The sequence below is a fragment of the Cinclus cinclus genome, chromosome 4, assembly GCF_963662255.1.
Source record: "Cinclus cinclus chromosome 4, bCinCin1.1, whole genome shotgun sequence".
Lineage (NCBI taxonomy): Eukaryota > Metazoa > Chordata > Aves > Passeriformes > Cinclidae > Cinclus > Cinclus cinclus.
In genome coordinates this window covers 35,305,636-35,377,724 of record NC_085049.1, presented here as the reverse complement: position 1 = coordinate 35,377,724, position 72,089 = coordinate 35,305,636, and the positions used below count along the sequence as shown (strand labels likewise).

The following is a 72,089-nucleotide window of genomic DNA, read 5'->3' as shown; positions in this document are numbered from 1 at the left end:
CAGTAAAGCTTTCATCTCAAATGGTGGATGCTTGATAAAGTTATAACAAGCTAAAAATAGACCTTGTACCAGGAAACATTGGATAGCCTTGGCTCTTGGCACTGTATTTTGTCACTGGTGGAAAAACAAGCAACAAAATGAATGAAAAAAGGATTTGAGAGGTAGGCACGTACATGGGCAGACTGAATTCTGACTTTCTTTTCTGGTGTACCTTTTTGTATATATTCCCTTAGTAACAGACAAATACAAGATCTTATCAAGTTATATTAAAATACTTTTTTTTAAAATGGAAGGCAAAACATGGATGAGATAAGTAAACTAAGACTTCAGTCACTCCATATAAGGGAGTGGGAAGAAGATGGAAACCAAGTAACAGAGCAGCAAAGCATTGAAAAAAAGGCATACATAGCGAAGAATGAAGGAAATATATTAAAAGCTCTAATCTGATGAACCATGTTGTTCATACAGTTTCTTTTTAATAATGTTTTTTAGTCTTTACCAGTAAAGGAGTACAGCTGTTGCATACATAAAATAGCTGTGATAAACTGTGTTGTAATATTTCATGCCTACTCTTCACAGAAAAAATAAATACACCATACAGGCAATGAAGAAGTGAAAAACTTAAAATTAGATACAACTTCAATGGTTTCTGTTTTCCTCAGCACTCATGCATCATATTCTATCTGACAGCTTTTGAGACACAATATACCTATTGCTCATCCATACTAAATACTTGAACCAGTGAATGATACCGTTCTTAGCTTACACACTATTGTAATTTTACTACTTCCTACTGAACAAGCCAGAATCTAGACATTACTGTAGTTGAAGACATGCAAACATGCTGATAATCTCTGTGAATCAGACTTGTTTCTTGGTTTGTGCTATGTACAACAGAGAGCTTCCCCATGATACTGCCTAGAAGACATGAATTCAAGAACGTCTCCTGAACAACTAGCTTCCCATGCTTGCCTCTACCTATTCATCTTCAAGTGCTAATCCCTAATCCCATCTGGACATAATTTTGTCATAAAGTTGTCTCACAGCTATTTAATAGTCCTCCCAGTTCTACTTCTGCAATGACTTCTCTTGTTATCAGTCTCCCTCACTTTGGAATTCTATGAGAACTTCTCTACTACCAATTATACCATCATGCTCCTCTCCTTTTGATATCTTTCACAGCCAGTTCAGGTCTCTAAATTCAGCTCACTAAGAGGACAGAAAATTAAATAATCACAAGATTAATACATTTCTTCTGGTTACAGAGTTGAACTAGCTACTCAAGGAACCAGAGACGGCACAAGTAAGGTCATTAGACTGGGAAAAGGGCAGAAATGAAAGAAGAAGGAAAAATCAGAACTGCTGCTTTAACCAGAAATGGATGTTAGATAGGACCAGATATCTTCTCTCCTTGCTCCTCAGCTACAGAGTTACCTCTACTGAATAATTTTTTAATAATGGGAAAATGTTTTTATTTCTCCCCAAACTACATTTGTTAATGGTATGCAAGTCATTAAACCATTTAAAGTCAATTGCACCATGTGGCTGTGTAAAGCTAAAAGCATAGGCAAACTACTTGTAGGACAAGCCCTAATTCAGTAAGCAAATATAAACATCCACCTGTGGATGAGCTTATGCCTCTGTACGCTCTTTGTCACAGGAAAAGAAATCAGATTTTCTGAAAACTTTTGAGAAATGTTTTTATTGGTTGAAAAAGCAGTTTGCTCTGATTCTTGAGACATCAGGTGCAGTCGTGCATACTGAGCTACACTTTTCACCTGCTTCAGAGCTAGAAAACCTCTACACCAAAGGTCTCCAAGTCAAACAGCAGAATAAAGCGGACAAAGTGGTTTTTTGCCAAATATGCCACATATTTTCATTTTAAATGAAGGCACAGATGTAGGGAAATTATTTCTGTGGCTGACTTATGACTCTCAGCTAGCATTGCCATCTGCTTGATCAGAGCCTAAATTTGTATTTCAATAGAGGCAGCAAATGCTAGAGTCATATCAAGGCCATATTATAGTAAGACATTATTATATGAAGAAGAATTAGAGTGCAGTAGAAAGTCTTCCAGGACTGATAAAAACAGAAATGGCAAGCCCTAGGAGAGAGTTTACTTACTGTAGTTCAGATAATTGTCCTAATTTTAATTTTTCTTCCTGTATACTACTTGTACCATCTGAAATGATAAATCATATCCCCTGAGACTAGTCCTTTGACAACCTGTAAATTACTGGGTAAAATCTCAAGTGGGTACCTTTCTTCTGGGCTTAAGAGTAGGTTTGATCAGTAGAAAAAGTAAGAATTTTCGATCTATCAAAGTGACAGTTTGGAGACCTACGATTCTAATGACAACTTCAGTCGATTTAAGACAAAAATTTTTGCTTGCAGAGCCAAGCCAAAAAAAATTTTTGATGGCTCTAAAAGGAGTCTAGTATGCAGAAAGTCTGATCATCAGAGCCCATTTCCAAAGACGTAACAGGTTTGCTTTTCTCAGATGTGGGTGGCAAGTATGACAAGATACTGGATTATGAACAGACACGTAAAGAATTCAATTACCTATTAATGTTCCTTGGCATCTGTAGTCATAAAAGCATGATCTCATATACTGTAACTACTTTCTTTCAATATCATTAGACATCATCTCTTCAAGACTAAGCTGAAGTTATTAAATACAAATTATAGCAAAAGAGTTGCTATGATTGTATCCAGATGGTACTTAAATTATCCTTCTCTAGACATACACAATCTTTATGTAAATTATTACTAATGGAAAATCTGAGAACCACAGAACCTTTACTGGAGCTCTCTTGCATGGGAAAGAAGCCAAACAAGTGCTCATAACATTATTGTCAGCAGAGCTGTATAGGAAATTAGTTCCTGCTCCACAGTTTTCTGAGAGTATAAATAAAAAATTGTCTCTCATTGCATTGGAACAAAACCAAGAATGTTCCAAGTGAGAAACCTGACAGAAACAGCCTTCACCCTTTATTGAACTAACTAGCCTTCACCCTTTATTGAACTAGCTGCTCCCATAGTGAAAGTATTCCCCATGTTTACAATCATCTTCTCTGACCTAGGCAAAGCAGCATCATATATTGCTCTTCTGCAATTCATGTAAATACCTTAGTCCTAATGAGATGGTAAATGTTTTTCTGTATTCTCTACTGTGATCAAAAATTCTGCAAGTAGTATTTGAATTCCTGAAGAAAATTTTGATTTCAAAGAACTGTTCTGTTGTCATGACAAAATAAAAAAACTGTTCACCATAGAATTTCTAAATAACTTCAGTTTTCAAAATTTTGCCTCTGGATATTGAGAGACTTATGACATAATTCACAACAACAACAACAAAAGTAGATAAACTTACTGACTTAGATAAAGTCCGTGTAGCTAATAGATAAACAACAATTTTTTTTCTCTCTCTTCAGATGGAAAATACAAGTATGTAGGCAGCTGTTACAAATAAAAGTATACCTGTTTCTTTTGTCCCAGGGAGCCCAGATCTGAACACAGTACTTCTGATAAGGCATTAGCAGTTGATAGAAGGGAAGGATCACCTCCTTCAACCCACTGCTCGGGACATCCTATGCTAGTGCATGACCAGCTTGGTGTCCACCAACAAACACCCCTACGTCCTTTTCTGCAAAGTTGCTTTTCAGCAGCTCAGTCCCCAGCAGGTAATGGTGTCAGGGGTTGCTCCTCCCTAACTGCAGGACTCTGCAAATCCTGTTGAATTTCATGGGGTTTCTGTCAGCCCATTTCTCCAGCCTGTCCAGATCTCTCTAGATGACTGTAGGACTTTTTGGTATGTCTGTTACACCCACCAGTTTTACATTATCAGCAAGCTTGCTGTGGGTACACTCTGCCCCACCACCCAGTTAATGAGGGTGCTACTCTCATCTACCAAGCCAGTTATCTCATGGATATGCACCTCAGGGTCATATCAGGTTGGTCAAGCATGACTTGGTAAATCCATGCTGATTACTTTGTTCTTTATGTGCTTGGAAATGGTTTCTGGGATCAGCTGCTCCATCAACCATCACAGGGCTAAAGGTGAGGGTGGCTGGCCTGTAGTTCCCTTGGTCCTCCTGCTTTTTTTAAAGCTAGGAGTGATGCTTACTTGTCTCCAGTCTTCAGGCACTTCTCACAGTCACCATGATGAATCCCAAATTATCAACTGGTCTCACAATGGCATATTGTGGATATCTCCCACTAGGACCTATAGACTTACATATGTCCAGTTTGTTAATGTATGCCCTGATCTCATCTTCTTCTACCAAAGGTATGTCTTCCTTGTTCCAGTCTTTCACACTGGTATCTGGGATTTCTGAAGGCCAGTCTTATTAGTAAAGACTGAGGTGAAGATTCCAATGCTTTTTGCATATCCCATGTCACCAGGGCCACTTCCCCACTCAGCAACATGTCCACATTTCCCCTACTCTTCCTTTTGCTGCTTGTGTACTCGAGAACTTTATCTTGATGCTTTTGACATCATTTCTCAGATTCACCTGCAAGTGGACTTTGGGTTTCATAGACATATCTTTGCATGCCAGACAACACCTCAGTATTCCACTCAGGTTACCCATCCCCGCTTCCACCTTCTACAAACTCCCTTTTTATTTGAATTTTACCAGGAGCTCCTTGTTCATCCATGAATGAAATATTTCTGGGAAGCTACTATATAATAAGCTTTTTAAAGAACATGAAGTGCATCTCTGGCTTTACTAACTATTTTTCTGGTACCATACAGTTAAATTTTTATAATTGATAATACATGTTCAGTAGGTGTTTGAGAAGGTGTTGAATAGGATTTTGCCTAAGTAAATTTACCTCTATTAAAGATTTAATAATGCAAGAACCTTCTCCAGGTTGTAACTACTGATGTTGTGACTGGGACTGAAAACCAGAGATGAAATAAAGAATTAGTTCCCTTCTCCAGTACATAATTTCTGAGTTATATCTAACAACTGACTTAGAAACCTAAAAGTGACACGTTTGGTTTCTGTGCTAGGGGTCCTAAGACACACAGAGATCATGGAGCAGTCCCATAATTCAGAAGAGATTCCAAGCCATTAAGCATACTGAGCAAAAAAAAGGACTGATAGTCAGCAAACAGCTGTCTCCTAATTTAGCTGAATCACCCATACTTGATAGAAAATATCTCTGCTTGCTGGGAAATAGAGACTCCTTCAATTCCAGTTCTTTCAAATAAGAGAGTACAGTTTATTCTTTCCTTTTAGAAGAGGTTTTTGTTTTATTGTTTTCTCTCCTTCTCTTTATGCCATTAAAATTGTTCACAAAGTGAACAAATTCAAGTTCCTCTTCTGGTAGAAGGAAGCTTTGATTTTCCCAGCAAGTGTCATAATCATCAAGCTACATGACATTTTTCCACAAATTTGCTTTGCCACTGTTTCAAGAACTGAAAAGTCACAGGGACAGTCAGGGACAACAAGAAAGAGCATGACTGTGGCCTGTGTTAAGGGTTCTTTGGATAACAAGCTCTCATTTGTAAAACTTTGTAAGTTTACCCAACATCTGGCCAATGTAAGCACTGGGACTGCATAGCCACATATTCAGACCCAGTCTGTCACTATTTCAGCAAGCACCTTTTCTCTTCTGTAAAGTGGTACTACTTTAAAAGCATAGCTCATACATTGTAGCCAAAGTCTAGTAGCTAGTCTACAGTCCTAACAGATGGAAGCTGTAGTTTGATTCTCCATCATGCTGAGAAAACCTTAAGATTTTGTATTCTGACTTGGGGGGAAAGTTATCTATCTACTCAGGCTTCACAGAAAAAGTGAGGCAGAGCCTCCTCTTTCTATATTCTTTTAAAAAGGCAATAGCTGTTACCAAATTTCACAAAGTTCTTAAGTCAGCCTCTATTTCAACCTCTTCTATTTCATGCATGGTGTGAAACTTCCTAACATAATAAGCCTCTCCGTAGAGTGAAATACAGTGAAGTTTATTTTCTAGATTTTGAATGGACCTAGCATGAAACAATTATCAAAATTACTGTGTCAATATTAACACTCACAGTATCTGAAATCTGACAGTAAAAAGCAAAATAATTAAAGCACAAGGGAGAACAATGTGTATGCTTACCTGGTAAACAGATAATCACTATTAACTCCAGACTTACAAATTTTGATTTCTGCACCCAAATTCTCTTCTGGGTTTATATTGGACCTGCCACAAGACATTTCATGTAACATTCCTTTGTTTTATTCAAATGGATACAGAAAGGCAAATGTTATTCCCTCCTAGAACTGTTTTTTATTTTAACTAAATTAGTGTATTAAGCTACTTTGAGGCAAGACAGACTCCTTATATTTATATCACACTTCAGATTATATTTACAAAAAAAGATCTTAAAAGTACACTGTCATTACTTCTAAACATATAAAACACTGAGTAAACAGCCAAACTAAAAGAATTTAACTGGAAGCTAGTCCCAAGTATTTGCTTGAAAAGTTTAAACAGAAAAAATTTTTATTAAATAACAGCTTTACTGGAAACAAATTTTCAGCATTGCTAAGTTATGATACCTTCCATCTGAGGATGGACATATAGATCACCTATATAATCTACATATTTAATGTTTGGAGAAATGTAGTTGCATTTATCATTATGGCATCTGAGTGCAAAGAAAATTGTAAAACCAGGAAAATTATCTGACAAACCATCCACTCTCTGCTGTCCATGTTCCCAAAAACATATATGGTACAAGTATTAGCCTTTTTCCATCTTCCACCTACATTGCTGTGGGAAAGTTAGTGCTGGGGTACATCATGCTCTTTCCTTAGAAAATATTAATACTTAAAACAGGTATTGGATATTTCCCAGACAGTTATGATAAAGCCCAGCTCTGTGCCCTGGCATGTCAATGTTGTTCTCCTGTTTTAAAGTAGAAGAGTCATACAGGATCACATACAGAATAGGAGTTATTTCTGCCAGGCAAATTCAAGCCATAGAAAACACAGAAAACAGTTAGAATCTTAAAATGTATTCTTTACTGATCCAAGTCTCAGAGAAAGTATGTTCCAACAGCAATCTGATGGTTTGCAAACCAGAAGTTTTATATTACTGTCTGCATTTTCCATTATATACATGAATTTGTAGGCGCCATATATGAATTTGTAGATAGGAAAGTTGTTAAAAGATTACTACATTCTGGTACTAAATGACACAATTGAAATAGGCACAAATCACAACCAGAGCATCTCCAACTCCAGAAGTTTAGGAATAATATAAGGAAATGAAATTATTATTAACTGAGCAGTGTTATAGCTTAGTAGGGAAAAGAAAGAAAAATTACGTTATCAAAACCATAATTATGCTATTATACCCAGAGACATAAGGATAAGCAAACTATGCTTAAACCATACAAGATTTTCTTTCACTTAATTTTTGTTTCCTAAAATGAAAATATGCTCCTACATCCATTCCCAAATGAAAAGCATGTAATGAGGTCTATGATGGCTTCACTTCTCTGCTTAGTGATGGTATGGTCAAAAATACCTATCTAGTCTTTGTAATTGCTGGCATTCAACAGCACATTTACTGAACAGGAATAATCTGCTGTTTACTCCTTTGAGCTTAGTCTGAGGAAGTTATGAGGCTTCATGGTATTCAAATGATAGGGTCCCAGGTACACCAACATCAGGCACTCAACTTCCCCTTGTCTTTCAACACCCAAACCAGCAGGAAGTAACCACTAAACCAAACAAAACAGAGTGGGAACCCGAAATTAAAAACAAAATTTCAAACCCAACCAAACAAGATACATACAACAACTCCTATTGTTCACCTCTGTTAGGAAGAGACACACTAAGCACAGCAGCATTACTTCATGGACTATGTTATCTCATTTTTTCTAATGATACAGCTTGAGCCCACCCTCTCTCAGTTTTTTACTGAACTTCTTGGCCATGCTCTGCTGCATAGATTCACCTGTAGGAGCTGTTGGCCCCTGGCATGTACCACAGTGCCAGTCCGAGCAGAAAAGTCAGCTTTGCTTTTATCTGTTAACAGACAACAAACAGATCTGGTCTCATTTTCGTTTTGGTTGCAAACATCTTTCAACAAGTGGTCAGACAAAAAAAAAAAAATTAAACACTGAAAGATAAGTATCTCTGGCCTCTGGGGAAGAAACAAAATTACCTAAGACCGACTTGAGAAAATGTGTAAATGTAAAACTTTAGATTCTGCAAATGAATGACAAAATCATCTATCAAATTATTCACCACCACTTCCTAGGGTAGATATAAAGTGTGTATGAATGTTTGCTGCTTTTTCCAAACATAAAAGAAATATGAAACATTAAAATATTTATGGAAGTGTTCAGTCCCGCAAATGCTTAATTTTTCTATCATTTTATTTTAGGCATCCATTATAGATAAAATACAATTTCTATTATCAGTGACATCCCAGGATGGAACACAACGCGTAAGCGCTTATAGTCTGGGATCAGAGTCTAACTCTTTCCGGCAGCAGATGGAGTCTGGGACCCAGCCCTGGTGGGCACGGCCCTGCCCTGGAATTCGCTGGGAATTCGGGACCAGTCTCGGCCAGGTTGGCGCACGGCAGGACCTGGGAGTACGGAGGACCGCCTGCCGCTCCTCCTCGTCAATAAACCACAGAATTGTCAGGGTATGGAGGGACCTCAGGAGATCATTTAGTCCAACTCCCCTGCTAAAGCAGGGTCACCTAGAGCAGGTGACACAGGAACTCCCCACAGGTGGGGTTTGAATGTCTCCAGAGAGACTCTATGACCTCCCTGGGCAGCCTGTTCAGTGCTTTGTCATCCTCAACGTGAAAAAGCTCTTCCTTAGGTTGAGGTGAAACGCTTTGTGTTTTAGTTCATTGCCATTGCTCCTCGTTCTGTCTCTGGGCACCGCTGAGAAGAGCCCGGCACCATCCAAGTGCCACCCGCCTTTGAGGTACCTGTGTGCACTAACGGGACCCCGTCAGTGCTCTCCGGACTAAACCGGCCCAGCTGCTGCAGTCTCTCCTCATCAGAGAGATGCTCCAGACCCCAAATGACCTTTGTGCCCCCCCGCTGGACCTCCCCAGTAGCTCTTTGTCTCTCTTGTACTGATGAGCCCAGAACTGAACACAGCGCTCCAGATGTCGCCTCACTGGGGCCGAGTAGAGGGGCAGGATCACTTCCCCTGCCCTGCTGGCCATATTCTTCCCCGTGCACCCCAGGTTACCACTGGCCCTCCTGGCCTCAAGGGCACACTCGCTTTATAGCCCGAGATTTACTCTTTTCTCGTGCCTCGGGAAGCTCCGCATTGCAGACGTCTGCACCCGAGGGCAAAGGGCTGCACCAGCGCCGCCCCGCCGGGGCTGACTCACGGCCGGGCCGGGCCGGGGGGGGCGGGGCTGGGCGGGGATTGGCTGGCGGGCCGGCGACGGCCGGCGGGGATTGGCTGCCGCGCGGCCTTTGTTCGGCTGCAGCCAGTGCCGCAGGGCAGCGGAAGTTTGAGTGACGGGAGCGCGCGAGCCGAGACCGCTCCGGGGGAGCTGCCTCACAGCCAGAGGCGCCCCGCCATGAACCTGGAGAGCAAAGTGAAGAAGGTAAGGGGGGCTGGCCGCCGGCTTGTCTGCCGCGCACGCCGGTGTCCGCCCTCTGGGGAGCGGCGTATCCGCCTCGTCGCTGTAGCCCCCGCCGGGACTGCCCTGGGGTCGCCCCCCGGGTGCCGCGATCAGCCCTTCCTGGCGCCCCACGCTTCCCGCCCGGCCCCCGTGGCGGAGGTGGGAGGCAGGAGAGCTGTGTGCGGGGTATCCCCGGTGCGCATACAGCTGGGCTGCCTCGCTGCTCCCGACCCCAGGTAGTCGCTGCAGTTGTTTCCCCTGGTGGGGACGGACCGCTGTTCGGTCATGCAAGTAAAACGTTTGTACGGTCCCCCAGTGAACCCCTGCGATCTGATAGTTGTTTTCATGTACGTGTGCTGTGTGTATGGGTATGAAACCTGAATTACAAGCAGCCAAGTCTCTGTTTGTGGTTAGGTTAGTGATTAATTTCAGACCTACGATGTGACTGACTCCTTACAAGTGTGTTAACAGCGTTCCAATGGATTACTCCCTTGAGCGAGAAGCCTTGGCTTGATTTTCTTTCTTTTCAAAGGTGTATTGACTAGTTAGTTGCGTCAAACTGTCAAGAAACAAAAGGTAAGTAAAAGAAAGCAATAAGTAATCCAATGGTATTGAATCTCTTCGCAAAACTCACCATTTAAAACTTCCTATGCAAACTGACTTCATGTGGGAAACTCATGTAAGTCTTTGCTTCTAGTTCTTTCACAAGTTAAATGTAGAGCTAAATCACTGACTTTTTAAAAATTAGAAACTTATATGTAGTATCTGTTTTGTTGCTATTTGATAAGGAGAAAAGGAGCTTTATATGTGAACATGGGTTAAATCTATACATATCCTTCATTGATATGTGACAAGTAGTCTTTTGAAATGCATGTTGTATGAATGTGTGGGGTTTATTCCTGAGTTGTATTATTCAAAGGTAGCAACTTATTTTAAAATATGTGTATGCGCTTTTGTAAACCTGTGTGCTTTTCTATCTTGCAGGCTAGGAAGTGACTTGGGGGTGGGAATAGTTGTGTATTGTGGAAGGCTACCTGTTAAGGCTGAATCCTAGCAATGGTTAGCCTTGAGTTATGGCTTGCTTCAAGTGATGTCACCAAGTGATAATATCACTTGGGTGAGCATCCTGCTTTGGAGGAGCTGCCTATCTCAACCCCCAGTCATTAGGCCATCAGATAGCTGTAGCTAAGTAGTGTCTCTGTCTTTAGAAGTAGTTGTGTGCCCGGGCTTGTTCCCCTTGTGTGACTCCTTGTATGCAATGAAAATAAGCTTCTTGAGGAGTTTTGCTTGTATTTTCTCAGCACAATTTAAAACTTAAACTTGATGGCATCACAGAGCTTGTTTGGTGGGAGCTTTTTGAACTCCATGAAGTGAGACACATATACTTCTGAAAGATAGAGCATTCTAATTCAGAATTTATTAATCTAAAGATCAGATAAATATGGAGTGTGAAATGACTGTTAAAGCTCTTCTGATAATGGAGTCTTTGAGAGATCTTGTAGTTGCTGAACCTCTGCTTTAAATTGCACTGTAATTATTGGGTAGTTGTGTATGTTTTAAATTTTTTTTACTATTTTTGCCATATTTTTCTTTGCTCATGTTTTACTTCTCTCCTTCATCAACTTTGAAGATTCCTGAAGACTCTTCTGAACTTGTTCAAATAGATGCAGAAGCTAGTGCCACAAAAGAAACCAGCAAAGCTCTGTTTAATGAAAGTAGTTTTTCTATTCTGCTCTGCTTTAGAGTTAATATGCAGAGATGTCTATGATTTGAAAAACTTCACATTTTCTCTGTTTCTTACTATATGTATATTGAGAAAATGATGTTAATTGGGTTGTCTCCCCTCCCTTGCTCACATCATCTCATCTTCTTTCTCTTTGTAACTTGGATGAAACTCATTTTTCAAGAGAACAGAAGAGGCTCTGTGGGAATCCCTACAGGGAGAACTGGGAAGCTTTGCTAAGTACCAGCAAGTTCAGTACAAAATTCTTCTTTTTTGACTACCAAGATTTACTTAATGAAAACTTCTTAGATTTTGTACACTGAATAGAATAACAATTTCATGGCAACTCTGGAATAACTGTGAGTCTTCTTTTTTGGTCCTTTAATTCCACTTCTTACCCTGTTTGTTTTATTATCATTTTGTTCTCTCTTTTTTGCCAACTCCCGTCTTTCTTGAAGGGTGGAAGAACATTCTGAGAAGTTTCCAGTCAAGTTTATCAAAAGCAGTGAACTACTTGGCTTTTAGAAGAAACTTTTCCAGGAGGTGCCTGTGTCAGATTTTTAGTTTGTCAGCAGCAATGGGTTGCTTTACCACATGCTGTAGTTCTCACCTGTCTTGCACCCTGGAGCAAAATAGCTTGAGTCTTCTTATGAAATGTAGGTATTTATTGCCTGGGAAATAACCTGGTAAACATTATGGAGTGGTAAGTGGCTAGTCTGCCTGTTGGGCAGGAAGTTCCTAGAACACTGGGCAGACGAAAGCAGGAATTGTCACACTGTCCTCAGATAAGTAATTACATTGCATTTTTGAACTCTGACTTTACTTGTTGGCTATTCTGTAGCCCTGGTGTTCAGCAGGTCAGAAGGAAATGAATGCCTCTTGGAGCAGCATGTGGTGTGGAGGCTCAGACATTCAGCCGGTGCTGTAGAAAAGCTTCTTCCCCTACCCACAACTGCTAATTTATAACTGTACAGGGTTATATATTGGGATGTTTTCTGTTTCTGGAAAACCTGATAGATGAAGTTTCCAAAGTGACATACCTAAGATTTATGTAAGTGTCAGTAATCCATGAGTCCATTCTTCAGTTTTGAGCTTCTGTATTGTCTCTTTGGAAAGCTGCTGCATACGTTTATATCTACATGTCTAGGTTTGTATGAAGAAAAAAAGCACTCAGAGAGTCTGTTTTCATTGTTGATACCAGGTTTGGTGGGGATTTTTCTCCAAATGTAACAGTTCTAGCACAGCCTGACTAGAATTGCTTCCTTCTAGTGCAAGACCACTAGGATTCCAGCAATGTACCTGTTCTTCAGCAGGAAGAACTACTGTCCCACCTGCCACAATTTCTAACCCATCCTTTTACCAGTGGATGCCTTACATATTTGCTGCCTTGGGACAGAAAAGCAGCAGTCCTGTTTAACGTACCCCTCTTAAGGGCACAATTACTTTGGCTTAGACTTTTAATTTAACTTTTTTGGCTTCTTTCATGTGTTGTAAAGCTCATCTTGATGTCTTAAAAAGTGGCCAAAGGAACCAGTACTACCGTGTGGCCAGATGTCTTGCTTGGTCTGAATCCTGGGCTCTGGACAGCCACAGTCCACCAGAAACAGAAATTACAGCATGAACTTTCTGCACTGAGCAATATATATGCAAATGTGTGGAATGACATGTAAATTTTGTACTCAGTCCACCATGCTTTTTAGAGCTATTAAATAACTGGCAAACATCTAAGCAGTGAATAGTGTCTTTTTAGCTGCCTTGTGAATACTAAGTCCATGACTTTCCTGCTCTGTTACAATTTTCCTTTCAAGGGGATAGGGAGTTTAGGAGAAACTGTACAGTTTTCTCCTTTTTCTCAGGAGGAATTAGATTTGCTCTTGCATTTGAGGATCATGAAGATAGTGTTTTTATAAAACAAGTGCACAACAGAGCTGAAGGGTAAAAACAGTAGCTCCAGCTTGAGAAGTACTTGTGCAAAGAAACCAGACCACTGTTTCTCCCAAATACAATATACGCTGTGTTCTCAAACCTTGCTTTGAGGCTATAGGGAAAGTGAAGATTTAATGCTTTGTGGTGAATACTCTAGCAGAACTTTGTTCTAACAGCTTGGATTCCTGCCCTGTCTGCCACCTCTGTGAACTTAGTAAAATGAATCAGTAGGTCACAGTCCTGCTTTTCAGCCCTGCTAGCAGCATGGTCTCATGCTTCACTAGAGAAAATAAGAATCTGGCAGTGAGTCTGTTCTATATAAACTTCCACAGTATAATACTTGCTTTATAAAAAGAACTTTGCTTTCCATGAAGAAGGGGCAGGGCAGTATGGGGGGAAGAGATGAAACTTTTCTAATGTGGAATTTGTGTATGCTTTTTTCTAATGGCATGAGACTTAGTTTGTTCTGTTATAGTTGGAAAACCAAACATGGTGCTTTGGACATTGCTAAGTCAACAACTGTAATGATCTTTGATAAATGAATGGTGAATAAAGTATGTATAGGAGCAAAGTCAACTTTTCTGTGTTTTGCAAAGCATGATTTAATAATGTCTGCTGGGCTGTACTTCCTGTTGAGGTCACTGTTTGTTTTGGTGTTACTGCTATGGAAACCCATTATAGCAGGTCTTTTTTGCTGTTTCATATGTATAGTAAGATCAAGGAAATGTACTTTTATTCAGGGGTGAGTTTTGCCTGCAAGTGGAAGAATTAAAACATTTATGTAGATATGAGGGGAACTACTTAAGTTTTGTTCCCAAGGAAACTTAATTAACTGCTTCCTGCATATGCTGTGGTGTTTGAGGGTTCCCCCCCCCCATAAAAATTAAAAAAAAAAAAAAAAATATGTGAACAATTTTGGAACAGCTGTCTGAATCCATACCGCTAGTTATTTTTCATCTAGCATCCCTGGATAGCAGCTTGGCAAATATGGCACAGCTAAACTAAACTTTTTTGGCATTTACTCTTTTTTGCCCTATGGCAAAAGTACTCTCCAGTTGTCTGACTATAAAATATCATGAAATGCCTGGATAGCAAATCAAGAAACTCTTTGAATGCAGGACTGCATGACTTTCAAGATCAGATGAAACTTTCTTGGATAGGGTATAATTATAAGCCAAGTATTTTACAGCAAGGTGCAGGGGGGGTGGGGGGAATCAACTTACTTTGAGTTACAGTATTCTGTCATAAAAGTAACGAAGATCTGCTTCTGCAGTTGTTCCTGGGGAAAAAAAATGTTTCTATTTTCTTCTAAGTAAGTAATAGTAATGGTGAGTTGCAATTTTCAATGAAATTTTATTGGTAAATGTTGCTTAAAATTGCTTTTTACTTCAAGAGAGTATACTGAGCATGTCATGCAAATTACTATCTTCTTCCTTGCAGATGCAAGGTTTACAGTTATAAGGGTGTAGATAATAAATATCTATAATGTAGTCCATTTAAAAATTGTATTTTACAATCTAAATAGATACATGTTTCATTTATATATAACTAATACTTATGTGTATAGGTTGGGTGTGTATGTGTGTGTGTATATATATATATATGCATGTTTTTTGAATAGGGGTGTACATGTACTAACCCCCTAATATATAGTTTTTGCTGGTAACCAAAGTTGGTGGGATTCTTTGACATCCTGGAAACCTTCAGGAAGAGCAGGGGCTGTTAAGCATGTCACACCTGTTACCTAGCATCTCAAACTTGGTCAGATGAACAGGTCAAGGGAGTAAGGAGGCTTCTGTCATGACATTTCCAGAATACACCAGGTCTAACTGTACTATAGTTCTGCTGTGTATGTATTTCTGGCTTTACTGGGCGAATTTTTAGGGTTTTTTTTTTTTTTAATCTTTATTTGTGCCTTGTTTTCAGTCTAAAGCTGTCTAGCTACAGCTTTTTAAAGCAGGAAGAAAGCATGCACTTTCCTGCTTGACTAAAGCCCCTAAAAAATGAATTTGTAGGTTTCCAGAACTGCTTCTCAAAACCTAATGTTAGAGGATGCAACTGGGTAAGAGTGTTGATATCAAAGCAGAAATAAATGGAGTATTGTGAAAATTGCCTATGCAGTACTGGATGATGGATAGTGTTTTATTGGAGGTTTACAGATAGTGTTGTAGTATGTGTCAGCTGCATTCAAATTCAGCTACTGAAATGCTGGACTTCGTGCATAAGTAAGACTTGTTTTCTGTCCAGCTGAGCTATCTTTAATAGCTGTTAGCCTTTTGAAAGTACACTATGTAGCAGTGCCTTAAATATTTAAATTCTGAGCTATTTGATATTTAGTAGAAGGTATCACAATAAAACAAATTCCTGGGACTTTTGTACTATCAGGCTACTGCAGCTCCTTGATTTATTCCTCTGCCTGTCCTGCCCAGATCATCTTCCAAATATTTTTCTTGGGTGCAACCACTTTTTGGCATCTTTATTTCTGTGCAAAATGGACTTCTGTACCCAGGCTTCTTAATTCCAGTCAACTTTTCCCTAAATCAAAATGCATACTAAAACAAAACAGAGTCACACTTACCATCAATTTTAATACACATGTTAAAAACAAATATAAAGTGGTTTGTGGGATACTGTTTTTTGTTACAGATCTTATTTTTTTTCCTTCTCATACAGTGTCTGTCAAAGTTTTATAAGAGCATTGCCCAGATATTCATATGTCTTTCGTAGTAGTTTGTTGTTTCTTTAATTCTAGAATCATAAGAGGTATCATTGCTCTTATGTTTTTGAAGTTTAAATGCTGTAACCTATTTTAATTTTACATTTGTTGTGTTTCCCTGATAGAGAAGACTTCTGATGGTACAGAATATAGTGATACAAGATCAGGTCTCAGCAATAGAGCATGCACAGCAATGAGATTTCTTATGTTTTTGGGTTTATTTTTTATTTTTTGTTTGTCCTTCCTGCTTTACCTTCCCTTCTTTCAAAGTGCTTAAAGCACTTTAAGATGTACTAGAAATTTGTTGGGCTTTACAGGTGCTTTCCCACTCAAAATTCCAAATAGATCAATAATTAACTAATTTTCAAACCAGAACATTCCTAGGATTTTATGGTAAATCCGAGAATAACTTTAGCATGGATCACTTCAATTCTGTGCTGGGAGCACTGATGAGCACAGGAGAAATATCTGCAAAAAGGACAGTGAAGAGGATTTAGTTCTCATTTGAGGCTCACTTAATTGTTGCAATCCATTAGTGACAGCATTCTTATTGTGTAGCCACATACTTTTAAATTCTGGAGGGATCTGTAACATTGGCTGGGTTTTTGATCTTTTGCAGAAGCTAAGTACCAGTATTGTCTTGCTGTCTGTGGCAGGGTGATGCTCACCTGTCTGGAAGTACAGGAGCCCTCTTGGAGTGAGGAAGGAAAAGCAGCTGAGGCCAAACCTAATTCTGGTCTTGTGGTGGGACTGAGGAGATAAGAAATGTTCAATAAACTTAAGAATAAACCCTTCTGACAAGCCAGGTTTAAACTGTTTCATAGGAACTGCTGTTTCTCTTACACTTCTTAACAAACTCTCAGACACTTGAATATGATCATTTGGGTTTTTAAGACGATAGTAATTTTCTATGCATGACTCCTTACTGTAAACTCAGCCAGCATTTGTCACTAGATTCCAGTGTGAACCGAAAGGGGGCAGTCTTTCAGTAATTGTCTCTTGGCTGTAACCACTTAAAGCTTTTTGCCCTTGGGTACTGTGCAATCTTGAAAGCAGCACGCAACAGATGATCTCAGTCATATCATCTTCTGCACTCAGGCTATTTAAATCAGTACTGGATATATTGGTAATACCAGATGGGTTTGGTTAGCTCTTGCTGTAAAATGAGAATTAATGGCAGTAGATAGACTGGAACCTACTTCGGGCAGCATTTCAGCTGACCTGTCTGTGCCATTTCTCCCAGAACTTCATTTATGGGGAAAATGGGTTCCCTGCTGTTCTTAGACATGCGTTCCTTCTCCAGTGCCCAGCCTGCTCTGTATCTCTGGGTGCTTCTGCATAGAGCTGGCCCTGTTCTGCAGAAGACATGGAGATAGGTATGGGTAGCAGTAAAGAAGCAGCACACTAAAGTTCTGGGCTTTATAAATTTCCTAAATTACAGCTGATTTGGCTGCTGAAGAAGAAAGTAGTTTCTGAGGCTGATGCTTTCTTACAACTGGAGGATGTTACAGGGCTCTGGAGAAATATGTGTAATGCACTGACTTGTGGATAGCAATAGCCCACAGTGCTTTGGAGTTTGGCTATTTTATATCTTAATTTTTGGCAAGCAGCCATGTAGCTTCTTTGTCAGAACAAAGGCTGAGGTTGTGTGTGCATCTAGAATCACATCTGACTTGGTTTTTAGCATGCCTTTCAGACTTGAGCTAAACCTTTTCCATAAGGTGTCCAGACACTGTGTACAGAAATATCATTCCCTTCTTTCTGTTTCATGACAAACTGAAAAACCTGTTTCAAAACAAGTCTCATTTGCTAATTCAACTTATTTGTCTTGAGCTGCACAAGCATTTGCATAATGATGTGCTCTATATTTCTGTGGACGGAATGTAGAATGTTCTATTTCTAAAGAAATCTGCACTAAGATTGCTGGCTGTGAAAGTGCAAGTAGACTGGCTGGTTATTGTCCCTGTAGTCTGGAGAGAATGCTCTGGGTGAAGCATTTAGATAGCACATATTTCCTCTCCTTAATTTGCTTCTGAAGAGGTGTTTTTTTTTTTTAGCTAAAAATAAAAAACAAACCAAAAAACCCAAAAAACAAACAAACAAAAAAAAACCACCCACAATGTTAGGAGGCTTGGAAATTATAGTTTAAATGGTTTTTGCAATTTTAAAAATATTTCTTACTTGAATTTCAGGTTCTGTTGTGGGAATTCTTGAAATGTCAGGCTTATTTCTCTGTAGTATAAAAGTCCTCTCTAAACAAGTGGTCCTATGTTTCTAAATATTCTAATTACAATACTAATGAGTTGGTCATTATTTCCCTTTCTTTTCATTCCACTCCCTTTGAAGGAAGGGAGAGCCTGAGCATAAAGAAATAAAAACAAGACAACAGCAAATAATAAACAACCTGTCTCTCCCTCTTCCCTCTACATCCCCACAACCCCCCTCCTTACCCTATAAAAAGTTTAAAAAAAAAAAAAAGTTTTGTGTTGCTTTAGCTTCCTTTTTCACTTTAGAAAACTTCCTGGCCAACATCTTGTTCTCTTTGTGTGTGACTTGTGAAGAGTGCTTTGTATTTTTGTGTTTTGTGGTGTGTGTGTATGGGAGATCTCTGGTTTCCAGATGAGAAGACATCATTTATTATTGTGTGAATAAATGCCCATCTTCAGTGAAGATGAACTTTTATTAACTAATTAGCTTATCAAAAGTGTAGCTGATGAAGAACCTAATCTTTAAAGTTATGCTTTTTTATATATGTCTACTGGTAGGCTTCAGGTTAGCACCTATAACATGAACTTGTTGAGTCCTCAGTTTGAAGATGTCACCATGATCACAGCCAGCTTGTATTTCATCTTCCAGATATGAAAGAAATAATGTTATGTCCTTCTGTCCATCCCTGCAGTAGCTTAATAGCTGCCAACATTCCTCTTTTCACTAAAATAGATCATGACCTTCAGGGAAGTTTTCCTCAGGAATGTTTGATGACTGTTGAGGTAGTGATCCTTTCAATTATGAAATAACTGAAAACATGGTATTCCCTGCATTTTACCATGTGTTCTATATTAAACAAATGGTTTGTGAATAATCTGTTCTTTATTTTGGATGGAAGCAAGTTGAAAGTTGACCTGGTCTATATCCTGGTACATACAACAATAGTAGTATGATTTCTCTCAGTAAATGGCAAACTTAATAATAAAACTGTATCAATGCATATAATAACTTTGTATTGTGTTGTTGTTGCCAGAACTAAAATTTCTACCAGAGCTTTTCAGTTCTAGCTCAATTTCCATTCATGGTGAAAGCTAAACTGCAGTTTCTACCTACAGCTAATTGGGAGAGCTCCTCCTACTGTGTGGGGGTGTGGGGATGGGTTCCTCTCTACATGTTGGGCATGAGCCTGCATACACAGCTGTGACTTCATTTCCATGGTCCTTCATCTGACTGATTTGAGACCCATGTTCCTCAAAGGTTTCAAGTGCTTGAGTGAGACATTTGAATTTTACTGTGTTATATAAGTGCATAAGTCATTGTACTTCATACTTGTTTTTCACCTCAAACTGCAAGTGACTTGGTTAAATTTGCTGATGTGTTGATATATTGTGTGAATGCCTTTACTCTACTGTTTTCTATATTCTCTTATATTTCCTCTGCATTGTGAATTGGTCATCTATCCTTTTGAAGCCCTTTGCATATCGCTTCTGGTCTTTGATTTTTTCTTACTGTGCTGTTTCTCTTTCCCCTCAGAAAGTAAGCTGGTACGAGTCCAGCTGAAAGGAAATTGTAAAGGGTGTGTGCTATTCTCAGTCACTATCACAGTAGCCTCAATTATACTTGGAAATATTAGACAAACCACTTAGTTGTTTCCTTTATTCCAGGTTCCTGCATATAAATGTAGGGTCTATTTATTTCTTCATCTCCTGTATTTTGCCAAGTCATATACTGTAAATCACTTTGTATAGGCAGCTGGATTAAATATCCTTTGACTTGAGGTTTTCTCACCACACTCTGATTTCACAGCCTTAGACCTAAGGAAATGCTGCAAAGAATCTGCTTCTTTCCTTGTGTGAAGTTTGTAGAGCAAGCTGGGCTGGGGAGAAAAGTCACCAGACAAGTACTAAGGCTACCTCTGCCTGCTTAGCTTAACCCTGTGTACAGGCTTGTGTGAATATTGCTGCTTATATAGATATAGTAGGAAGGTGAGTGGACCCCAGAATGTTGTCCTTATGTCAGCTTAGTCAAATGCTTAATTTTTGCTTTAGCTGTTGATCACAAACTAAAAAGGCATCAGTAAAATAATTCTTGCAGCGTAATTCTCAAAGCTGACTGTAGTAATCTTCCTCTCTACACAGATGGGCTTAGGGCACGAGGAAGGATTTGGTGCCCCCTGCTTAAAATGCAAAGAAAAGTGTGAAGGATTTGAGCTTCATTACTGGAGGTAAGTGACACCAAATGTATTCTAAGCTGTGACTCAGCACTGCAGACCTTGACATATATATGCAAATGTTTCGGTAACCATTTTTGTTCTTCCTCTCAGTTGAACTATTAGGATGCTTTAAAAAAGCTGGTTCAGGGCCAGAACTTCTCAGCTGCATTCTAACAGAGTACCTGATCACTTGTGAGCACACTTTTCATCTGCCCTGAAGTGAATGGTAGTACTTCTACTGCAGCATTTGCTTTAGCTGACTAAACAATTGAAGTAGATTTGTAAGAACTATGTCTAGCCTTACAGTAAGAGACATGACAGGAAAGAAGTGTGGTTTATCTCTGTAATAAAATGCTTTTTCAACTCCTGACCAAATACGTAAGATTTGATCTGAGGTGCTAGGTAAAACTATTTTGAAAATATTCGGAATTTTGTATACAGCTACAACTTATTTAGATGGAGGTGTGACTTGTGTGTGTCACACAAATTCAAATAAGTTAAGTAGTACTTAGCCTTGGATGGTGGACTGTTCCTAAATCAGTGAGTCGATGATAGCAATAAGTAGTCTGTCATTACTTATGTGGAAACTTTCTATTTCATTAAGACCTTGTTTTACTGAAACAAGATACATAAATGCATTAGTATACAAAAATGTATCAGGCTCAGTTCACTCATAATACTGTGTCTGCTCCCAAAATGTACCTTAGTAATTCTGATTTTTTAGAAAAAACATCCCTCTCAAAGCGAAAAGCCCGAAAAGAACAGAAAAATAATTGCTAGTAGCACTAGCACATGCTATCAATTAAAATTACTGCATTTAACTAGTGCTAACTAGCTACAGTGAAAATTGCATTTGCAGTAGAACTTGGTTTGTTTTAGAAAATAACCTTTGTATCCCAGCCATAGTGGCATTAGGTGCTGATAAGGCCTAGAAGATTTTACACCTTTGCCCAAATATTTGACTGCAGATGAGACTGTTTAGAAAATAATCAGGCAAACAAAAAAAAACCAAAACACAGCAATAACTTGTTCGAGGTTGATACATAATCAAGAAGCTATATTCTTATCTGTAATATGTAGCTATAGAAACAACTTAGAAATAATGACATGGATCAAAAAGTGGTAATGCTCTAGTAAGTAAATGTGATCATAGATAAAAGAAATAATTAATTTATGGAAAGACTTTTTCAATATGCACTGCATCCCAGAGGAGTTGTGTGTAGAAGTAATACTAAAATAAAACAGAATTGATGTAAGTAATGCAATAAAAGAGAATTCTAAAAAATGCAAGAGTCAATAGTGTTTATCCATGGTTAGATGAGAAATTGTATTACTTTCTACTTGAGAGCTCTTTTCTTCATAGTTGCTATGCAAGACAGGGAAATGACGAGTGGGGGAGGAAAAAGTCCAGTTAACTTTCTCCATTTTTTTTAAACTTAGTTGCCAATGTTACACCTTGTAATTGCTAGATTATTCTTTAGCATGAAATAATTTGGAATAAAAAGAAATAAAATGGCTGAAGTGGTTTAGTCACATCATAGTATCATTGCAAAGTTAAAAGGTATCTGCTTTTGTGTGTATATTTGGGGTTTTTTGCCTGTTTTTTTTCTTTATCCATATTGCTCTGTCTTCCTGTGGTTTAGGGCTTATTGTGTCAGGTCCTGAATACATAGCTTTTCAGGACACTGTCTCTCCTAGAAAGTACAACTTCGTAGAAAGCAGTGGATTAAAGAGCAAGTAATGAAAAAGATGTTAAAACAGTGATTGTTTAGCTAAGATTTAGTTTGGAAATTGAGTTCCATATAGGATAGACCAGATAAATAATGTGGCTGGAAGTAGTCTGATAAGCTTCATCTAAGTGTCAGACAAATGTGGCACATACCTCTGAAACAGTCAAAAATTAGCAATTGAGAGAATTCAAGAGTGGGTTGGAAAGTAGCTGTTTCTCCAGTAGAGCTGCTACTGGGGACAGTGAGCGTGTGAATCTGAAGTTTTAATTCAGTTTTGTGTGAATAGTTTTCAAAGAAAAAAATGCGCTTTGCATGATGCATATATTTTAGTAGTCCAACACTTAAATTAAAAGTGTTGCATCCTAAATATCTGTTTACCTAGTTGTTAGCCTTCAAATCTGAGACTGTTTTAAGTAGGAACAAACTGTAGCACAAGTGGACAGAATATTGTCTTTAAAACATGAATAATCAAAATCAGTTCAAGTTTACCCACTTTTTTTGTTGCTACTCATAGATAAGAGATGTGTTGAAGTAAGAATTGTAATTAGGGAAGCAGTTACACATTGGGAGAACAACTGGGTGGTAGGGATTGACCCTAGTCAGCAGCCAAACACACATACAGCTACTCACTCCCTGTCCCAGACATCAGGGTGGGAGACAAAAAAGGAGAAACAAAAGTGAGCCAAACTCATGGTGAGTTAGTAGGTGAAGGTGGGTGAGCAAGTGATGCAAAGGGACTCACTGGCCATCGCCCACCACCACACTGATGCCTAGCCAGTCTCCAAGCAGTAATTACTTAAGAAGTCAGAAACCCTGATTTCATCATCTTCTATTTCTGTTTTATTGCTTATCATGACATTATATAGCATTTAAACCCCCCTGACCAGTTTGTCAGCTGCACCCCTTCCCCGCTTTTCTACTTGCTGAGGCGGGGGCAGAGTTCAAAAATGGGGAAGCCTTGCCTTCGTGCCAGAAGTTCCCAGTAATAGCAAATCCTATCGAGGCTGTTTTAGCTACAAACCCAAAGCACAGCTCCGTAAGGCATTATGAAGACCGTGCCCTCCATCCGTGCCAGATGCCGCCCGGCGAGCGGGGCAGTGGCAGCCGCGTGTGCCGGGCGTGGTTCTGCTGCGGGCTGTGCAAGGCTGACACTGCCCTCTCCTGGGGACAGCCGAGGAGCTTCAGCACATCGCACGGGTCTTGGTCTGACACATGAAAACGCCGTTCCTCAAAGAGCCGACATGTAATTTCTTTTTGTATTTCCGTAGAGAAGACCCTCAGTTCTTCCTCTAGGGAGTGAGATTGCAAAGTCCACAAAAAACCCAAGTGTACATCTAGTGGCAGGGCTTTACAAGGAGCTGCTATACTCTTTTTCTCTATACTGGGAGTATTTGAAATATATCTCTTCTGGGCTGGTACCTACTGTTAAAGACGTTTGTGCTTTACATCTTGACACACTGCATGGGCAGGTTTTATAGGTGCAGAACTGTAAATTGAGGCTAGTATAGAAATGGTGGTAAAGCAAGCCTTTAGTAAAATTTATTCCTAGATTTTGAAGTTCTGGTAGCCTCAGTGAGCTGAACACAAAATGAATAAAGTGAGAGATGTGGTTTACAATGGTAGTTGGATGGTTAACTACCATTATCAATTAATGGTGAATGGCCGGGTTTATCTTCGTGTGTTAATAGCTTTTGCTTTTCAAATGGTCCTCAGAATTATGCTTTGGTGTAAATACAATAGCAGCAGGAGGTGGAGAAGATATTCTTAATTTAAGTGTTAGATTTATTTCAGGCTGCGAAACACTCCCCACACATGTCCAGTTGGTCAGGCTGGATGTAAGAGATTGCTACTCAGTTACATATTGCTCCTTGGGAATGTGTCTCCTGCTAGAGGGAACTATGGGACAGGAGTGAGAAGTTGCTAAAAACAGGTGCGAAGGTTCTGATTTATCTTGGTTGCATATATACCAGAAAGTGGTAACTGTCCCTGATGTGACTTGCTTAGATGTTAAAAAAATTCCCAAGCTTAAGATTCTTGTTTTCAAAAGTTATCTTTTTCAGCGTGTGACTTCTCTGCACAAATACAGTGCATAAAAGGCAGGGAGAGCTTTAAGTTGGCTTTAAGATTTTCTGATACTACAGCTGACAGGAAAGCATTGAGATGAAGTTCAAAGCAATTGCAATTACTTATAGCTGCATTAAAAGTGACAAAACATAACGGAAGGAATTACAAAATCAGAGACTGATGAAGAAGCAAAGTGCCTTCTCTGTAATTTCACTGATGATGCAAATCTGGGAGGAGTAGATGATATGCCAGAGTGCTGTGCAGCAGGATTTTGATAGGTTGGAGAGATGGGCAGAGGGAACCATCTGAAATTCAACAAACGCAAATGGAAGGTCCTGCACCTGAGGAAGAATAACCCCTTGCACCAGCAGAGGCTGGAGGCTGACCTGCTGAAAATCAGCTCTGTGGAGAAGAGCCTGGGGGTCCTGTGGACAGCAGGTTGTCCCTGAGCCAGCAGTGTGTCCTGGGGACTAAGAAGGCCAATGCTGTCCTGGGGTGCATTCTGTATGTGGAGTGCTGTTTCCTGTTCTGTGCTCCTCAGTACAAGAGAGACCCGGAGCTCCTGGAGTGGGTTCAGCGAAGGGTAGCAAAGATGATTAAGGGGCTGGAGCATCTCTCGTATGAGGAAAAGCTGAGGGGGCTGGGCCTGTTCAGCCTTGAGAAATGACAGCTGAGAGGGGACCTCATCCATGTCTGTCAGTATCTGAAGGGAGGGTGCCAAGGGGATGGAAGCAGGCTCTACTCAGGGGGGCTGAGCAATAGGACAAAAGGCAACAGGCAGAAACTGATGCATGGGGATTCCACGTGAGTATGAGGAAGAATTGCTTTAGTTTTGGAAAGGTGACCAAACACTGGAGCAGTTTGCCCAGAGAGGCTGTGGAGCCTCCCTCACTTGAGATAGTCAAGAGTCATCTGGATTTCTGTGATTCTGTAATAGGAAGAGGTTTGTTATTCTGCATGAAGGGCAGAAGCCTCAGGACTTGCCAGGTCTTTGTTGAGGATTTCTCTATGCTTGCAGATACTGCCTCCTGTCACTGGGAGCCGGCATAGGAAGGAAAATTATCCATCTTATTTTTCCTCTCCATACACCAAAACATAGATAATCAGGAGGATGGTTAACATTTGATTTTGGAGAAGGAACTGCAAGTCTTTGATCCTTCCTGTCAGTAGACATTCAGGACACAGGAATTCATCGCTTGAGAGGATGGAATCTCTGCCTTTCTTCCTTGTTCTTTCTAACTACTCAACACCTGCTGGCAAGGCACTATCTAATAGAGCTGTCTTTACACTGATACACAACTTTTCATACCACGGATTTTGAAGCTTCCTCCCTATCTTCCATGTTTTGAGTGGGAAAAGCCTTTCAGATTCTGAGATGGGTGTGGAGGATCATTGCTCTGCTTTGATGAGGTGATGACAATAAGCAGGAGTTGATAACACCTCCTTCTGCAGGGATCTCGCTGAATGTCCTCAAGTGAAGAGAAAATGTTTTCAGCAATGCAGATGGAGAGAACAAGAAATTTTCCCTGCCTATCCTCTTGACAAGAGTCAAAAGTGATAAAATTGTCTAGGCATATATGTCTTTTATATATTTATATGTCTTTTATATATTTATATGTCTTTTATATATTTATATGTCTTTTATATATTTATATGTCTTTAGGTGTATATAACAGCAATTGTTTTTTCTTGCACATGAAGTGTTCACTTTAACATCAAAGATGAAAATAAAGCATCAAATATCAGACAGACTTGTGAAATATAAATTTGAGGTAATTGAATGGGGTTACTCCAGTGACCAAAAAAATGATTAGCCAGTCTATTCTAAAGACAAGGAATTTGCCGTATACTTTCTGTAGAGGGGACTGTGTGTGACTAATAAGCTGTGGCAACTAGTGAAAGAAGTTTAGGATTAAATTGTAAACAGTACTTTGCAGGAACTGTTACATGTGTAAATATCAACTGGATATCTTTTAGTACTGAAAATTACTCATGAGGTAAGATTATAAATCAGGTTAGGGTACTTTTTTGGGCTGTTAGCAGCTGTATGGACATCTTCATGTGGCTGAGATCCAGGGGAGCATGGGAAATGGCAACAGCCTAGGGGATTTTCCTTCAATTTATTGGGATATGCTGACATCAGTTGTGACTCAGCATTCTCCATGTTCTTTCTGTATTGTTTTGTCCTGTGTTCAGAGGCACAATGGTACACAAGTTCTAATGCCAAGGCTACTATTACACTTGTAATATAGCCCCTGTAACAGCTTCTTGCAAACTGTTGGAAAAGAATTATTCACTTAACTTTGAAAGAGCAAGGAGATTAGGTTGAAATGCACACAGTCAAATTCTTAATTTAGTGGGTGCATGGGTGGGGAACATTAATGGCTACCTCATTATTTTTAATACAAGTATAAATGCAGTGATTATCACAGTGAGTCCCAGGAAGGACCTATGGACGAATTGTGTGCTTACTCTTTTTGCAACTACCTATTTATGAGGAAAGCAAAAACAAATCTCTCGCAGATACTGCAGTCAGTCAAACATGTAAGCCTTCAAGGTGGGATGAAGAATAATGGCAGCAGCTGAGTCAGGGTGTTCATCTAATTGGAAATAGAAACAGGATCTCTAAGCTATTCTGCATTCTGAAAGAATACTATTAGAAAAAAGATATGCAATTTGATGACATGAGTGAAAATTAGGTGCTCTTGTGGCTTTTCTAGCCCATGTGAAATTCTTAGGATGAATTCCACCACAGCATGTGGTGCATGGTCTGATCTCTGCCTGCTGTCAGTGCTGCTTTACTGTAGTTAGATGCTGTTGAGTGGGGAGAGTGCACTGCCTGTCATACAGGCAATACAGCAATATGAACTGTTCTTGCTGAGCTCTGTATTGCAAGCAGAGCAGTTCTGGACAGCATGATCATACTTCAGTTGCCTAAGTCTGTGCAGGGAACCCAAGAATGTCTGGTTGTTCATCAGTGTTATTAAATCTCATCAAGACAAGACTGAAACTGGGGTTACTGTTGCTAAAGATTTAACTTGTAAGAGTAAATAAAGTGTTTCGTTTGGGTGGACAAACTGCTCCAATTCCAGTAGCATGTGTGCTGTGAGGCATAAAGCTACATGGTGATCGTGATGTAAATCACTAAATCTGCAAAAAGCAAAGTCTGATTCTGTCATCTGGTATTGGATCTCAGAAAAGATATGCCTGAGAATTGGTAATAAGGTATAATCACTCACATGCATGCCATAAAAGATGAGTGAAGTGAATATGAATTGCTTTATTGTTATATTAAGTAGTCTCTAAGTATTAGCTGTGTGAAGGACTTGTGTACACAGATGCTGAAGATCTTGCAAAATGTTATGTTTCGAGTGCTTGAGATACATAGCAAAGCTTTTAGGCTTAATGGGCAATGCTAGCTCATGCTTGAATATTTTGGTAAACTGGGAGATTGCAAAGTGATTAGTGTATAGTAGCTATCTTGGTAAGTATCAGCCTTAAAATTCTGCATGTCTTTCCTGCTGTGGAAATGAGTTGGAAGCTGTCAGACAGCCTACACACCAGTTAGTGATCTCTTTAGATATTTGTGTTACAAAGTGGAGTCACTTCTGCTTAGTGTTCTTATTTTGCTTGAGTGGCTCATTTTTTATTGCAGTTAGGTATTTTTATTTGGAGTGGGCTTTACAACTTAAATTACCACAACGTATGTTTTCTGTGTAACCAAATGACCAGTGCAGCATCCACCATGCACTGAAATGTTAGTAGCCCACATCTTAAACTGGTGTACATATAGAGAGCATCTGTTTGGAGCTGGCTGTGTATCACTTCAGGTAGCCAGTTAAAGGTCCTTCCTTTCCCTCTACCTCAGGGGCTTGCTGTAGTCATGGCATGTTCTTGTTGTGTTCCTGTGGCTTATGGCACCTAACTTGCCTTCAAGACTGTATAAAGCAAGATGCAAAACAATGTTAAGAGTTTGATGGGTTTTGGCAAGCAGGTTTCAGAAGCATTTTATAGCTAATAGTTTATGCTATTTGCTGTATGAAGTTTAAATAATGGGGTAAAATGCTGCTTGTTCCTCTTCAAAGTCTAGAGATCCGGGAGATTTATACATTTTCTTAGTCTGTAATAAGAACCTTTAGTTAACATCTAGTTTCACTGATTTCTGGCTGACTGCTTTGAACTGAAGTTCTGAGGATGCTGTTAATGAATAATGAACTAGCTTGTCTAATCCAAGGTTCTGTTGATTATGTGTGATTTGTTTAATTATGCTTAAGGTAACAAACTGCTTTCTAATATTCATTGGCTAAAGTAGTTGAAATGTGTTGTATATGAAAAAATATCATTTATATCCAAGTAAGTAGATCTACCTTTTAAGGCTGTTTTCTGTGAAAATTCTCCCTACAGCATGTGCCAGAGTACATCTGGCTTGGTTCACAGCTGTTTTGAAAGGCTTTGTCCATATAAGCCTTTAACTTTTCTTTCATCTTCTCTTTAAATTCTGTGCTTTGAACAGAACTTGGTGCAATTACACTCTTTGTATGCCTGTATGCATTTTCTTCCTTTCTAGGAAATATTTGTTTCCATGTGATAGTGACCCAGTGATAACCAAATATCATGCATATAGTGAAATACATATGGAGAAAAATAGTATAAGGTGTCTAACGTTGAATGTATGAAGAACAGCTGAAAAACTAAAATCCCAAGCAAATGATTGCTGGAGGAATCATGTTGCTGCATTAAGTTATCTTACAATAAATTTGGTTGGTGACTGATAAAGGATATATATGTGCTTCATCAGTACTGAGATGTAACTGAGGAAATTACATAGCTTCATATTAAAAATGCATTAGTGTAGTCACTGATGTCTGATAACAATATCTGTAAATAAACAATGTAAATAATACAACAGGACACATAAGGAAGTGCTTGATACATTGCAGAAAAACATGTGTATTTCTAAACAAAGCACTGAAAAGAAAGGATTTGGGTTCCTGGTGATGTTGCTACACACCCAGATGGTGTGACATTGTACTTTTGTTGCTGTTTCCATGAATTTCAGGAAAATATGTCGCAACTGCAAATGTGGCCAGGAGGAGCATGATATCCTTTCAAGTAGTGAGGAAGATCGGAAAGTGGGGAAACTCTTTGAAGATACAAAATACACAACCCTCATTGCAAAGCTGAAGAATGATGGCAATCCCATGTATAAACGTAATGTAATGATACTGACCAGCCCAGTGCCAGCCAAGAACATACCCATTGATACTGTTACTTATGAGTGGGCTCCTCCTGTTCAGAATCAGACACTTGTAAGTCCAACTCACACTTTTTCATGTTCAAGGCAGGAGTTGGTGGGAGTAGCAGAACTTTCTGGAAGGCTAACTTTGCCCCTTGTAGTCTTCTTTTCTTCCTCCTCAAAACTGAAAATACGGTGCCTGTTTAATGAGTCTTGCATCTCTCATCATACTTTGTGGATGTTTGTATGTAGAAACTCTTAAAAACCTGGGGAGATATGGTAGTTTTTAGTACATAGGATTAAGAGTTATCTACTAAGTCCCTGGAGTGCAGGTTCAAGAAACTGGACTTCTTTTTTCTTTTTTTTTTTTTAAATAAAGTTGAAAAATTTGCAGGGAGTGTGGGCTTAAAGGAAAAAGAAACAAAAACCTGTAACCACATCAATTTAGATCATTGTTTAAAGTTAAGGGGAACACTTAGCCTTGCTTATAGCTTTTACTGTATATGGTAAGAACAAGGTCAGTGTTAACATCTCAAAGAGCAGCTCTCTACCAGTATATTTTCAGCTGAAGTAGTTAGATGGTAGATAGCCTTGTGAGGATCTTGCTTCATTTTTCAGACTTTGATTACTAATTTATTGTACCAAAATGTTGTGTAATCCATGCCAGAATGACATTATCTCGAATTATTCCTTTTCAGTGAATTAATCAAACCTAGTGCATCTAAGACTTATTCAGTTACCAATTTGATTTTTAGCCCTGTCATTGCTTTATTAAAGCTAGAACTTTCCTTAATTTAGCTAGAGTTATTTCTTCAATGGGCTGTATACTCCAAGATTATTTCAGATTCTACTTTTCTAGGACTGTACTTATGGTCAGTGTTCATAGAGCAACAGACAAGATGCTGTGTAATTTTCTGTATGTTGTAAAAGGCTTAAAAAGGAGCCCGTCTCTTACTCTGGGAAGAAGCCAGTTAATGCATCTGCTGTATTTTATCTCCATTACTGTTTCGGGAGCTTAATGTTTATGGAAAGAACCTTGTTTTTGACAAATTTGACTGTCGCTAAAAACAGTAGAGATTATTTTAGTTGTGTTTGCTTATGAGAATGGGTCTGTAGTTGAAGTGCCATCTGATATCTAATTCCTCCTGATTCAGGCTAGACAGTACATGCAGATGTTACCAAAGGAGAAGCAGCCTGTTGCTGGCTCAGAAGGCGCACAATACAGGAAGAAGCAGTTGGCAAAGCAGCTGCCTGCTCACGATCAGGATCCTTCAAAATGCCACGAGCTTTCACCCAGTGAGGTTAAGCATATGGAACAGTTTGTGAAGAAGTACAAAAAAGAGGCACTTGGTGTAGGAGATGTCAAGCTCCCTGGTGAGATGGAAGTGAGAGCTGCTAATGAGAATAACTTGAAAAATGGTGGTGGCAGAGGTACCTCATCTGCTGTTGGAGCAATGGAGAAGAAGCCCCCAGATCAGAAAGCACCTCAATACGTAAGTATAAGAAGGGAAAGATAAAGCAAGAAGGTAAATTATCATCTGAGTGCTCTATTTGGTCATTTTAGCCCAATAAAATTGTTTGTTAATTTGTAATAGCAAAAATGTGGGAAAGAAAGAAGGGGAGCTGGAATATGTTGTGAATGTCTGCACAGAGCCCTGGTTTCTGATAGTATTTAATGCATTGCAGCAAATAACTTCCTGGGTGACACTGTCATCCTCAGTGCAAAAATGCGTTAGCTTGGAGGTAGTATATTAGGGTGGCTTTTACAGAAGAATAATAAAAAAGCTTGTGTTGTCTGATGGACTAGTTGTTATGTTCTTTTGCTCTTGAAGAGTTAATTTTAGGAGCTTGTTTTCGCCTCTTTCTTGGAAAAGCACTGAAATTACCCGCTTGATAAATTGTGTTTAAAATGAAGTGAAATTAAGGAATAATAAAGTAATGTGTCTCCATCCTGTGTCCAACAAGTTGAGCCATTCAATGGTCTTTCGACTAGCCTTCTTTTCATATTCAGCTCCTATTTTTTTCCTTCAGCATCTGATTTCTCCTTATAATAGTTCAACAAAAAACAAAGTATATAAAACTACCCAGTTTTCATTGATATTTCAAAAATTATAGCATTAATCGGCTATTTCTGAAATAACTACTGCTGTGCATATCTCAACTACTGATTACAAATACAAAATAGAGGTAGGATTACTGAAGGAACATTAAATCAGTTTTGTGGGGGATAGACATTACTTAGGAGTGTCAAAAGCTCTACTACAAGTAGATTTCTAGAAATGTTGCTGTTATATGTATGAATTCTTAAAATTATTTGTCTTCGGGTTGCGTACAGAAAATTAATATACAAGTTCTATCTGGAGAAAAAGGTTTGCTTAATATTGGTTGTAGAATGTGGCTCTTGTGGTACTAGTAGGGGTGTGCTGTTTATTTTTGTTTATTTCTGAACTGACTGTATATATGACTACTGGTGTGAAATATAAAATTAACACTTAGGTTTTACCTCCAGACATGGCCACGTACTCCAGAAATTTTCAAGCTGTGCCATTTAGCTGTTTTTTTGTTGTTGTTGTTGTTTTTTTTTTTTTTGTCACTGTCTTGTTATGGAGAATCTCAGAAACTCAAAAGTTCTTCTACCATAGCTTGATTAGTTTACTGTCATTTTGTCTTAAATCAGCCTTTCCTGCTGGTATACTTTAGTTTCACAACCACAATTCCTAATTATCTCCTCAAGGAAGACCTACAGAAATGCCCATCTTGCATTATGCCCTCCTGGACAACTGCCCTGGACTATAATAAGTCAATAGCAGGAGGCACTATATGTCCTCTTGAGTAATTAATTGTATCAGAAGGTGCTTTGTTTTTACATTACACCTGTTTGTCACTTCCAGACTTTCCTTACTTCAGCACCTGGGTATTCTTCCTGCATTTTAAGCCAAGCATATATTATCACTGTGGGCCATGATTTAGAAAGAGGTTAGTAGGTGCTTAATAGCATAAGTGAACATTTGGGTTTCTTATCTGTTCTTAGGTACTGAGTTTACACGGGGTTAAATAATCAGGATTTGGATGTGTTATTTTTTAAGTATTTGGGGGGGTGTCTGATTTCAGCAATGAAACTTTGTTTCAGCTGTATGATTTAGCATTATCTCAACTACTTAACAGTTCAACATAAATTGAACAAATTGATACAAAGAAGAGCTCTCAAATACTTAGCAGAAGAATGCCATCCTTGTCTACACTTTTTTATTGGTTCTGCATTTTTGCTCATCCGATTTTTTTGTACATTGTCTTTCAGACTGAGTTTCAAAGCTGTATTCCTTTAGCTGTATTAAAAAGAATCTCTTGGAAAATTAATTTTCATTATAGGAATAGACTGCACTTCTTTGAAACCTGATAAAAAATAAAAAAAAGCAAACCCATCAACGTTAACAACCAGGTCTCCACTGTTAATGTAAATATACCTATAATAATTGTCTCTGTATTTACAAGTATAAAGCTTTTTAACTGTGACTGAAAGCTGAATTAAAGAAAAATAGGTACTCAGCATATTTTCATCTTGTAAAGAAGGAAATTTTTATGTACTTCTTAACCACCAAAGCTGGAGATGTTGTAACTGGTAGGCAAATTAATCACATTGCCTAGATTTAGGTCTAGGCAGCTACTTAACCTTCCAGTGGACTTCTCTTGGAGTGAGGTCTAAAGTACAAAGATCAGAAACCTTTATAAATGTATATTTGAACTTTCCCTTTCTTTAATTTCCCTACATTCTGCATTCTGTTTCTGTTCCAAGTTGTTCTTCCTCTTTTGGTGGATTTCTATATGCCTTTTGAAATTGTCTGGCATCTGTGATCTGAGCAATACGCCTTACAGCTGAGGCACTTTATGTGTATTTTATTTTTATATGCACACACAAAGCCATTTGTTGCTGATGTGAGTCATAGAGGAAAACCTTCCCAGGATGTTCAGCCCAGTCCACAGACCAGCTGGAGTGCAGGAAATGCCAGACTGGTGATTAAACTGTAGATAAAAATTTTTTGGCTCAGTAAAATAAATCATCTGTGTTTTTTTACTTGATGGCAAAAACCTCTCTGGTGTACCTATAAACAGGTTTAGGGGAGAAGAATGACTGTGAACTCTCAGGAACTATTGGTAGTGTAGCTGTGTGTGTTTGATTTGTAGTTACTTATAGTCACTCTCCCTGTCCTAAAATCATTAATCACTGACTGTTGGATAGCAGCCATGAGTGACTAGGATCCCTAGCACACAGCTTTAAACAGAATCAGTTTGAAATATTCACTTATTTTTTATTTTCCCCACCAGTGATGCAAATATGGCTTGGTCTTCTCATGACCTGTAAGTACAGCCATCTTCTTGTCATTTGTTCTAGTCATAGCTGGTTAACTTGGATGGAGGCTCATTATCCTCTCCTTGTTCCTAAGCATGTAAGGGTTACAAATTACACGAATTACATGAATTTTAATTGCCTGTTTTCTTTAAACACTGGACTGCAATTGCAAATGTGAATACTGCAAAGTACAGCAATCCTTTTAAGGAGCACTAATGCTATGACAGTAGAATGTACATCATCTTGAATTGCTTAGTTAAACCTAAGATGTGGAAAAGGTATGTGTTGAACCACTGTCTACCCATGGGATTAAACGAATGCTTTAATTTCAGTCTGGAAAAATGGAATTTATTAAATGTATCTAGAGGATGTAATTTTTATAAATACATCTCTCAAATACTTAATTAACTTGGTAATAATCTCTTTCTAGTCCTGCTATCACTGCAAACTGAACATGAAGGAAGGCGACCCAGCTGTTTATGCAGAACGTGCTGGATATGACAAATTGTGGCATCCAGGTTGTTTCATCTGTTGCACCTGCAGTGAACTTCTAGTAGACATGATCTATTTCTGGAAGAATGGTAACCTGTATTGTGGAAGACATTATTGTGACAGTGAAAGACCCCGCTGTGCTGGATGTGATGAGGTAGGAAATATCCTAGTCCATTCTTCTAGCATATAAGTTTGTTCTCTGAGAAGTGATGAGGAGTTTTAGTAAAACATTCCAGTGCAGGAATATGGTATGCCTTCACCAGTATAGTTGGTATTTTAGATGCAAAGAACTGAAACCAATATGGATACTGCACTTCAGGAAGATGCATTGTTTGTTTTGGAGTTGGTGATTTTGCACAATGTGTGGAGACATAGGATGTGATACGCGAGGGCAAATTCTTCCAACAAGTCCCACTTACGCAGTTGTTTCCTTATCAGGGGCACTAGGGGCCAAACTGACCCTGTGCAGCTACAGGGAGCAGCCCTCCTGGGGCCTCTGGCATCTACGGGTTCTGTGCTGTGGAGCAGCATGGAGGCTTTTGGGAAACAGTTAATGGTGGTACCACTGGGAGTTCTTGCAAATCACAAAACATCCAGAGGCTGTATTTATTAAAAGGTGCACTGTTCAAATTAATGTACTTGCTTACTTGTATACTTGTTTATATCTTCTTCACAGCTAATATTCAGCAATGAATATACTCTTGCAGAAGGGCAAAACTGGCATCTGAAACACTTCTGCTGTTTTGATTGTGATTGCGTTTTGGCTGGGATAACCTATATAACAGTGAATGACAAGCCAGTCTGTAAATCCTGCTATATGAAGAACCATGCTGTGGTAAGGTCCTTACAGATGTCTTGGTGTTGTGAAGGAAGGGAACATAAGTGTATGGAGCTTCAAACTCTTACTTTTTCTCAGTCAGGGAGTATCTGAAGAGTATAAATTGAATGTGTGTTTTGGCTTGAGTCAGTTCATCTTCTTTCCCTTTGGGAAAAAGTAACTAAAACCCATGACTTTAGGCAGGCATGAGTTTTCTCACTTGAACAAAACTTGGACAAAAGCCACTGCCAGAGTGGGGGTGGAACTTGTTGGAAAAGCACCTGGAACTTAGCCAGTGATGAAGCAGGATTTGGTAACAGAAGGAGTAAAGTAGGTAAAGATGAGTGATGCTGCTAAATGTTTAGTTTTCATCAATTGCAGTTCATTGAGCCTGGTGGGAATCAATTTCAGCTGTCTGCTAAAAGCCTGTAGTGATAACTGCAATCTAGGTGTTTCATTTATTTCGAACCAGGTGGGTTAAAAAGGAGTGTGATTGACAGGATAAAGCTAGAAGTTTGGAAAAGAGTGGTAGTTCTTGATTTGTGGCTTTACTGGAAAGTAATCTGAGATGATGGTCCAATCATCACTGTAAGTTAGCTAGCTACTAGTTGGGGGCTCAGTCTAATGTGCATCTAGATGGTTTATACAGTGAATGGAGGAAAACATGGTCATCTCTTGTTGGCAGTTAATAATACTCTGAGGTAGGTGTAAGGAATTGGTTTTTTGGAGAGGCTGTTTTTTTGCCTCTTAAAACATTAGTTTTTTCTATCTAAATTATAATTTGTGAACAACCAGATTTTAAGATTAATTGCATTCAAGACTTTCTAATAACTTTTAATTATTTGGCATTGCCACTGAGCTGTCAATGCAGAGGAAGATTTGTAGCTAATATCTTCACATATTTAGGTTCATATATGAATATCTGTGCTGTTTGACATAAAAGGTTTTTGTGATTATTTGGGTATTGGGAAATCTTAACCATATAACTGTCTAAGCTTAGTCCCAGCAGCAAATAAATTGTGTGTCCATTTTATTATTCTGTGCCCTTAGCTGAATTCAAACAAAAACACTTTAAAAATAAAGAAAAAATCAAAAGCTGGAGACTTTTTTTATAAAGGCTTCTTCTAACATCTGTCTCTCTCCTTCAAAAATATTTAAGAGTTCTAGGTTTTTATTGCACTTGAAGAGACCATGTGTGTGCTTCATTTCAGTGTTGTTTTTTTTCTAAACAGATCTGCCAAGGCTGTCATAATGCTATAGATCCAGAGGTTCAGCGTGTAACATACAACAACTTCAACTGGCATGCTACGCAGGAATGCTTCTTGTGCTCCTGTTGCAGCAAGTGTCTGATTCGCCAGAAGTTCATATCTGTGGAAGGGATGCTTTTCTGCTCAGTGGAATGTAAGGGAAAGATGATGTCATAAAAGAAGACATGCACAGAACTAATCAAGTGTTACTGTGTTCCAAAGGTTCTTGCATTTCTACTGTAAAATATATAGTTCAGGGCATTTAAAATTATTGAAAGTATTAAATAGCATTTCCCAAAGATTTTTTTTCGTAAATGTCTAAACCTTTCTATGTAATCTTCATTTATTAGCTGTAATAACACTTTTTGGGTTTTTTTTGGGATACTCTTTCTGAGTCTTATTTCAAATTCTGATACTTCATATCACAGAAATGTAAGAAAACGTGTTACAAATCTTCTACATTCTAAGGGAGCTCTTCACTGTGAAGAATCTTTTTGCTGTATCTTGTCTAATGGAACAAGATGATGTGAAAATGCTCCAATTTATCTTGTTTTGTATGATAAATGTAACTCTTCCATCCCTGGTTTCACTAATTTATCATTTTTGTAGTTTTTCTGCTTTCATCAAGCAGAACAACAAAATAATCAGTTTTACTGCCATAAACAGCTTTGTTTTCCTGACTTCAAGTATGCAGGAAGAATGATACTTAAAAGTTTGCCTTTAATAATTTCTTTGATTTTGACACATTAGTTCTTGGGGGATAGTGACTACTCCTATGTCTAGTTTTGCAAGTAACTCCACCAGTAGAAAAATGTTGGCTCATGTTTGTTTCGTACAACTGTTCATGCCTAAAAAAGCTTTAATTTTACAAATACTGAAGTTATGTTATAGATTGAGGGTGGGGAGTGTTGGTGTTAGAAAATAAGACTAAGTCTTGCTTAGATTGAAAAAAAATCCACCAGAAGTAGTGGGTGCCACTGTTAGCCTTTCAGAACTGGCTTCTGTTTTATATCATGAATGTTCTTTCCATAAGTTGTGCCTTCTATCAAGAGGGATGTGGCACACAGAACTGTATGCATTTCCAAGAATGTATTTCTGCAAACGGATTCTGCTTTTGATTTCTAAATTCTGGACCAAAGCATGAAGAAGCCTTTCCCAGAAAACTTCCAGTATTTGAGTGAAAAAAATTCACAGTGGTATATTAGCTTTGCTTACTAGATAAACCAAATGTGTGGCTCTTTCTTTTTTTTAAATAATTCTAGACCTACAGTGAAGCTTCTTAGATATCTTTGTGCCAAATACTGAATAGGGAGTATTTGGCCTGGAAAAATAATAAAATAATTATTTTTTGAAGAAAATCTATGCAAGTCTTATGTTCAGTTCTTGTAAGTTTTATGGTGATTGTACTGTAACACCTATAAATAAAGTTAAGTGTTTTTCACTTGACTACTAATTCTATTCTTATTCAATCCCCTTCAGGGGAGGCAAGGAGGAAGGGAAATGTTCCCATACTTTACTTTAGTTTGGACATAACTTCCTCAAAGCTGAAGGTGTGTGCCTGTGCACAGTAACCTACTGTGTAGTGGTTACTGTCTTGTGTAACATTGTTAATGTGCTTATAAGTGCAAAACAGTGGGTCTTGTTCCAACAAATGCACAACTTCAGAACTTAGTGTTATTTTTTGCACATAAAGTATTTTAAGATGTTGAATGGGAGGTCTTGAATTCATACAAGTGAGAGGTAGTGTGTTGAGAAAATAAAGTGCATTGTGATCCTTTAAGTGCTGCGAAAATAAAACCCATTAAGATACATTGGGATTTTTATATATATTGTTTAAGTTTAAACTTTACATCCATGCTCTTGAAGCCTGTACAGCTTTTCTCAGAGATCCTCAGGAAGTACAAAAAAGTAATATGTATTTCAGCTCACACCAGTACGCTGTATCCTTGCCAGATTTGCAGGTTTAAACCAAGGAGCACCAGAATGTCTCAGTAAGAGAAGATTTTTCTGTGTAAGTGCTACTTAACCTGTAGCAGGTTATGTACTTTAACCTGTACAGGATATGCTGTGAGAATGCTGTTTGCAGGTGAGATAAGGTCTTATTTAATGATTATCCATAAGGATGGCTTAATAGTGACTGGGTTTTATGTGTCTTGAGTATGTCTGTCCTCACCCACTCACTAACATCTCTTCTGGAAGATGCAGCTGACCTTCATAAAGAACTATGAAAAGATCTTTTGCACCTTTCCCTGCCCTTCCCTTGCTGTGCTCTCTAACAGCTTTCTCATTAATGTGATTACTTGGACTGATAGCAGTCATACTTTTCACTTTAAATCTTGTTTTGAACAGTTTTTTTTAAAATAAAATTTATTATTGTGTAACTTTCATTTACAAGGCCGAGCAGGAGATACCTCAGAGGTTACTTATTCCATCAAGACACAATTGCTAAGGAAATTTATGTCAAACCAAACAATTTCAATAGTGCATAAACTAGGACTGACTTTTTCCATGGCTCTTCTGAAGCATGTTGGATTGCTGGCTTTAGGTGGCACTCTTCTTGAGTATCTTCCCTTGCCTGCTTGATCCCTCTGGCCCTCCTCCCTGGAACCTGAGGAATCTAGGTGTTTCTTCTATGGGGTATGAAAAGTTTAATTTCTATTCATGCAGTAATTGGAAAGGATCATGTCTTAAGAACATCAGGTGTAACATACAGGTGATAGAGAGGGTAGACAAAGATACTGCTTTGTGACTTCACAGTAGGTCAGAGATGATTAGGAGTTCTGAACTGTTCTTGTAATGAGCTAGGAAGGAATTTATGTTCCTGCAGATAATGCTTTTTGTGTTAGCTGATACATGTTACCATACTGAAGCTCAAAAGCATTAAGGAGATTTCATTCTGTCACTGTCATAATAAAAATATTGGCAGTAAAGTGTTGGGGTTTTTTCTCTTACATTTTTTGGCTATTTTATTAGAAGTCCCTTTGGACCTATTTATTTTAATAAGCTAAGAATAGAAGCTAGAGGCTGTTGCATACTTCAGTAATAAAAATATATACTTTCCAGATGAAATTTTGACCTTTCTTCAATGTTGAAGTTCTTTGCTTAAGAGTAGAAGTTTTTTTGGTAAGAAAAACTTTTGGTAAGCAGTCATTTTAACAGCTAGATCTTTTTTATTTAAGGAAGAGCTGTGGGCTTGTAAAATCGAGGCTGGTAAAAGCTTTGCAAAACCTTGAAGAACAAAGCTAAGGAAATGCCTCTTTGAATTAGTAACATATTTATACATGGTAGGAATAATCTGTAATTTTTACTGAGATTTGGATTACATTTCAAACTTAGAATGGTTATGCATATGCTAGAAATAAAAGAAAAACATATTGTGATCAGGTCTTTTATTTTTTGCCTAAAAATATGTATCTAAATGCATTTCTAAAGTTTGTGCATTAAAAGACATGCTAAGGAGCAATCAACACAGGAACTTCCCATTTGCCTCCAGAATCATAGGTTTTGAGTCTTGCAGAGCACAGTTAACTGTGTGAAGCAAAATTACCTGACTTTGTAGTAGTAATAATGACCATTAGCACAGAATTATTTGCTTGTAGAACTGGAAGTACTTGGACACTCTAGACCCTCTGTTCCCAGAAGAATTGGTGAGGTAGGGATGGCAGAATGGTGACATTTTGCTCAATAGCCTCTGCTAAATTTAGCATGGGTTTGGTATGCTGGAGTTGGGAATGGGCAACAAGGAGGAGGTTGGCAGTCCAGGAAAGGGTCAGCGATTCACCTAGCAGCAAGCTCTCCAAGGGACCAGGGACACCATGGCTGTACTAAGAGAGCAGGATGACTAGCGTGTGTAGCAGTTCAAGGGCAGAAATTCAGAGTTCAGGTAGGATGTTCCCAGAACATGCTCTCCAGCCACAGCAGTGTCCCACCTTGTTGAATCTCAGTGGAAAACCATCTCAAAAATTACCTCCACAAGAGCAGTCCTCTGGGGCCCAAGTAGTTTTCCTTTGTCAGCCCAAGCAAAACGCTGACAGAGAAGATTCCAGTCTGATTCACATTAATAAATATGAATGTTTTAGTGTGCTGAAAAGGGGTAGAAGAGGCCAGTGGAAAATCCTTTGCTAGGCCTTCATGTGTGGACTGTGGAGTGCCCTGTTTTATCCTAGAACTGATAGGAACCCACTCAATTGCCCCTTACATACCCATCAGTCTCCCTTGAGTGCAAATGTTATTTTCTTTATAGTTTTCAGTGTGAAACAGGGAAAATTTGTTCACCTTCTTTTGTGTCTCTGAACGAGTGAAGTGCTTGCTTCCACAAACAGGAAGTCTGGTTTCAAGGTAGTCCTCAAGCATTTCAGCTCCAAATTCTCTCTCACCTTCTTGGAGAATGGCCCAGCCATCAAGCTGTTGTGTCAGCTCCAAGTAGGCTCTCTTCATATCATCCACTGTAGGTGGACCAAAACAATTAAGAATTTCATAGTCAACCTAAACTACACATGATACAGTTGATGATTTTTAATGTTATACACCAGTGTATATGTAATGAAATAGACCATTGAAGTTGTGTTGCTGTGTTGTTAGCACTCAGCAGCAAGTAAGATCACACACAAGTAGATTTGGTGATTTTTGTCTTGCAAAGAGCTGCTTATTAATGGTATAATGTTGGAGCCTCTCTGCACTCATTGCACCTACTTCCTTACCGCTTCAAAGTGCTGAGGCTGAAGAAGTCGATGGGCCAGAGCCTTCTACCTCTGCCTTTACTCAATCCTTCAGTTAAAACATAAATTGAGTTTGCTAATTAAGCGTAAAGCCAAAGAATAGTACTTAATAAAGTTAAGTGTACTGCTAAAGAGGTCCTAGAAGTAAGTGCTAAATGCAAAATACATGATCTAATTATCATCAAGTACTGAAAATAACATGTTCATTTTTTCCATGTCCTTATTAATATAAAATGATGGGTAAAGGAGCTTTAGCGAACTAAAGTCCAAAACAGTCAGAGACAAGACTAGGCTCAGATTGTAGACTGCCATCCTGTGTTCACTGCCTCAAAAAAACTCACAAAAAATGAGCCAGATAGGCTTTCCCTCTGATAAGCACTGAGCCAGTCGCTGCTTCACAGTGCCACCACCAAAGCAGCAACATCAGGTTTGGTGCTTGCTGTGAGCAGTCACAACGAAGTGTTACAGATCAGTTTCCCCCCTTGCATTCCCACTAAACAAGTGAAAAAAGAACCAAATAAGAGGATGTTTCTGCTACAAATTAAGTCCAGCATTGTTCAGATTTGGATTCATGCCCAGCATTGTCAAAGAAAACTTCTGCATCCACTTTATGAGAAACCAGTCAAGCTTCATACATTTTTTAACTTTTCACTTGTTAAAAAAATTAGTGTTGCAATAAAGCATCGAGGCTATTTATTGGTTGCCCTGAATGAGTTGTCTACATGAGTCGAGACTTGATTTTCATGTTGGCAGTAACTGAATTCTTGGAAGCAGCCACCTGATGTTCCTCCGTTCCCCAGCAGATGCCGTCTGTGCTGCGCTCAGCACACGGGCTGCTGGATCCTCAGGGCAGGACTCTGGGGAGCAGCAGGAAAATAAGTTTTGAACTGAAAGAGGTGTTCTGAAGGCTTTAAGAAGGAGTAAGATGAGGACAGGGCTGTAAGTCCAAGAGGAGGTGCAGAACTGGAAAACAGCATGTCTAGGGGTTTGAATAGAAAAAGGCACAAAGATATTTCAGAATGAACATGAGTAGAGTAGGAAAATGGAGCAAAAACCTGTAATAAGCCAGAGCGTCATGCTGAATCACTGAAGCACTGTGAAACCGTTTTGACTATTAAAAGATAAAAAACATGAAGAGCTGAAGTTCAACAGCTCTAGAAAAGGAAAAGTAATGATGCTGTTTAATTGCTATGGGTAGAAATCAGGCTGTGATGCTGCAATAACTTCACATAATAACGTTGTGAGATAAGAAGAAGAGGATTTCAAGATGACGGGTGGTGAGGAGAGGCAGTTCTTCAGCCCTAGTGAGGTGTATCTGGAGTGCTGTGTCCAGTTTTGGGCTCCTCGGTATAAGCTGAGTTTGTACTGAGACCTGGAGCTCCTGGAGTGGTTTCAGCAGAGGACAGCAAAGCTGATTGAGGGGCTGGAGCATCTCTCTTATGAGGAAAGGCTGAGGGAGCTGGGCCTGTTCAGCCTTGAGAAGGGACAGCTGAGAGGGGACCTCATCCATGTCTGTCAGTATCTGAAGGGAGGGTGCCAAGGGGATGGAGCCAGGCTCTGCTCTGTGGTGCTGAGCAATAGGACAAAGGACAGCAGGCAGAAGCTGATGCACAGGAAGTGCATGCTATATTAACCTGTACATAAGAACTTTATTGTGTTGTGTACTGGAACAGTTTGCCCAGAGAGGTTGTGTAGTCTGCCTCACTGGAGGATTCAAGAACCACCTGAACACAATCCTGTGCCAGGGATGACCCTGCTTGAGCAGGGAAGTTGATGGTTGATGACTCACTGTGGCCCTTTCCAGTCTTACCCATTCAGTGATTCTATGATTCAGCAGTAATCCATACTCTTAATGTTACATCTAAAAAGTTATCTGTTACACCTGTATGGTGATTAGTAGGTATGTTTCCTTTCAATAAAGCAAAATTTTTTGTGTGCTGATGGTCTGATGCACTGTGCTGGAGTCTGCTGCCCGAGGTTAGCTTACTGACTCTTCCTAGCAATGAGATCTCATTCTGAGGAATTCACTTCTCATTCTGAGGAATTCGAGCAGAAATGAAACATTTGGAAGGCATTTGGAAAAGTTTGAGGTGATCCCTATGTTCCTAAACAAGCAAGACACTGATGTCCGTTTAAATATTCCAAAAAGCTAAGGGCATCCAGGTCAGTTGTTCATGCAATGGTAACAGCTAAGCAACATAAAATCAAAACCAGCTACCCATCTTTTAACTGTGGAATCAGTATTTGAGGGCTCATTTCATCATACAAAGATTAAAACTGAAGAGACATCTAGGAGTCATCTGGTTCAATCCTCTGCTGAAAGCCAGGTAAAATTTGTGGGTACATTGTTACTCAGTGCCTTGTCCAGCCAAGTCATAGTCACAACCTGCTTATTCAAATGACAGTTGTAATTTAGTTCTTTGTATCCCCAGGCCTGCTCTGGTTTTCACTGTCACACATCTCTGAAAAGGTACCTACCAGCTACCATTTCTCCCTCTAGCTAAGATCATTGCTCTGTAGTGTCTTCCTTACGATGGTCAAAGCATTTCCAAGTACCTGAACCAAAGCAGCTTAGCTCCCAGAGGTTTTGTGATTAATTGACAATCTAATTGTATTATATTAATTTGCAGCAGGAGTTTCTCCTTTAGCGACTTCAAAGAATCTAATTGTGAAACCATACTTATAAATGTATTTATGACTTGTATCTTCATCTACATTTACTAGGTAGTGCATGCAGGCAAGGACTCTGAGGTTTTCTGCACATAACATACATAACCTCTGACTAATGCATTTCCCATGATTAGGGAATTCATTAGATCTTATTTGCCCATGTGAAATGTCTGTTGTCTTTTAAGAGGCTGAGACTCAGAAGAGGTTCAGCATTAAGAGACAAAACTTGTTTTGCAAGTTTTTTGAAACTTTTAGGAACTTAATATTAGATGTCTGTCCCTCTGCCAAGTTTGGCTAAGGTTACAGGAGAAGAGGCTCCTCTGTCTCACACACAGACCGCCTACATGGAAAACACATCCACACATGACTCAGTCTGAAGAGTCTTTCCAAAAGTACCTTAACTAACACTTCAGTGTGGTCTGCACCCATTTCTATCTGACAATAGCAAGCTTCAGAACAGACAGGAAAATCCATGTTCAGCCTTTGCAGCATTTCCTACTGGTGTGTTTTGGTGGGGTGACCCTCCGTTCAGCATGTTGACTTTTTATTTCTAACCTTTACCGCACTTCAAGTTCTGGACCCAAAAATGGCACATTCTGACAGACAAGTTTTAGGTACTGACACATTTTAGTTAGACTGTGGTGAATTTTAACTCAATGAAAGCTGTTGAGGCTTATCTTGTCTCATTTGGACACACATTCATCAAAGAAAATACAGAAAAAAGTCAACAACGTAGCTTAAATTTCCAGCTGAAACAAGCTGGGAGGTATTTTTAATTGCTAAGTTTGGTGCTGTATTCAGGAGACAAATCAAGAATAATCAGTAAGAATAAAATCAGTAAGCATTTCATCAGTTCTTAGAAAACATTTTAATGACCTTCCAGAACAGGGAGCCAGAACATTGTGAGCAGAATACAAACAGCATCTCTCTCATTCCAGGAATACAATGCACTTTTTTTCACTTCAAAAACTCTCAATATGATAGGCATTCAGAAGTTTCTCAGGCCACTTTTGTGGAATTGTGTCTATTCCATTGCTTGTCTTTTTTAGTTTGTTTTGGTGGTTTTTAATATATTAGGGAGATAATCTCTAAAACTGAATATCGTCTACAAATTTCTTAATTACAGCAAGCAAACAGGTTCTTAGCCCACTCTAATTTAATTGTAATGAGTGGAAAGTATCAATATATGCTGTTTGGAATCATTTTTATATAATATTTCTTTCCTGTGTTAAAAGCATAAGGAATCTGCATAGTTTAGTAGACTGCAGATTATGACTGCAAAGCAGAAACATCCAACATTTAATTCCAGTCACTGGCTGAATGCAACAGGACATTGTCTAAATTCCTTGGGCATTCTGTTCCTCGATTCCCATCCTATGTGGGATGGGTGTAATAGCAACTTCATGGTGATATTTTGAAGTTCACTGTAACTGGTGAAGTTTATTGGATCTGTAAACTGTATAACTGAAGTGCAGTTCTACAAATAGTCTTAATACTTTTTTCTAAAATGCCTTTTTTCTTAATTTTGAAATTCCCATATAAAACTGCCAAACAGAATCTGGGGTTTATATTTAGGAAGCCTGTAATCATTCCATGAAGTTTAAGAAATCTGGCAGTGATCTGGAAAACTTGGGAGGTGATGAAAGGTTACCAGGAGGAATGCAGAACTGCCTTGTATGGTAGTGGAGAGTGGAACCAGTACATATTTTGATAATACAGCACAGCTCTTGTCTTTGGGGTGGGCCTTGGTTGTATAGCTCTGCCTGCATCTGAAATGCATGGCAGTGTAAACAGCACACAGAGATTCTCTTAAACATTTGTAAATAGTTCAGCAGTTTTGAGAAACGGGGTGGAGCCTGCATATGGCTAAAGAAAGAAGCATTATTCTCATGCTTGCTGAACTCACTGTCCCAAGCCCAGTTTTGATCCTAACATAAACCACTGCCACTTGCCTTCAGGCACAGTTGTACAACGTGTGTCTGACCAGACTTGGAAGGCACACACTGTTCCAGAGAGGGCTGTGCTGCATCCAAACCTGACCCAAATGTGATACCTCAATCTGAGGATTTCTTTCTACTTAGCAAGAAAAGATGCAATATTTGGTATATTGTCGGTGGCTTGGAGGAGATGCAACTTTTTAAACTGAAAACTAGATCTGAAAAACAGAAATTCAGTGATATCATCTTGAGGCTGGGTTTTCTTTCTCTCATTGCTAACCACTTAGAGACAGCCATTACCTTTTCTAATTCTGTGGTTTAATTTCTTAAATGAGGATGGTAGTACCAATGTTTCTGGAGCCTTCTGGAGTCAATTAATAATTTTAAAATAACTTGAAGATGAAAGGTGGTAAATGTTTACTCCAGGTGACTGTTCTCAACATTCCAGTTTCACAGAACTCAATATAGAAATTTTCTTGGCCACCAGTGTCTGGCTATTACATGTAGCCCTTGAGGCTTTAGGTATATGCTGCCACTCATCTTCCCCCACTCTGAATCTTGGCTCAAGGTGTGGTACCTTGTATACCCTGATGCTGTTACTGCTGGTAAATTTTATTTCTTACTTCAGCCAATTGAACTTGTATACTGAGTTAACTGCAGTTACTTGTTTACTTATGAGAATACAACATTTTAATAAAGAACCAAATAAAATCAAATTTTTAAAAACCCAACATCCTTTAATCCCAAATGGTGTCATTAGGACTGCATGATTAGAAGTATTGTTTGCTGTAGCAGCACTATACAAGTCTGCACTACTAATCATTCAGAGAACATCTATAGGCTGGGAGATCTCATTAGTGAGAGGAAGGTGGTATCAGGAAAAGGTGGTATCAGCAAATGCTTCATCTTTCAAATTGATAAGAACAGGTCGTACTGACAGAAGTCTGTGGAAAGGGATGTGGAATTTTAGACTCCCACCTCAAAGGAGCCTGCCAGCATTCTTAATACGTGGTGGTACGCAGGTCTCAGTCCCATTAGCAGAGGTAATAGGAAGACAGAGCTCTTTGGGAGGGGTTCTCTAGGGACTCCAGAAACAGGACAGGAATTAGAAGCCTGTGAGGAATGTCAGAGTCCCACCCCATTAGCTAACCCACATCCTTCACTTTACATTCATAGTGATAGGGCTGACATCCACAAGTGAGGCAACACTGAGTCATCAGAGTCATCTAATCTAGCAAATTACTTTCACAGGATTCCCTACCTCTCGTAGAATGGACAAGAAATGTAGAAGCATAATTTCTGGTCAAGCACAATTCTTTTACCCCAAGCCAGTGACATTGCCTCTTCTATTGCTAATAGTGACCCCTACAAGAAACCTTGTCAGAGGAAAAGTACAAAAGTGAGACCTGGCCATCTGCCTGTTCATACCAATCTGCAGCCAATTCAGCTGACTGATAGAATTATAGAATGATCACAGTTGGAAGACATCTTACAGATTTTTCAGTCTAACTATCTACCCGGAACTACCTCTGTAACCACTAAATCACCTAGTGCCAGATCCAGATGTGTCTTAAACATCTCCAGGTATGGTGAGTCAATCACCTCCCTGGGCAATTTATTCCAATGCCTGACCACCCCAACAGTGAAATTTTTTTCTAATATCTAATCTGAATCTCCCCTGTGCCAGCTTAAGGCAATTTCCTCTGGTCCTCTCACTGCAGTCACAATAGGAGAGACCATTCCCCACCTCAGGGCAGTCTCCTTTCAGGTAGTTGTGGAGAGCGATGAGCTCCTCTCTGAGTTTCACATTTTCAAGACTAAACAAACCCAGTTCCCTCAGCCACTGCTCATGAAACATGTTTTCTATATCTTTCACCTTACTGCCCTTCACTGGTCATGCTCCAGTGTCTCCATGGCCTTTTTAAAGTGAGGGCCCAAAACTGAACTGTAGTCAAGATGAGGCATCACCAATGCTGAGTACTGGAGGGAAGATCTCAGATTTAGGAAGGGCTCTTTTTGTTGTGTTTTCACCCCAGTCAACAACCAAGCCCCACACAGCTGCTCACTCACTGTCCCATCACTAGGATTTGAGATAAAATCAGAAGGGTAAAGCTGGAAAACTTGTGGATTGAGATAGAGACAGTTTAACAGGGAAAGCAAAAGCTGTGCAAACAAACAAAGCGAAACATGGAATTAATTCACGGATTGCCATGAGCAGGAAGCTGTTCAGCCATCTCCAGGAAAGCAGGGTCCCATCACATGTAATGCTGACTTGGGAAGTAAAATGTCATCACTCTGAACTTCCCTCCCTTCCCTTTTCATCCTCCCACTTTACATACTGAACATGATCTTACATAGTAATATATGGAATACTGCTTTGGTCAGTTTGAATCACTTGCCTTGACTGATTCTCCTCCCAACTTGCCATGCATCCCCAATCTTCTCACCAGCACTGCTCAGCAATAACAAAAACATTTCCATATTATCAGAACTGTTCTCAGCACAAGTCCAAAACACAGCCCCTCAGTCCACTATACCTCAGTTCAAACCAACACACAGGCTTAAGTCAGAAAATATCGTGGGGGAAGAATTTGCTTTAATAAGGGCAAAGGCAAAAAAGCCCATTGTCCACAGCATCTGCATGTAGCTGACACTTTCTCCAGTGTTAGGAAAAAAAAAAGCTTGATAGATGCTCACATTATCAGGACTGTGCAGCAGCTTACTTTGAGCATAACATCAATGCTGCATGCACTCTACACCTAGAAAAGTAGCATGGGGCAATTTATAGTTAAGCAATGATGTAAAGTCTGGAGAACAATACTAGAAAGCTGAGTTGGAAAGAAGACAAAAGTTATTTCCTTTGGAAAAGGTTGCTTTTGGGTCTCCAAACTGTTTCTTAGTCCACCAGACTGTGCTAGGTGTTGTCTTAGAAGGACCTATTAGAAAATCTGTATTTTATCTTAGTAAGCATGTAAGAATAAGGTAACTTCTTTAGACTAATCAATGATGCTTCACATCAGCAAATAGATCAAGGGAATAATTTCTCTTCCCCTTTGTGTAAAAAATTGGTTCATCCTTCACAAAATTTCCTTTTTTTCTGGAGCACATCTCTAGCACACTGACCAGTCAACATCTGCCAACTTAAGCAGATATTTCACTTCCCACCATGTGTAGAAGAGTGAAGATTTAGGCCACCATCTTAGACAAGACTTTTCTCAGAGTGAAGTTATTTGCACTAGAGCAAATAGCCTCACAAAAATGTGTGAGACCATCTTGAACGAGCAGCAAAAACACGTATTGTGGCAACTAGAGTCAGAGAAGAAAATGCAAAGCCCTCTTTTATATTAGCTGCAAACAAGCCAGCATGTAATAGTCTTCAAAATACAAAATGGTTTCTTTCCTTTGTTTTGACTAGATTTGTAATAAGTCAAATAATATAATAAAAGTCAGAGCAGAAGTGCTAAAGCCAGTCCTTTCTTTGGCCTAAAACAACAGTAATGCAGGCAAAATAAGTATTTTATTCCTTCAGTCATTTTGGAAACTAAACTGGATGGCTAATTGAGTCAAAGTTTAATTTCCTGAACATTTGTCAAAAATTCAACATGTTTGTTTTTGCCGGATGATAATGTACTATACTCACCCTGTTCAAAGGCAATGCATAACATTGTTTAATAGCTTCTATTTTATCTTTGTGATATGTACATGAATAGATCTTAGCCTCTCATAGTCAAACTGCAACACAGTTTGTGCAAGCCACTTATCTAGACTGCTGTGAAAGAGTGCTGTAAAATATGGTAAATACTGCGTGAAAAACATTTTTGTGTTGCTTAGACACAAGACTTCAGTGACAGCAGGGTTGGCTTGCCAACTTGCAGGGGAGTTAAATGGGCTCAAAAAGGTGCTCTCTGTTCTTGCAATATCTAATTTTTCCATGTGTACTTTATACCTTGCCAGGAAACAACCAGGCTCTAATGTTGCAATTAAATAGCAAAATAGGTATCATTGGAGGTTATGGGCAGCTAATGCTGATGCTCCCACTCTTTCTCTGAATGTCTCTTTCCATTGACTGTAAAGGGAAACTGGATTCCTAAAATTGCATTTCCTTAATCGTACCTAAGGTAGATGCCTAAAGTAAGCATGGTAAATCACAAAGTAAAAGTAATAATTGTATGTTAAATCTATTCCCACTTCAGTGTCTCTGCTTTCCCCTTTTCCTGATTTTTTTAAGATAACAAAAGAAAATAACTTTCAGATGCTTAGTATTCAGCCAGATGTGAGATGTACAAGCTCTCTTTCCTACACCTTCACTTCCCTCTGGTAAAGGCAGATTAGACAAGTGGTAAACAAATCCTTTCAAATCTGGTCCTCACATTTTAAAGCTGTAACTGCAAATTAGAGGCATGATATTGATAGGGATTTCAAGTGCTTAACACCATTAGAGATACAGTATTTAATCCTGGAAACTGATGAGCACTCTTGACCTGATCCAGTAATACACTTCAAAAGATTTATAGCAATTTTTTTACATAAGATTGCTATTAAATGCTTTGCTGCACTGGGAGAAAATAGATAAAGGCAAGGTAAGGTTCATGTCACCTAATTTTAGCCATTTAACAGTAAGATGTCAATCTGAAGCTAATCATCAAAACTCAGCCTGCTAATAAAGAGAGGAGGTAAAAGCATCTCCAGAGGGTGATTCTATTTCAGACATTTATTTATGAATGATTGAATTTTTCCCACTCATTCCTCTCTTTCTCACTCTCTCAAATGGTAGCCCTTTGGCTTAGACTACACACCTGACCCTCTGAGAATCAAAGTAATTCAGTTTAATATACCTATTCATTTCTGCAGAATTTGTAGTGATTTCATTTGATCTATGTATCAGCTCAAAATTCATATAATTTCAATGCAAAGATAAGGTCTGTGTCCCTCTGTTATTACATGCAAGCAGACAGAGAAAATAAATGCTACCAGCCTCTTGAAGTATTTTTTTTTAATATTACAAAAGAGTGAAATCACTTGGCCACAAAGTTGTCAGAGAGAAATAATTTATTCTCTTCTTATCTACTAATGAATCTGCAGATTGCTGTCACACCCACAGTGATAAATTTATACCTAGTTCTTTGATGGAAAGAATTCAGGCAGTGAGAAGTAACTGCCTGTTAGGAGTGGAGCTCTTATCTAGATGGGGAGTCTCAGCTAAAAATGAATTAATAACTTGTTGAGGGAATAAAAAAAGCACAGCGCTTCCATTTTTGCATATTAACAAGTTTTTCCAACAAGTGAGTTGCACCTAAAGCTAAAGATCATCAAAGGCAGTCACACAGCATTGTGGAAAACTCTGTAGTTGAGGTTTGCCACAGACCTCCTTGTGTGGTCTTGCGATCCTCTGAATTACGATAAAAACTGTAAAAAACTCTGATAATATCTAAGTGCACTTAGTACTGAAAGGAAGAACTAGAAAGCTCAATCATAAAAATCTAGAATGAGTAAAATGTGGATAGAAGATGTAAACTTTTGCACGGTGCCTGGCTTTAATTTCCATGTAGTATAAATAAACAAAAATTTTATCACAAGCTTAGCACAACATGTTTTTGAGGGCAGTGAAGGCATTTTTATGGTATGTTCTCACAGGATCCAGCTAGTACATCTTAATTGTCTGTCAGTCAAATGGCAGTGGCTGGATGTACATGTGGTCCCAGCCCATTGCAAAGAGGCAGTTTAACCAACCTGACTGCTTACAAACCCAGCTTCCTTTGCATTTGCAACAGGCCAGGAACACACTTGGAGCAGTCAGTCTCTACCAGATCACTGAAAGCCAGTAATATCTTTCAATCAAGAAGGCAAATGGAATTAGAAAATGGGAGCCTGAAGACTTACTGATTCTTTCAGCAGTGGATTTGGGGGGGAAATGGTAAGATTTTCCCATTCACTACATTTTTCTTTTTTTAGCTGGCAAATAATTATATTACAGTGTAAGTCTGAGCCACAGCTTGATTAAATTGTGATTTTCTTTTGCCACAAATTTAGGCTATATTTCTACAAATTATTGAAATTCATACATATTTCTTTTTAATAAATGATTACAGTGGGGCTGATTTATGAACTCTTCCAAACTATTTACATCACCAGCAGGTGTTTCTTTGAATCACACAGAACTGCAATTTTTTGAAATAAATCTTTTGATGCACCTTTGTTTTCAAGACCTGTATTTCTCATCTGATGGCTTATATTTCTGATTTGAGCTTATGTAGATACTTGACACTTTTTCATTTAAATCACCTTTACACATTTTAGTTTATTAATCAATGCCATTTTAAACGCAATTTTCTCATTGGGAAAAGTGACAAAATTGAAGAATACTAATTGAAAACCATACTGCACGAATTCTAAAAGGTAATGCACTGCCCTGCAGTCTGGTTAGCCTGTATGGACCCAGAGAGGTCACTGGGGTTTGTTGTGAATGCAGGAGGCAGTGTGGGATGCAGGGCTGGGGCAGAAGTCTCTGTTTGTTTTACCTAGAAAATGGATTTGAAATATTCCTGGGAGGGCTTTCAGGATCTGCCCAGATGAACGTCTTCCATCTTGAAGATGGATAATACTGATAACACACAGATGTTGTTTATTTGTAGAAACCCATTTCTTAGATTTTAGAAATGTCAGGGGTATACTGAGGAAAAGAATTTTCCAGTGTAGTGCAGCCTACCCTTGGTAACAAGGCATTTGATCTCTTCCATGAGCTGCAGTCCCAACAACTCACAGAGAGTCTAAAGCAGATAGAACCATACAGAATTGTCTTATTTGCAGGGCCAAGAGATTCTGGAAAAGGCATCTCTGAAAACTCTTTAATAGCCGCAAAGTCCACGTAGCAGCTAAGAAGACTTCCAACAGCTCACAGGTTAGATCTTCAGCTTCTGTCAGAAAATGTCCCCCAGAACATTATAGCCTTGGGATAGTGGTAATGGGCCACAACAAAACCCCATTTATACCAGCATCCTGTCTCCAGCAGCGACAAGTCGGTGTCTAAGGAAGAATGTGGGAACAAGGAAAACAGAAAATATATCACTGAAGTGCATTTTCCCCCTTGAGTGATTTTCAAATAAAAGTAAACCCTAAGAACAACAAGGGTATGTTGTAGGCTTCAGTTTGGTTTTGTTGGGTGTTTTTTAATTTGGTGCCATTTACTGATATCTTACTTGTGGGCTTGTCCAGTTTCTGTTTAATGCTCTGTAAACTTTTAGCATTCACAGCACCCTGTGGCAAGCAGCTCCCAAGCTGAACCATTTAATGAAGAACAATAATTTGGGCTCTTTGTTTCTCATCTATGTCCCTTAACCTAGAGGCAAAAACATGGACAATTGTGGCAGTCCATTGAGATTTTTCACAGTGACACTCATTAAGAAAAGTACTAAACTTTGCAGCTGTTTTATCACTGTTTTTTTCCTTTACTAGTGCCACCTGTGTCCCTTCCCAAGGAGTAACTGGGGTCAGTTCTCAGCTCTCCTGCAGGCTGTCTCTGTATCCTCTTGTGCTATGACCTCATCTGTATAACCAAGTATTGAAAGTACTGGCAGTTTAATCCCTTAAATTTAATTTCCACATTCTTAAAAATAGTTTTCTTCCCCCACCCTTTGCTTATCTTGTATATATATATATATATATATACAGAATGGTTCACTGGAAGTGAGTCTGCTGCTTTCTTAGTATACAGAGACCCCAAATCCAGTGGAAAGACAAACTTCTAGGCTGACTTTGAAATTGTAATACTTAAATGAAAAAAGAAAAACAAGCTGTCTTCTTCTTCTTTCTATTCTGCATCTGGTTATGAACTCTTAAGGTCTTTCTTCATGTTATGTGGGTTAGAATCTTTTTTATTAAGCAATAGGAGAGTCTCTCACACAGCACAGGAGAAATGGGGGGGAAAGAAGGCTTGAATAACACTAAAAATCTTGAAAGCCATAATCAAATAATGAATATCACTAACTTCAATTACTGCATCTTTACACAAATAGTGTGTATTATTTTTGCTGTTTTATATTTGACAGTTGCTGGTCTCAGAAGTATTGTGCTTCTGAGGAAAATAAACTGGAAGAATAAAGCACACCTGTGTGTCCGCAAGTAATTTTCTCCTTGGTTTAGTTGTATTCATGACCATTTTACTGCAAGATAGCTCACACTGTGAAATTCAAGAGCATTTGCTTTGAGAGTATTTCAGGTAAACTGAAATTTAACACTAAAATTGTGGTCACAGTGGTGTGTCAAGGTATTATCAGGGTCAGAGTAAAGAACCTTGGAATGATCCGTAAGTACATTCTTCAAGATAAGAGCTTCTTTATGTCTTCTCTTAAGTCAATAACACTACAGCTTTGAGAATGAAGTGGGGTCTATTCAGAGATGCATTGACTTCCAACTGAAATAGAATCAATCTTCTTTCATGCCAAATTATGCATCTCTGAATTCAGACCAACAGACATTTTCTCTTAACAGATAAAAGCAGAGTGGCTAAAGAGCTCTCAAAATACCACTGATGCACCTTCCACTGAAACTGTTCCCCACAGGTGATTGTTTATCCTGTCTGCAGTTCCCAGTGAGGAAGAACCTGCGTTATCCCTTGGTCATCTCATGTCACTCATTGACCATGCACTGCTATGCAAAGCATGCTGTTTGCTGACAAACATTCTAAGTTTGGTAATTTGGTGAGATCTGCTAATTAAAGAAGAAGATCTTTCTTCATAGAGAAATTGTTCATAGAAGCTCTTATTGCAATGCCTCCAACCCAGCTAAGCTGATTGGGCTGTCATACTTTATTTATAACTAGCACAGATTTTTTTCCCCATCTCAAACTTGAAGACTCCTAATATCCTAGAAAGTGCTGATTTAAAAGAAGCATGGGTTACTTTGCAATGTACCTTCTCAAGTGCTTAGCTGTAGGTGTAGAAGAAGAGATTACAGGTGACCTCACCTCTGCTAAGTCTCAGTTGTACTAATTACCAAAGAGGAGCAGCTTTGCCCTTAATGGGTTGCAGCTGTGACTAATAAAGGTAAGTGTGACAAAGGGGGTGGTTTGGTTAGTAAGGGGGATCTTGCAGGTAGAGGGCCTGGAGAAAGAGGGCTTTGAGGTAGTAGAGGAGCCCTGAGGAAGAAGGAACAATCCAGAGAGACACAAAGAAGACCAAAACATGGAAGAGGGCTGCTGCAGTGAGAGATCTGCTGTGAGATCAGTCTGGGTCTGATGGAGTCAGAGTCTGCAGTCATAGTTAAGCTGGGTGAAAGCTGAGTTCAGAGTCTGCAAACCAATACTTGCAGTCACAGTCCAGCAGGAAATAGGAACAGTCAGAGTCTGCAGCTGGACCCTACAGTGGGAGCTTGCTGCAGTCAGAGTCAGGATGGCTGAGCTGTAAAGAAGAATAAGCCAGGACCCTTTTCATGTTGTTGAATGAGAGCCTGTGTCTTGGCTCGTTTCTCCCCTAATGAGAGGTCTGCTGTAACACTTAGATTGAGGAACTACTATTTTTCTAGCTTTTCTTCCTAGCACACCCTTACTTAGCCAAGGCTTTTAATAAACCAGCACATTTATAGCCTTTGCAGTGTGGCAGCACAGAAATGCAGTGAGGAGAAGAAGTTCATGGGTGCAATGTTCAGAGCCCTGCCAACACCAGGGAGGCCAGTAGCCCTTTCCTCATGGCCAGGGCACACCACCTACTGCCAGCCTGCCCTGCAGGGCCCCATTGCAGCTGCCCTGGGCACCAAGGGCTTTCACAGCGTGTCAAACCTTCTGCTGGCTAAATGCAAAGGGAAAAACATTTAGAAATAGCCAGCCTAGAAAACTATGTAACAAATGCAGCTCTAGTGAGGAATAATGTTTGTTGGCATTCCCTGTACGTATTGCAGATCATTTACAGGTCTCAGCAAAATTCCTACAGAGCGCCAGCCCACAGAGTGAATTCGTGTGCTTCATTCTGGTGAAGCCATTTTCTTTAAACAAAATTCAAAGTTTAGGAACTGCATGAACTTTCCAAACCTTATTTGCTCCTTATCTGGATAAGGAGCAGTAACCAATTTATAATTTCTGGTTAGTTATGCTTAGTTTTTTCTAATTTTTCAGCTCCAAGGTCATTAAGCAATTTCTAAGAGTATTTTAGGTCTGTTATCCAAATTGCTATCCTTAAGTTGCTTACCAGAGTCCTTGACTCTCATCTGATTTTTTTCTTGTAATTTGCATGAGCTATGTCTGTAATCTGGCAGGATGTACTCTATCCAATGGCTAGGTGTGTTGCAAAAGCCTCTTGTTGTTTTTGTCCAGCACAGCAAAGTTATTCGAGGAACTTTCAGTGCCTTAATATTAAATGGTTGTCTAGGTATCTGTGAAAAGGGAACAATGTTTCCTGACTGATTCTAAAGTATATGAGTTCTACTTTGTCATGAATAGCTTATTTCTGCTCATGTAAAAGAGTTCCTCAGACTGACTGGAATAATAAAGTGGCATGCAGCTACAGTCTGAGCAGCCAGCCAACCAGAGCATGATTCTTTATCATAGTTTTGCATTGTTCTACTAACTGCATGATGCCAAAAAATAATAATAATAAAGAGAAATCCTTTGTTCCCTTTCACTAACCTAGAAGGTCACAAAACAGACAGTTCCTTCTTGATTACACTAAATAAATAAAAGTCTGATTCATAGAGGGGAAACAATCTTCTGCCAACTGCCAAACCCTATAAAGGGTAAATCTGTTTTTACTTTGTGAGCCAAATTGATGAGTCACCAAGGCTATGACTACTACCAGCAAGAATTAAAATGTACCCAGAAATATAACCTCCCTTTGTACTACACGAGGTACTTCAACAGCAGACTCTGCTCCAGCGCAGGGACCACCCCAGTATTTGCTCTCCAGAACCAGCCCCCCCGCCCCATCACAGCTACATTTGGCATACGTTTGCTTTATTCACAGGCATAAACTCACCGAGGGAGATGAATAATTAGGTTCTTCATTTGGGAAATCAGCCACCATGGAAATAAACACCGACCTCTCCTCCCTGCCCTGGGCGAGTTGCCTTCAGAATATGCCATAACCAGAGGTTCCTCCTGGAGGAGGGTTCTCAATAGGGAAACCAGAGCAGGCTGGTCCAGGCAAAGAAAGAGATGAAGACTTGGGGTCGGGGGGGTGTCTCTATAGATCTTCTTGCAAAGCAGGAAGAGAGAATGCCAAGAGGCTTGAAAAACAGGATGAAATTAATTGGTAACTTAGTATTTTGAAAATTATGTAAGGAAAAAAATGTTAAAACAATGGCAACAAGAATAAAAAGGGTTTTTTGATTCATGTAGTTTCTTTAAGTGGGTGAATTTTCAAGCCCATTACAGTCACTGACAAAATTCCTGTTGATGGTAACTGTGCAAGAATTTCACCAATTGCATTTATCCCCTAAATGCATGTTTTAGTAGCTTATCAAAACTAATGCTCTAAGACTTCTGTTTTTCAGTATAGCTCTTTCCACCAGGACACATCACAGCCCAGCAGAAGCAGTCTTCCAAGAGATATGGGGAATCTTTGACATTCCTTAATTCAGCTACGTTTTACTCCAAAAAATAACTCCTGCATCCTCAGTCATGCATGCTCAGGGTCCACAGAAAATCCTTAGAAATTGCACAAAAGAAGAATTGCCTAAAGTGAGCTAAAATGAAATGAGGAAAAAAAACCTCTTGCCTATGGATGAAAGTAATTGTCAATTCTCAGGTAAACTTCTATATTGTCAGCCTGGCATTTGGGACCCTTTGCAGCAAGGGGTCATGGAAAATCATAGAAGTCATTTTGGTGTGGATGTACCAAGGAGAAGAATAGAAAGAATGACACTCTACTCAAACACTGAATCATTAACAGGGGAGAATGTCCTATACACTTCTTTTAGACCTTACATGAATCTAAACAGCAGAACAGCTTCATGCTGTACCAGAGTGGAAGAGCTGCAATAGATGCCCAAAGCTGGTTAGAGCAGGTACTTTTATGTTCTTTACTGCACTGTAATTGAATGCTGTAACCTTTGGAGAGCAGGGTTACCAGTGCTGAACTGGAAAACAGCACCCTATTTTTATTGGATTTTATTTGATTTTATTTAAAATTCCATACATTATTCATTTTTCTAATCCAGCAAAGTGTTTACTTTTATTTAAGTATTTTAAATTAGTTTTATTTTTATAGCCATTTAAAGCATGAGTCTGCTACAGATGGGGGGGTTATGATTAAATTTTGTAATTCAGTCTTTAAAAAATTATATGCACAGCTTCATACATTTGGTAGATTTGTCTTGAGACACTTTTCTAGGGAACCCAGAAACTTAACATTAAAGCTACTTCATATTTTTTTAGTGTTTTGATTTTTAGACTGAGGGGAATGGACTTTAAAAGTAGATAATTCCATGTTTATTCTACAATTTCAGTCTTTCACTGTTATTTAAATCTTTCACTATTATTGTAACAATGACGATTGGCTATGTAATGAAATATAAAGAAATATGAAAAAAAGCACAAAAACATATTTGGCCTATGCAGTTGCAAAATGTAAGGGAAGTTCAGATACCCAACCCACCTGTCTTGCCAGCATCAGTTTAGATATAAATATCTACTTTTTTCCCGGTGGTTCCATCAGAACAAATTAGCAGAAATCCCTTGGGAGAGCAGAGTTATAAACTGCAGTCATATTCCTGTCTATGACACCTCTGAATAATACATGTAATTTGTGACTCATATGCCAAGAATCCCAATTCAATGCATCTATCAGCAGTATTAAGAGTTCTATTTTTTTAATAAATGAATGCAATGCTATTCATCAGTCATTTAATAGTACTAATATTCTCAAAAGCACAACAGATTTATATATATATATGTAAAAATGGAGGAGGAAAGTCAGTGAAACGGGGTTGAGCTGAACATCTTTCCCTAACCTTGTGCAAGGACCTAATTTTTCTGCACCTCAGTTTTCCAGACACAATAAAGCTCATAGTCATTCTCTGCCTTGGAGAAGTGTTGTGATGACAAATCATGTTTATATGAGAGCTTTTCATATACAGTGATGAAGGCAGCCATAGAAAATATGTAGGCAGATAAAAGTGATTCACTGGCTGAAATAAAATGATGCTTGTTAAATTAATTTCAAATTTCATCTTGTCTGTGCATAGAGACCTATGGTATGGGAAATAAACCGTGGGTTTACTGCTGAGGGTTTGACCTGAAAAGAAATCTTTTTCTGGTTTCCATTATTCTGTTCATCTTTCTTGATCTCAGTCACTTGACTTAATTTTTCCATGTCTCCTTGGAAATTTCAAAATTGTTTCCACCCCATCCTCTCCTCCCAAACTAAAAATCTGGACAGATATGTGGGCACATGCTGCTCAGAGAGCTGGGTGACAGAGAAGGATGGAGCATGACAAGGCTGTGAGTATTTAAAGGAGCTGGGCTGTGCCCCAAACTCAGAGTGTTTGTAGAGGCAAGATCACAGATACATAGAGGAATCTCACTTGAACTTAGAAAAATCCTGGGAGTAGAGAGAGGTAAAGCCCAAAATGCCAGTAACAGAGAAAGTTGTGTCCAGTCTTACAGCTTTGTGTGAATGGTGACATACCTCTGTGTTATTTACAGTGGGGAATAAAGTATAGGGTTTAGAACTTTTTTGGCTACTATTTGTTTCAGATATCAGAAGCCTCTAAAGAACTACACTGTAAATCCAGATAATGCACAAGGCTGGAGGGCTTCAAGATCTATGCTGAATTTGGCACCTCAATAACATGAGTTAATAACACTGAGTTCCTGTGGCTGAGCCCCAGCTTCCACCAAGAAGAGGCAAACAGAAAGCAATACATGCAACCAGTGCCTAAAGGAGAAGAACAGGAGAGCACTGTGGAACAAGGGAAGCCAAGGAGTGATCTCTCTATATAATAACCGAAGAGAAGCAGTCTGAAGGTTAATGTAAGCAGAGTCATGGTTTGTTTCCAGAAAGCTTAAGAAGGTTACTGCAGAAGATAAAAAGGAAAAATAAAAAACGAAACAAAGTAATCAAAAATTAAAAAAAAAAATCCCACACTGAAATCACGCAAAAAAAAAAATTTAGCTAGAATAGTCTTCTGTCTGTAGAACTGTAAATTGCACCACTGTGTGTGTGACACAGCGAGGCCCCAGAAACCTTCATAAAACCTAATAATCAGGGAGGGGAGCTTGGAGTAACATTCACTCTTGGTAATGGTATAAAATGTACTGCTAGCACTGAACTGATTGACTGATTGCTTGATGGCATGTTGTTTTGACCAAGCCAAGAGAGATTGTAAAGGTGACAAGCTTTTATGTTCTTCAAGCTTTATGCAGGGGTGGTATAGAGTTTGAGAACTGCCTCCAAGACAGAGAGGGCAAAGTGCAAGGAGCAGCAGCAGTACTGCTATTGTGACTATAACAGCCAAAGCTGATGAGAACAGTTCTGTTTCAGCATTCTGAGAATATCTCCCACAAAGTTACCAGCTCTCCCATAAGCTCTCGCTTATGAATAGGATAAATCCATCATAAAGCCTTGAAGCTCCTTTCTCTTGTTTCTTGCTTTTGTTTCTCCCTTGCCTTTGAGGACTATGTTGAGACAAGAGGATTCTTTTGGGGTTCTTAGAAAATGAAATAGGGACAAAAAGGGAAAAACACAGTATGACGTCATATTCCTGGCTAAAACAAATGAAATGGAAACAGGGACATTAACTTTCTGAATTGTTCTGTATCATGAAGTTGTGAAATTGCAATGGAAATTAAAAGAAAGGTAACAAAATGAAGAGTTGTGACACCTTAGTTGAAGGGTCTAGCAGGAGAGAAAAGCTATATGTCCTTAATATGTTCTTTTAAAAGTTAAATGCAAAGACTCTTTCATGAGAAAAGCAGGTGCCTACAAATGTAGTGAAGAAACAAAGATCAGCATGATGCCAAACTGAATCGAACTTCTATAAGCAACCATTATATATGATTAATTTTTTGGTACCCGAACAGTAGTGGGATGAATGTTAAAGAACATTTAGAGTAAGAACAGAGCTGTAGCTGTAGGTGAAGAGAGCAGAAAAGAATATGGAGTATACAAATGACAGTCTACATGTGAGAAAACATGAGAACTAGAAACACATTGTAAGGGCTCATTTGAATGGACATTACCAAAAGACAAAATGCTGAAAACACAAAGGGGACAACTGACCACACCAAGGGAAAAGAGAAAGAAAGAAAATATATATATATATATATATTATAAAAATAAAAAAAAGGAGGCTTCTGAGTTTTCTGAGTTGAGATTTCCATGTCCAACACTGTTTTATTGTGTGGCAGGAAAAAAACGATTGATTAATAAGGTTCAGATTCGGTCCTGGCACAAGGAGTGGCAGTGGTAAGGAAAGAAAAAAGAAATTATAAAGCAAACAGAAGGAGCAGCAACAGCATTGTTGAATAAATTTGCTTGAGCAATCCTCAAGAAAAAAAAAATTGATTAATTAAAGCCAACTTTGAATAATATAATGATAAGGCCAATTACTAATAAAATAGAATAAAATAAGCTTCCATATTACTGGTTTTATTACTATTTTTAATTGGGCTGACTCTTACCAAGCATGTTTTCCTACTTGATATTGAATTTTTGCAGATTTGATCTCTAATATTAATTTCAAGTGCAGATTATGATGACAGGGGAAGAAGAACAGAAAGATCAGATCCTGAGCACATTTCTGCTTTCCACTGCACCAAGCACTTTTAAGAATGAAACCAAGCCCTGAACAAGGGCAAGCTACTGCTGGGGAAGAAAGTGGGTGACAGGCTTCTGCCGGGGAAGCACTGGCATTCTTTACCGGAGCCATGTGTCCAAACAAACCAGGTCTGTACAGCAGAAGTAGCCAGGATGAGAGAGGTGAGCAAGCGATTAGAGTGTGGCACAGGGGGAAAGGCCAGAAGAGGCTTCTTTCAGAGAAGTTGCACACTTTAAAGAGAGAAAACTGGTCCCTCTAGTTCCTCACTGATTTCAGCATAACAGGGTTTTTCATGCATTCTTTGCAAGCAAACCAGAATTCTATTAGTAGGTACCTGACTTTCCAAAGGCAATAAACTAGAGAGGTCTCTAAATATGTAAAATCTGGAGCAATACAATTTATTGGCCCAAATGCCGCATGTAATGCTGCAAAACATTGAATAAACACATGAGAAGACCATCTACATGGAATTTATTCTCTGCATGGAATATCTTTCAGCTATGTGTGTTTTACAGTTTTAACAGTATCATGCCAGTTTTGAAGACTTGTGCACAGTTTGTAAATTTACTTCTGAATTTATAATTCAGCCTCTGCCCACTGTATGCCATGGGCCTATACCAAAATCATGAACATAATCTGGAGTTCCTGATTAATGGGAATCATGTTTCACTAATTTTTTTCATTTGTGTAAACAGCTGGTACATGTGTGTGTAACTGCCCCCAAATAACAGAGAATACAAGCCTGGAAAAATTATTAATTTACCAGCTCTTCAGTTTAAGGAATAAAGATATCTGTCTTAGTTGAAAAAGACATGGGCTTATTTGCTGATGTTAACCAAGGCGAGATTCATACAGCCCTGTCTGAAATCTAGTGTTCTTTCTGCAGAAGAGAATGACAAATCACTGGAGATGGATTATACATGAAAAGCCAGAAACTTCAGCCTATTATGGAGAGTGTTCTGAAGGATGAGCCTTGTCACAAGCACTTCACAGAAATCTCACCCAGCTGAAAAATGACACTGACAGCCTTTTGCCACTCTTTGAAGAACTTTGTTCTTTATGTGTTTTATTTCAATAACCTCCATATGTGAATAAAGCCACAAATAGTCAGTCTGAGGCATACATTTGCCCACATATTGTGTGGAGAAGAGCAAAATTAGGTGCTGATCAAAAAAGGCAACCTAGAGAGTGGAAGTAAATATTCTGCAAAGGAAGGACACTGCAGTGTGGGAATCCCAGCAACAGTTTTTATTCTTTGCCTTAATCTTCAAGTTATTATTTGATGTTTGTTGGAGGAAATCTTTCCCCCAGTCTCACCATGGGCTTTCTGTTCTGCTTCAGAACAAGACAGATTCAAACCTTGGCGAAAAAGCACAGGAAAGGAAAGTGCAAGAGCTTAGAAAACAATGAAAACTTTTATTCTAGGACAAGAAATAAAACAGGCTTAACTGCTTTGGTATTTGCTGTAAAACTCTGGCCTAAGTATTTTTCCTATTAGTCCATCTGGCAGCCTTCAGTAACTGTTCCTACACCTTGACTCAGCCAGCACGGGTGAGTCAGCTCCCACAGAGCAGGAACACGAGTGAGGAGCTGAGCGCGTAGCAACTGCACTCGTAGCCAGGACTGAACTGAAACCAGGCAGAAAAGAAAAGCTGTTCACCTAACACGGGCTTCTCATTTCAGCTAATTCAAACATCCCATGGGAAAAGCTATACGTGTGACTCAGCAAAATGCCTTAAACACAGTTCACTGGAGAAGCCCTATTTAAGTAACAACTGAAAAATGCATACAGGTATTAGAAAATAATATATACAGGAGTGATGGTGGGAATTCTGTGATTAGGGACCACAAGATGAGCTGGAGAAGAATGGTTTTGTGCTCCTAACTGATATATGGGTTATAAGCCAGCAGCCAGCAAAGCCAGCTTTGGCCCTCAGTGAGGGCCCAAGCTGCTGGTGGTGGGAACTAAATCTGGAGCTGTCTCTTCTGTTCTTTGGCCAGTGGTGGGACAGTCATAAAGAAAACTTCTTTCAGCTCTATCTCAGCTGTCAGAAAGTGAGCTCAGCTGGCAACCTGCATTCCCTGCACTTGTCTCTAACCATGGTTATTTGGTAAATTGTGTATTAGTCAGACCATGTCCTCCATGAGAACCAGCTGTTGCAGCTTCATTGCTGCCACTTGCACCAGCTTGGGATATAGCGCTCATTTACAAGGTGCACCATGCATCCAGAATTTTTAATAATCACCCCAGAAGGAGTTTTGGTAGAATTATAAAAATTCCATGAGAAGATTGAAATTAATCTCAAGACCCAGGTGTTGATGTATATTTCTTATGGAGAGATGCATTGCTCCTTGCCACGGTACTAGATTGTCCTCTCGACTGCGACATATATATTCAAATAATAGTGTATTTCATGGCAGAGATATAAAAACAAAAGGGACAAGTAGCAACAGAGGCAGCTGAATTAATAAAGCCCTAATTACAGCTAACAAAAAAATTTTAAGGGAAGAAACATCTCAGCAGTCCCTGAGGCCCCTCTCTTCCTCAGGATACGGCTTACGGGGCTCTGGGCAGCACCTCAGGTGTCCTTCAGCCCCTCCAGCTCATCGTGATCAGACAAAGGACCTGAGCATCTACTGACCAAGATTCCCTGGGCAGAGGGCAGTGCCTTCCTGGCTGGGTATTTGTGTGAGCAAATCATTTGTGTTCTACCCACAAAGGGCAGCTCCCACCCAAACCCCACCTCAAGGACACTGGATGGAGGTAGAGAGGGCAAAAGAGACAGCCAGTGCCCTAAGTGCATCTATAAATCCTGGTCACACCAGGGGAGAGAGAACATTTCTACTTTATCACCAAAATGACTTGATTTTTGAAAATTAAATTTTTTTGAAGCTCTGCATGAGCAAACCCCGCAACTTTTTAATTTTCCTAATTTTCACTAAATCTCTTCCACTTTCTGATCACACTCCAAATGATCGGAAACAAGAAGATATTAGTAAACAATATCTTTAACCAAAATGCAATTTCTTCTCATGTCAAAATGAAAGATCATCTGTGTAACTTCAGGGATTTGGAGGCCTTTCTATCAGAAAACGTCTTTTCCTCACATTAGCTAATTCAAGAGAACCTTCTAAATAGTCCTCCAGAGACAGCAGCTCCCTTTTATTGCATTCATCTGTCTTTTATGGCTTTGCTCTCATGAAAGATTAATAGCTGCAAAGGTCAAGGGCCAGTGGGAACATTTAGTCTGACCTGCATAGCATAGGCTATCAAATTTTACCCAGTAATTCTTGCACCGAATCCCATTAATTGGAGATAAAGCATCATATATCTTTTAGTAAGAAATGTTTTCTTGATTGAAAGGCTGCAAATTATGAGAAGCCTGCTCTATAAATTTGTTGCACGGTTTATTTACCCTGACCTGCAAATTTTAACTAGAGCTTATTAAGATTTTTTCAATGAAATATTTTACACTGGTGAAATTTGGGTATTATCAAAGGAGTGTAGTCATATTCCTAAACACATTAGACTCTTTGTCTGATTTGCTTTCTGGATGTTCCTCTTTCCTCAATATCATGACAACTGGGGAACCAAGTTACTCACGTTACCTGCTAGGCAGTGGCAGTGTCTCTTGTGATGTCTCAGCCAGACCAGATGTTCTCAAGCACACTGAGCTGGTAGCCCCATCCTCATCATGTGCATGTTCCCAAACACCAGCAAAACCCTACAATTTCTATCAGGCCTGTGATCCTACTTAAAAGTGCCATAAATCCCATTTGTGCCTCCTGTGTTTGGAATATGGCTCCGGCCTCAGGAAATTAATCCACTGCCTTCAGATAAACCACACAAAATAAATTAATCTGGCAGAAGGTAACTTTCAGGAGAAGGGTATGGTCTCAGCCTGTTGACAGACTAATGGCAAGCCTGAGAGCCTTAGGTGATGGACAGCCCAAGCTACACAGATTAGTTTGACCTGCAAAAGAGTGCAACATACAGACACTGAACTGATGATAGTACACTCATCGGTTTGGATTACTTTACATCCTTTCCCAACAGTCCCTTTTCCATGGACTAAAATTCAGTAACAGGAGTTCATCATAGTGGCTCTGACATGGTTTTCTAACTAATTTCTTCCCTTCCTGTAATGTAAACAATAGACTTTTAGATATGAAACCGAAAGTCTCAAAGAAAACTTTTTTCCAACAGGTAATTTAGTTTCTATAAACTGAAGTTTAAAATAAAAAGAGAGATATATTTTGCACCAAATAATTTTCAATAAAATTAGCACAATTTCCTCTTTCAATATAGTATAATTTGTTTGTGTATTTTTAAGATTTTTAATTTTGTAAAGAAATTTTTATACATGGTCAATAATGCAAGATATTTTTTCAAAGAAATATACCACGCAGTTTTGCACTAAAACATTTTTTATTGAAAAATTTTAAAATTTCTAGTTTATGCAGCAATGTCAAAGTTCCAAATATTACAATCACAATTTCTGACTTCACTATGACTGCACTTATGTATTGGTAGCAGAAATCTAGACAACATAAATGTCACAAACTATATCATTGTGGTAGAAGACAATGGAAGCCATTTCCTCAGATTCCTGCTCAGAGACTTTTTGGACAGACATGAGAACTCAAGCACACTCTTCACCTCTCCCCATTGTACAAGGATCCCAGCAAAGACAGTCTCCTAATTTTGTCAGAATGAGAATGAATCCAGGTCCAAGTGCTCACATCCTGGTAACACAGGATGCAACAGCAGAATGAGACATAGAACCTGTGAGTCCAGGAACACAAAATTAGAAAAGTCATATTTAAAAATACCAACTTGTATCATTTTTAAGCAATGCTTGATTTTGGCACTTTATGCAATATTTATTTTTCTTCCTTCTCTGGTAATAAAACATTAAGAAACCGAAGATTTTGTGAAGTGCTGTTAAAACATGATGAATGAAAGCATCATGCCAAAAGTGTTCACAGCTCAATCTCACAGAGCAAAAAGCAGATTACAAATGATGACAGCAAGATCACAAGAGTGAGGTCTGGTGAGCCAGTAAACACATTTTGGTTACAGCCATGAGCACACCAGACTTGTTTAGCCTTTCAGTTACATTGGTTCCTCTGATGACTTTGAACAGGAATATTCCTTTACAACAGAGTGACAGTGGTGTAACTAGCAAGAAAACTATGTTCACTGTTTTTCAGATTGGAAGATAGGAGGTGATCCTTGCAGATGTCAAACAATGGTGACTAAATGGTGGGAAAAACTGAACACTGAAATGAATTCTCTGGCATGCTGAAAATTGCTGGGATAGATCTCCCATTCAGCAGCAGATTTTCCTTTATCTGACACTCCTAACAGCTATTATACTGGGCACATTCTCACAGTCTATTGTTAAATTTGAATAATAGTTACAAATACAAGCATTTTCACGAACTTCCTGCTTTTTAGCAGTTCAATTTTTTTTTCCTTTTGTAAATGAGTTCTGTGATTATTTTCACGGTGCTTATTGTCTTGACTTTTTAGCATCCTATTTGAAAAGAGTAAATGGTTAGACTTCATGCCCCATTCTAAAAACTTGTCATTCATGTACATGTGCTGTGGGATCTGGAATCTGTAATATTCTGTTGGAAGAGCAAAAGCCTAAAAAAAGCTCCCATCAACTTATTGAGAAGGCAGTGTTTGGCTGAACCAGGAAAATGCTCCTTTTGATTCTCAAAGTACCAGATGAAAGGCTGCCACACTCCAGAAACACAATTTTGAATTACAGTGCCTTGGCACAGGTCTTGGGGGTGGTTTAAAAATGGGCTTCACATGGCAATAAGACTCCAGAACCTTCTCTGAATACTCCACCTTACTGATGCATTATTTGTTTTGCGCAAGTAATGTCGGGGTAGCCCTGCTACAGACCTGCTGGGCACAGCTAGAACAGGGGTTTTTCAGCAAAGCCCACCACTGCCACTGCTCTCATTTATTTAGTTTGATTTTGGGAACTTTTTACATCATTTCCTACAAACCTGGCATTCTGATGTGATCCAAGAACTTGAAGCTGGGAGGTGAGGGTACTGTTAAAACATATTGTTTATCTATGGAAATCACTGCTTTAGTCACAAAGATGACAATTAAAAGCCAAAACTAACAATTTGATTTACACTTCTTACCATCTTATCACATTATTTCGGAGATAATTGTTCCTCAGTTTGTCTCTGATGTCCAGACTGGACAAGATTACACTTGTATTGAATCAGATACCATTTTTGTAAATGCAGTGGCAACTGCCTACAATCAAAACACCATTTTCTTAGTCTTTCGTTTATAATATTTAGACTTAAACCATCCATAAGATTTTTACTTCTACTGCTGCAACTTACAGCACTAAATAGCAGATCTGGCTCAAAGCCTGATGATGCTTCTCTGTGCTGTGGCATGGACTGTTTCTATTTAAGGCTACATGACATCATCATTGCAATTGCTTGTACATGGAAATACTATTCAAAAATTGTTCCTCTCATTTCAGTTAACTTTTAACATGTTTTTAAATCTGCAGAAGCACTTGACACTGTATTGTTAATACCTACATACAAAATAACAAGGCTCCATGCAGCATTCAATTTAAGAACATTGGTTGAATCACAGAAACAGTATAAAAACCTCTGCTTAAACACAACCATTTTTTTGTTTGTTTGTTCAGCCTAGAGAAGAGGAGACTGAGAGAAGGCCTCATTACCATCTTCAGCACCTACAGAAGGGGAAGCAGAGAGGCAGGTACAAACCTCTTCATTCCCATGACCAGTGACAGGACTCAAGGAGAAGGCATGAAACTGAGTCAGAAGAGGTTTAAATTGGATATCCAGAAAAAGTTTTCACACAGACGGTGGCTGAGTACTGGAACAAGGTCCCCAGGGAAGTGACCATAACACCAGCCTAACAGAGCTTGAGAAGTGTTTGAACAATGTTCTTGGGCACATGGTATGACTCTTGAGGTTGTTCTGTGCAGGGCCAGGAGTTCAACTTTGAGGATTCTTCTGGGTCCACTCCAACTCAGCATATCCTGTGATTCTATGACATCTGACAACCAGGCAGTTTGGTCAACTGATCTGTGTATCTTGCAGACGATGTTTAATTCATTTTCAATCCATGAAGACACAGGTTCTGAATGATACAGCCACTGACTAAATAATAACCATACACATCTTCTATATTGGTTAAAGGTTTAGATTTTCTACAGCCGAAAGTGGCAGAAAGATTATTATTCATACACGACACAGAAGGGTCCTCAAAACAGTTTAGTTCAATCCAATACAAAATTACTTATTTTCTATTTTTTCCCCTGAGAAAAACATTAGCCTTGAAAAAACGGCATGCTTCTGCCACACATGGGCATAAACATCTTACTGAAAGACATTCCTGGTACTAAGAAGCCAAACACAACAAGAGTCAACAGAAGAAGGTCAGACAAGTCAAAAGAAAAATGTAGCTTTTGAAAAAAGTCTTTTAAAATCAGGACAAATAATTATTTAAAGAAGTCATCACATCAAGTGATGGATTATCTGTCTGTTCACATCTGTAATCAAGATTGTATCCCATTCAGTATATGCTTCAGTCAAAGATAAGCCGTAGGATCAGTTGCAAAACAATGAGACAAAACACTTCAGCCTGTGTTAAGTTTTCCAGGGCTTTCTTCTGTCCCTAAATACTCATTATTCCCTAAAACTCTGCTCATCTGCTTATTTTCATATTTTGTAATTTTAAACAGAAAGGTGCTTGTTCAAAACTTTGGGTACCAGCCATCTCTCATAAGCAATATTGCACAATAAATAAATAAAATGCCCAACTTAAATGCAACCAAGTAAAGCTATAAACTAATGTCTCATCCTTTTTTGACATTATGAATACAGTTGTTTATTTGCTTTGTGCATGTCTCTTGGATTGGTAACACTGTTTAACACCTAGTTGGTGACACAGACAGTAAGATTGAGTGCATATTCAGTAAATTTGTTGGTGTGCGATGCCACTGACCCACTGGAGGGAAGGGAGGTCATGCAGGGAGATCTGGATCAGCTTGAGAGATGGTCCCATGTTCTCCAGAGAGAACTTTGAGCACTTTACAGTACATAAAGAGGGTCACCAGGAGAGATGGAGAGGGGCTATTTACAAGGGCATGTAGTGATTGGACAGGGGGAATGGATTCAAACTGATAGAAGGGAGGTTTAGATTCCATGTTAGGAAAAAATTCTTTACTGTGAGGGTGATTAGGCACTGGAACAGGTTTCTAAGAGAAGTTGTGGATTCCCTATCCCTGGAAGAGTTCAAGGCCAGGCTGGATGCGGCTTTGAGCAACCTGGCCTAGTGAGTGGCATTCCTGCCCATGGCAGGTGGGTTGGAACTAGATGGTGCCTAAGGTCCCTTCCAAATCAAAGTATTCCATGATTCTTTGACAATTTTTTTTCCTATTTTTCTAACTTTCATAGGGTTTGCCTTTTGCTTGTTGTAGTAAGTGGCAATTATCTCTTCCTGCTGGATTTCTGCACATGACACGCTCATAGAGAAGGGATTATATTCCCTTGCCATGGGACTGGCAGTATACAAGTTCTATTTGTTCTCTGTCATAGTTTGCAGCTGGGAAAGTCAATCCAAACCGACTCCTTACAAACTGAAAATGGGTTATTACTCCTGACATCAGTGCTTCAATGTTGCCTTTTTTCTTTTTTTTTACTTTTTTTTTTTTTTTAATATCTGGGGAGTCCTAGCTTCCAGGACTATGAAGTTTGTCCTTAAGACACTGAATTCACTTTTAAGAGAAGGTTTAAGACCAGAGAGGTCTGACACCTTGACCTAAAGCCTGAAAATGCCAGATGTAAAAAAAAAAGAAAACCAACACTGCTTCAGTTTTAAGCCAGTCTGATGCTTTTTCTGCTTAACTCATATTTTTCTAGCTTCAAGCATGGACAATATCTTACATTGTGCTTTCTCATGGGGTCCCGGTTAAGAACAAAGTCTGATTTTGCACTGGGCTCTTCTCCTCAGTGTCACTTTGATTGCAGACTGCACAAGTGCTTTTTGAGTGTAAAAAACATAGCAGTCCTGCTCTTTGTGGGCAGAAGGTAGATTGAAGCAATGATGAACAAAAGGTAAATTCTTGTCTTTATATATCCAGGCCATTTATGGAGAAGCAAATAGAAATGCTGAGGCATATGGGAGGAACCGAGGCTGTCCTGGATAGGAGGAGTGCTTCAAAGAGCACGGTGTACATTGCTTCCTCTGTGGAGGTGGCTGCATTGTGAGGGCTGGAACAGTCCGTGTCACCCTTCCAGAACAAATCCTCCAGAAGCAGGCAGCTGTAGGCATGCTGTCCCTTCTCCTGCTGTGAACCTCCCCACTGGGCACAGCAAAGCAGCCACAAAATCAGCTTCCAAGTCCTTCTCCCAAAGAGGTGATCTCTGGGCAGAGGCAGGGATGTGTTTGGCCAGCTGATCATTGTCTTCACAGAGACAATGTGATTTTATAAACAAGGTGCATATCTGTTAGATTGTTCATGGCAGGGAGACATTTCCTATTCTTTTTCTATTTGCTCCCCTGAACAGAGATTTTTTTTTTTAATCTGTTATTAATTGGCTAGCAATACAGCAAATTAACATGAGCTTGTGACTCAAACTCGACTAGCCCTCTGCAACAGGAAATACGAGCTCTGAGCACTGAAGTGTCTAGCACTCCTCCAACAGTCAGGACAGCCTCTTAGTCACAGTAATTATTGATATTTTTTCACCATAGCACTGCTTTTTATAAATGCATCTGGGCTGTTTATCCCAGGCTAATCCCACCCTGGATCCAATGACTGCTACAGTCCAGACACATGCTGCTAATCCTCCAAGGGAAAGCGTCCCTACAAGTGTTAAAGATTACTCCTCTCACTAGATTCTAACACTAGTGAGTGAGATGCTTTCAGGGAACTTTACAATGCTGTATCCCCCTGGGATATAGCAAGGACAGCCTGTGCAGGATGAATCAATGCCATACGTCAAGTACTGTTTGTATATGTTTCAGAGTAACCAGGCAAAGTCTTTTAACTTTCCATCCTAGAGCCCGAGCAGTACTTTCCTGAATGTCAGCCAGGAAAATTTTGTAGATTTGGCAGTAGGACTGTGGGAAGCCTGGTTGAAGACCAGCCCAGAGTGCCGGAGCAGAGGCTTTATATAAAGAGAGAATCCAAACACCTTCCTTTGTTTCATGCTACAAACGAATACAAATGGAGCCCTGAGATTGCAATCAAGCTCCATTGTATAAGCACAGGCCTTTCCATTACTCCATTACAGCTTTTTGGCATGTAGAGCTGCATTATTTTTCAGCTGGAAAACTAATTAAAATGAATTCTTTTTTATTTATCAGAGTGTTAATTCTTCAGTTCTCAAGTCTCTGCTGGCTTCCAGCCATTTAATTTTGGTCCCTAGGGCAAAGCCTGAAAAATTAAGATAAAGCCATTACTTAATGTTCCCCTCCTGAGAGAAAACAAAAAGTATTTCCTGTTCTTATTAATTGCACAAAGTCAATTTCCATGGCACAATTTCAGCATGATCAGAGCTTTTGCACCCAACATCTCTCTCCTCCCATCCGACTGCAGTGGCTGAGGCAGGGAGCATTGCCAGGCTTCAGCTGGGCTTTCCTCAACACCCTGGAAACCACAAGGTGAA

General features: G+C 39.1%; 1 protein-coding gene across 1 annotated transcript; it reads left to right on the top strand.

The window, feature by feature from the left end:
- The first annotated feature begins 16,736 nt into the window (after positions 1–16,736).
- Positions 16,737–36,499, top strand: TES (testin LIM domain protein). The gene is made up of 7 exons (XM_062491081.1): positions 16,737–16,752; positions 20,313–20,400; positions 29,242–29,491; positions 30,573–30,911; positions 34,197–34,412; positions 34,935–35,093; positions 36,308–36,499. Exons 2-7 carry the CDS (start codon positions 20,315–20,317, stop codon positions 36,497–36,499), a joined length of 1,242 nt encoding a protein of 413 aa, XP_062347065.1. The 5' UTR covers positions 16,737–16,752; positions 20,313–20,314.
- The last annotated feature ends 35,590 nt before the right edge of the window (positions 36,500–72,089 follow it).

Excerpts from the sequence above, each read along its gene's own strand:
- TES (XM_062491081.1), top strand. The coding sequence starts at position 20,315 with ATGGGCTTAGGGCACGAGGAAGGATTTGGTGCCCCCTGCTTAAAATGC. Across the intron at positions 20,401-29,241 it reads TTTGAGCTTCATTACTGGAG|GAAAATATGTCGCAACTGCA; the intron begins GTAAGTGACACC and ends CATGAATTTCAG. Across the intron at positions 29,492-30,572 it reads CTGTTCAGAATCAGACACTT|GCTAGACAGTACATGCAGAT; the intron begins GTAAGTCCAACT and ends CTCCTGATTCAG.